General features: G+C 45.5%; 1 protein-coding gene across 1 annotated transcript; it reads left to right on the top strand.

Annotated features, from left to right (window-relative positions):
- The first annotated feature begins 30,046 nt into the window (after nucleotides 1-30,046).
- Nucleotides 30,047-71,524, top strand: LOC120836199 (chymotrypsin-like elastase family member 2A). The gene is made up of 7 exons (XM_040212022.1): nucleotides 30,047-30,119; nucleotides 56,055-56,235; nucleotides 61,224-61,350; nucleotides 64,086-64,221; nucleotides 67,676-67,789; nucleotides 69,728-69,921; nucleotides 71,303-71,524. Exons 1-7 carry the CDS (start codon nucleotides 30,047-30,049, stop codon nucleotides 71,522-71,524), a joined length of 1,047 nt encoding a protein of 348 aa, XP_040067956.1.
- The last annotated feature ends 565 nt before the right edge of the window (nucleotides 71,525-72,089 follow it).

The raw sequence follows: 72,089 nt of genomic DNA, 5'->3' as shown, positions 1-72,089 counted from the left end.
CTTCTCTGGACCTCACAACAAGAAGAAGAAGTTCTCGTTAAGGTGGACTGCATATTTGCGATACTTTTTCTCACTTAAAAATTTGTCTTACTAAAAATATCTAATATAGCCGATGACAAAAAGAGAAGGGCTGGGCATCCTCGAGCACGTGCTTGTGCTTTTCACCCCGCTTTGGGCAGATGTGCTCACTCCAGGCTCATCAGGCGCTGAAACGTCATCGAAGGTAGCAGACGGGCTGGAGGTCGAACAACGGAGACTTCTCCCAGCCAGCCTTTCTCATGGTGTCAGTGAGCGTGTACCTCTATACTCTAACTTGGGTTAACCTGCACAGAGCTGAGTAGAATAGCCTTGGCAAGTGCCCTTACTGCATATGCATTTGTACAGCTGAGGCACTTTCTGAATCAAGAACATTGTGTACCTTATTTTCAAAAACACATCATTTTGGGGGTGCAAAAAGAATTCTAAGGCATATTTTTGTTTGTATTGTCCTATTACGGATCGACTCGTTCACCTTAATGCGGAGTCGACCCAGCCTCTTGAAAAATTTAATGCCTGCCAGGTAATTGTTTTGCATTTAGTTGAGATATCAGTATTCAGTTAGGTATCCCAAGTCATTAGTCGTGTAGGTGGAGTCTCTCTGTAAGTCAGTTATGTTTAACGTTCTTAAAAATGCTTGTCAAACAATGGCACTGTCGAGGACGTGTACTCAGCTCGAACAATCGCTCGGCACAACCTGGTCGTGTGGTTACAGAGAGCAAACATCCCGGTTGGAACGTCCTATTTCGCAATGTAGCTGCAGACTAGGTGAGGGCCCCACTCAAAACGTCTATACTTTGTGTCTCTTTAGGCTGGACCACTTTTGACACTACAAGCCATTGTAGCAAAAACAGCATGACACATGATTATAAGCTCGACGTACCATGGCGTCCAACTTGAAGGTCACATGGCTTGCTTTGTGCACTGAATTTGCAAGGATGGCTTGAAGCTTCTGTCGTGGTTAACTTTAAGCTGAGATAGTTTGGAATAATGCTCTCGGCTTTTAGTGTTGCCCGGCATGGTTAACAAGTTGGTGATATAGTGCTGCATTGAAAAGTCTGTGCATTCATGACTGTATCACCTTATGAATGCACACTAGCTATTAAACTTCGTTCTGCAGAGAAATGAAATGCACTTCGCTTCCAATTGCACCCGCTTTTTTAACTTCATGGTATGAAGCACCTTATGGCTGCAAGCTCTGACCGACCTTGTTCTCTGGTCTGCGCAGGCCCATTGCAGGGAGTCGCTCCGAGAGTCTCACCAGAGTTTCCTGCCCGTGGTCGTTCTAAATTTTTTTTGTTGTAGGTATGCATCCTTTCTGTCTTTCCCTAATTGTACTCAAACGTCTTGTTTTCATTGTCGCCGATTTGCCTCAAAATTGGTTAAGCACACAAATGGACGCTGTACAACTGTATCGCACATATTTTGTTCAAGGTAACTTTTCTTTGCCAAAGTTACAAATTTTTTTATGAAGGTTAACCTTTTTTTGTTTTTATTTACAAATTTATGTAAGTTTCGATGGGCAACACTAAAACGTTATGCCAGGGGCAAGGACAAGTTCACTGCTCTAACTTGTTCTCAACTGATTGCAAGAAATTTCGTTAATGCCGTGAAACCTCCTTCCAGCGCTTGCTTTGCAGTATGAAAAAAAAAATATACATAGGACATACTCTGTTTTTTAAACTGCTTGCTCATTCTGCAGGTCTGCCTGCCATAGATGTCATGCCACTGGAGACCAGGTGAATTCGATTGTTGGTTTTACTATAGTTTTTTTTTAGCTGTTGTCTTAATAGTTCTTGTAAATTTAAAGATTTTCCCAAAAAGCAAGCCAGGAAGAATATTTAGTTTGATTAGATAGCTGAAAATAATGATTTAGTACCCCTTTGTCAGTAAAATAGATACTGTGTGCCGCCGTTAGTGTCAAGCCGAGATCCACGCTTTTTTGGCATTTTGCTCAAAGTAGTACCCATTTTTATTCGTTAGCCTCTTGGTGCGCCAACTACACTCTTTCTATCCAGACACCTGCCCTCTGCTGGTACACTCTACCCTCATGCTCAGCGAATGTATGAACTGGAGTTGTATCCCCAGTCGACACTCGCTGAGCACGAGGGTAGTAAAATTTTTCAATTGCAGCAGAGCCATATATGGGGAGAGTCTGGCAGTCTATGATATCGCTGCCGTAACGTCTCCCTTCCGAGTGAGCTGATCGGCCCGCGGCACAGAGCGAGAGGCGTGAGCGCATGCGCGTGAACTCTAGGCTGCTCCCACCTGAGCGGGGAGGGCCGCCATTTTCATTCATTAGCCCGGCATGGGATCGATATCCGAATTTCGGCTCTTTCCTTTTATTTGGCAGGCTCTGGCAATAAAATGATATAGTGTTATTCCTCGGTGGCTTAAAAACCTAAAGAAAGTTCCTCCATGTTTGAATGCAAAGTTTTATTCAGGCAAAAAAAAAACAAATAAGCCCGTAGCAGACGACGCGTAACCTCAACAGTGCTCCGTGCCAACAGCTTTGCGTCAGAATGGCGGTCGTCTCCTCTTTGCTGCCTTCTCTCTCCCTCCTTCGGCGTTCTCCTCCCTTTCCTCCTCTCCGGCGCCTTCGTCACCACACCCACTGGCTAAAGTCTCCCTCTATACGGCTCTGCATTGCAGTAGTAGTTTTATTTATAGTCTTTACAGTTGAATGTAAATATTTGACAGAAATCTTTCAGGTTGGGGCGAAAGAGGGTTAAATGAATGCATTTGGTCATTCGCCTTAATTCGGTACCCATCATTTTAGCGCCTACGTGGCCTTGTCCTGGGGGGTGACTATGACTGAAATAAAAGGATCTATGTGCTGATCATGAAAGAATATGCTAGCCATTCTAATGTAGCTCTGCCAAGTACTTGATTGTGATTTGTTTTTATTTTCAGCTACTTGGGTGCCTCAAGATCTGGAGATCCTAGTGGCCTCAAGCTTGGACTCAATCTTCTTCTGTGGACTGGCCAGGACCATGGGGGAGGTAGTCCCAGCAACAAGAGCATCGCAGTATCTCCCTGCCCGTGACTTTCGATCAGCGTCACGACAGGGGAGGCCTCGTGCCACCAGGTGTTAGGTATGCCACTTGAAATAAGCATTCTTCTTACCTATTAATAGAACAGCAAAAGCACTACTAAGCCTGAAATGCAAAAAAACATATTCAAATCTTGGGTTGAATGGAGTTCCAATTACAAAAAGGAGTCTGCAGGCATGATTAACATGTGAACTTAAAGCCCGCGGATGTAGGTTCGACGGTGTCACAGAAATAACTTCCCGCAGATCACTTTGCTCGTGCTATATCCAAACAAATTCTTAAAATAATCATTGTGTTACGTTGGTGTCATCAATCTTATGTACCTACCACACCCAGCAGTCGGGACATGTGAAATATAAAAAAAAACAGGAACTTGTACATTGTCAGCTCTGCAAAGATTTATATAGTAAACAGAGCATAGCACGTTCAACTTAAGAAAAAAATTCAGTGCAGGCCTATAATCATGGTTGACATATGTGTAATTGCTCTTCATAATAAAGTGAAAACTGCTTAAGTTGTGGCCCACTACAGGCTTTCTATTAGTGTTAAAAAGTGCGTTAGAAAACATGATTGCGCTTTGAAGACGTGGACATAGGAAGGACAGACACCACAGAGCGCTAACTTTCAACTGATTTAATTCCAGAACCTCAGCGTAGTAACACACTGCGTCACCGCACCACATCTCAACCAATCCGTGGCCCTGCCACGGACCGCAAGTACGCCAACTCCTTATCCGGAAAGTCCAATTGACGCCACACTGACATAACACGTGCCGGAACTATTTATAGCGTCAGCCTCCATAATCTCTCTAACAGTCATATCTTTGTGCCTAGCAAGAACAGTAGACGAAGCAAATAATGGTTTGCTCCCGCAGTCATGACAGTGACACGACATATCATGACTGCGGGTGCAAACCATTATTTGCTTCGTCTACTGTTCTTGCTAGGCACAAAGATAGGACTGTTAGAGAGATTATGGAGGCTGACGCTATAAATAGTTCCGGCACGTGTTGTGTCAGTGTGGAGTCAATTGACTTGGCGGACAAGGAGTTGGCGTACTTGCGGCCCGTTGCAGCGCCACGGATTGGTTAAGATGTGGTGCGGTGACACAGTGTGTTTCTACGCTCAGGTTCTTGAATTAAATCAGTTGCAAGTTAACACTCTGTGGTGTCTGTCCTTCCTATGCCCCCGTCTCCAAAGCGCAATCATGTTTTCTAATGTACCGTACCAACTTGCCCAACAACAGCACTTGTTAAAAAGTGCTTTTGTGTTTTAAGCAGCTCGCACCAAATATTTTCTGGAAATACATAGGTTCATGGAAATTATTATGTAGATGTTGGCAGACAGTCATGGTGAGGCCAATCTTTAATGCCAAGTGGTCCACTTATTCAGAGTTGGTTGAATCTGTAAATATTGTAGGTCGCAAATTAACTTTTTATGGTACGCACTGGGCACAATCATCCGTAATGACTAGCTCTACCTAGGGGAACTTTATACGTTCACTACGGCAAGATGGTTTCGCAAAAGGAAGTATTTGGTTTATTTTACTCCTGCACTAACCTTGTCTTTAGAAACTTTTTATATTCTTTACGATGCTGAGATAAGGTTCTGGAAATAGTTTTGCTAGAACTACTCTAGATATTTCCAGTTCATCATTTTTCTCGCAAAGCATTCGAAAGGGCCAAACCCTGTAATGTACGGAGGGAACTCACAGAATGATGCGACTGACAGTTTGAAACATTCGGCACTGTAACAGTAATAATGACATGTCACTTATGTAATGCTCATTGTCGCAGATCAAACTGCTCTTTCCGTCTACACTCATTTTCGGTAGACTTAATCAGCGAACTCCCACCTGAGACTGCAGCGCTGGGTTCTGCGAAGTAATTTGAATGAATATAGATGCAACAGGTTTTTTTGAGCGTGCGTCTAACACATATTCTTCATATTGAATCAGCTAACTGTATTCATGACCATATTCATAATTGTATCCACATTCTACCTAATTTTTATTTTGACATTTGAGTTTTCGACAGTACTTTTTTTCAAACATCTGTGCTTGTTCAGCCGTACTCAAGCTCATACATCTTGTCTTTCGCTATTACATCAATATATAAAACTGTTGATGCCGAGTGAGAATTCAAGGTACCGAATGTGTTGTGCGAGTTAAGTAAGAACCAATAAAAAGTTCTACAAAGGAATTTTTTTTAGAGGGGGCTGTATGGGTATTAGAATAGCACATGCCATGCTAAAAAAATGCAAATTCTTGTTAGGTATGCAAGGATGAGAATGCTGTACCGTTTCTGATGTGTCACCAAAAAAATCTGCCATACAGTGTCGCTTATGGAAGTTTAAACTGTTGATTACGAAGGCCCAAAGTTTTATTCAAGAATGTTCCTTACTACAAATGTATTTAGAGATCTGAGCCACCGACTCATGCATGACTATGTGGCAAACATGGATTTTCATGTGCATTATAGTTCACAAGGTCTAGTCTGTATTGATTTATTGCATTCATGCTGAAACTGGGAGGGGTTCCCTAGGTATGAATAAAGAGATAAACATTTTTTGAAATCAAAACATTTGAGAACGGACAAAAGGAAGGATCTGAGAACAGCATCTTAGATTCTCTTTTCTTTGTCTTGTCTCTAATTTTTGCTTTGTTTCACCTGAGGCATTTAGTTTTTTGAGCGCAGCTCTTAGGCACCTGTTTCCGCATTTCGCTGCGTCGCTGTCGGTGTAACCGCCCGCCCCACTAGACTTGGCAGGAAATTGAATCAATGTTGAGGTCATGTGACGTTAATATTTCCGCTAAGTCTAGCTGAGAAACTGATTTTTTTTATGGATAACGTGACACGGTCATGCGACGTCATTTTCCCCGCTACTTTTTGCGGGAAAACTGCATTGGTGTTGAGGTCACGTGACATCAATTTCTGCGCTAAATTTAGTGGGAAAATTAACCCGCTAAATTTAGTGGGGAAATTTTCCCGCTAAATGGGAGGGAGCAGAAGAGGAGGAGGAGAGGGCGAAGAGGGGCTAACCCTCCCATCTTCCTTTTCAAGATCTGTGCTCTAATCTCACATTAAAGAGAATTGTAAACGTCTCATCTTTCATCTCATGTTTATTGAACTTTTATATTGCAGGTGCGCTCGCAGCACAAATCTGGCTTGCGCTGATCCTCTACGCACAAGTTAGGAACTCCTGAGTGGCAAGAGTGGGAGTTTGGTCTGACAGCTCAAGGGACACCATTGTTCAGTATTGAATTTATAATTATCTTCTTTTGAGCAAACTTAAACTTTGCTGTATGCAATTCTTCTAAAAATAAATACCTGCAACCAAATTTATCAGGTCACTACATTTCGCCTCTGCTTTTAGTGCTCCTGGAGGGCCTCGGATAAGAGCTTACTGGTGTGCAAACATCATGCTTGTTTGAAACCACTCACTGGTGTAGAGACTCGCTGACATCCAGCATTCGAATAAAAGGCTGGATGTCTGCAAGTCCTTCTTGAACGGTACAAGCGGGGAAGGGACCATACAATCGTATCGTATTGGGGGACATTCTACAGTGTGTTTTTTTTTTGTGTTTTACAGGTTTTTTTTTTTTTAAAGCCATAAAAGCTACATTTACGCGATCTGTGCACATGGGTTATATGGCCAGGGCGGCATAATATAAAAGGCTAATTCGTAATGATCAGTCGGCTTATTACAGAGAGGTGCCAAACTTCTTTAAAAAAATCTAGATGGAGGTTCATTCTAGCGTAGTTTTATCCCGCGAATCTGAATATCCCGTTCGTTTTCCGCAAAGATATAGCTAAACGTGAGAAAACACAAAAAAACATCCTACCAATAGTGACATCGTAAGAAGACCTTTCAGCCGCCAAGTGTGTGTCGCTTAAGGGCCGCGCGTCCAGTCGCAAGTTTTCTAGGTATATTCTCCCGCACTGGCACCAGTCGTGACATATTTTTCTGCCCTTTTAAAAAATAACATCTGCATGCATAGCTTTGATAGGCGCTGAAGATGCGTGAGCAAAGATTTCGAAAGCTGCTTTTGTGACGTCGCTCTCCAGGGAAGTGCCTCCAGCAGTACTTTAAAAATGATTCTATGCAGCCTCGATTAACCAAATTGAGAAATAATTTTGATATTTGATATCCTGGAAGTCAAAAAGAATATTTTAATGTGCTTCCTCAAATGAAAAACCGCTTCAGCTTCCCTTTAAGTATAATATGTTTCTTAAAATTTCAATTTGTGAAAATAGATCCATGATTTCAATTAGAAACTTGCTAAGTATCACCAAAACACACAAAATCAACTTTATTTGTGAAGATATAAGACAGAGCAGCATTTTACGGCGTTCTAAAAAAATAGTCAATTTGGACGCGTTTCCAGATTTCAATTTCTTACCAGAGCGCATCTTTGCACCTGTGGTCCTGCTGCCCGGTGGCCGCACTGCAAAGCCAACCCCTCGCCTCCCTCGTAGGATGGAGGGAAGCAAGACGCACGTGTGTTGCACAACTAAACTCTTGGGGAACAGGACCGTGGGCGCAGAGATGCCTTCCGATAAGAAACCGAAACCTAGAAACGGATTCATATAAATAAAGCGTTTTACACAACGCAGAAAATGCTACCCCTGCGTTATATCCTTTTAAAAGGGTTGATTTAGTGGTTTTCGATGACTCGGCAAGTTTCTAATTGAAACCATCTGTTCGTTTTTAGTAATTAAAGAGTTAATCAACAAATTGTATTTAATTATCCGACTGATCGTTACGGTTAGGTCCCTATACTACGTACCCCTGGCCGTACAACTCGCCTGCACAAACCACATTAATTTAGCTTTCACGACCTTTCTAAATATATATGTAAAGCTTAAAACTAAATCGCCCTCTACAACAATGAAACGGCGATACCAGCTTGGTAGAGCCATATGGCTCCACCATGCTGGTATCGACTTTTCGCTGGTATAGGATGTCCCATATTACGTTATGCATGTATGGTTGCGTCCGTCTACATGGTACCGCCGTAATCCACTACGCTGGTATAGGATGTCCCATAATACGACACGCTTGTATGGTTCCGCCCACCTGTATCGTTCCGCCTTAATCCACTATACTGGAGCCGCCCTTTCGCTTGTATAGGATGTCCCATATTACGGTTACGCTTGTATGAGCCTTTTCCGTCATCTCTCCAACATCGAGATTTTCCAACAGGGTATATATATATATATATATAGTTGCACTTAAGACAATATTTTGGTTGGACTATATTCAGCTGCGCATTGAGACGGCGTGCTGCGGGTCTGTAGCTTTCGTTCCATTGCTACATAAGGTTGTGCTTGAGTATTCGCGACTCCAACGAAACGGACGTCACTTAGTGAGAAAACGTGAACTAGACGGAACAGGTTTTTTCGCGATTTCCGCTCGTCTCTTGTGGCTTCCTTGATTACATGTTGTTGGTGGTTTGCACGATGAAACAGTTGTACCGGTGGCTCTGTAGCAACTGTAATATCAGCTTTTTACCTAGGTTGCTCTTAACGCAACATACGCAACCGCGTGAACTAGTCATTCCGCGTTTTTCATCATTCATAGCGCCGTGGAAGGACAGTAGGCAGTCCTTTCGAGAGATGGTTGTAATGAAATTAATTTAATGAAATTGCAGTCACAAATTTACAATAATAAAATTAATTGCTTTGCTAATGAGTAATGTACTGTATTACTTTTATAGGCTGGCGATTCAGTAGTGCAATGAATTACTTTCAGTCAGTAAATTAAAAAAAAAAACTTGTTAATTTTGAAATTACTTTTATCCCAAATGAGAAAGCCCAGTTGCCAACTTTATAAAAAGAAACGCAGCGCCACGTGGTGAATAATGTTGATTGCGGCGAAGCTCCGGTAGTGCTTGTCTCCGTAGACGCTGAGCCGCAGCATGCCGAGCCTTTCGTTCGTTCTCATCCGTGTCAGGCTGCGTTCAAATGCTCAAATGCGTATATAACCACGTTCCATGGCCCACATTTTCTCTTTGACATGGATGAAAACGAACGAAAAGCTTGGCATGCTGCGGCTCACCGTCTACGCAGACAAGCACCACCAGAGCTTTGCCCCAATCAACTTCATTCACCACGTTGAGATGCGTTTTTTTTTTTGCTCCACACAAGCACGGGAGCACGTGCTCACGTGCTCGTGAGCACGAAAACCAGAAGCCGGACATCGGACGGCCATACGGACATGGCTAGCCCCTAAGGAGCTTCGCCCTTAAGATAACATAAATATTTTTATGGAGAAAGTTCGTGAAACAGACAACGGAGCAAATAAACGACAGCCATCTCAACGCAAAACCTCGTACGAAGAGCTCGACAGACGCACAAAGGCGGCTGGAAAGGCGAAAGAAAAAGCTTGCATGCAAAGACATCACTGGAAGACCACGGCTCACGGACACTGCAAGCAGATTCGCTGCGGTTACGTCATCACGACGACACTATACTTCCTTTATACATAATCTGACATTGCGGTGCGAGCTATACCAGGTCACAAGAACCAATCAACCATTTTCCTTTGATCGCCTGACCCGTCCATTTCTCTGCATGCAGGTATGAGCGAGAGCCCGGTTATGTAGCGAAGGATGGATGCTTGACTGTTCTGTAGCTTCCACCCCACTGTCCGCTTAGGGATGAACGGCATAAGGGCCAAAAGGCGAAGGGCACATCACAAGCGAGGTCAGTACATTTGAAAACCTGAATGGACAGGACAAAAAGACCCCCAGCCTTCTTGCTGGAGCGTCAAGCAGGGTCAAACCGTAAGCTTCGATCATTGTGAAGAAGTAATGACCGGAAGAAATAGTTAACAAAAAAGGCATTGTCAATGCCCCAGACGTTTCATGCGTATTCTTGGCCTTGTTAAGTGAAGGCGATTTTTGCAGTCGGAAAAAAATGGAATCGAGCAAAAGAGCTACCGCTCGTTGTATGCCTCACTGCCTTCCTTTCAGACCTTTATACGCCAATAACCCTACGAGCATATATCGCTACCCGTTTGATGGGAAAGTACACACTTTTAGTAAGCTTGAGGCATCCATTTCTTTAGGTAGCGACGCTTCCGCCCAGCGAATATCCGACCCCTTTGTATGATAACGCGCGACAACTTAGGCTTTTCGGGTTTTTGGGAACAATATTCCTTGAGAGGCATGACCGGGAATACGTCAACGAGTGCTTTTGTGAGAATAGGATTAGGTTCCGTAAGGTAAATGTTTCAGGTAACAATTTATTCTAGGATCGAGCTCCCATGGCCCTACTTAACATACTCCCACGGGTTTTTGGTCATTTTCAATGAGTAAGAGGGAAACAGCACCTTTTAACCAATAACGTTCCCTGTTGAATGAACCGGAAAACACGTCAGTGGACTCTTTTTAGTCAGATCTAAAGGGGAAGCTGTTCATATTGTTCAACGCTTATGTCGCGTCCGCCAGCAGAACGACCGTTCAGTATCGTTCGGTTCGTGGTGCATCGGGCTTTTGCGGTGTAAACAGGAAGACCTGAGTTTTGGTACATATACTGTAAATAACATGAGCACGAATGACTAACTCGATGCATTGAAATTAAATATCAAAGAAATTTTATTACTCTGAAGTAATTGTAATGTAATTACTTTTAGTCTGCGGTAATTTGTGGTGCAATTTATTTACTTTTCACAGTTTCAGAAATGTATTTACTAAAGTAATTTGGCCATCTCTTATCTCTTCTTTGTTTTTTCTAAGAAAATCAAGCCCCTGAAGACTCGGTTGCGCCAGCACATCGCTGCAGGTTCGTAACGTTGAGATAAAAATCGGGGCTAGTCATGTTGAGTCAAATGGTTGCTTGATGATGCCGCAGCGTTGCGCGTTGAGCTTGCACATGGTACTGCACGATATGTTTTGAGCCACCATATTTGTATACTTGAATCTCCTATAGGTCGCTGTAGTCACAAATATACATAGAGGCGGAAACATGGGCGGTGAAACTCGGAGGAGCAGGTAGTAATGTCGACTGGAGCAAATATTTACAGCGTGAATGGTGTGTTAACAAAGAGATTAATCCCTCATACCATTAATATTCAATGTCGAGAAACGGTATAACGGTTTAATTCAGGGGTTTTTCAAAACACGGTCCGCTGACCACTTCCGTCTGGCGGAGGCTTTTCTCAGCTGCACACGGCTGGCCGCGGTCCTTTCAGAAACACCGGGACCGCGGCCCGTTTCCAGCAGACTTCGGATGACTGGCGCAAAAATAAGAGCATGCAAAGTAATGGCGTCGCGACGCTTACCAAACACTTTGAATCCGTGTCGATTCCCACTGAAAGTTGAGACAAATATTTATTGCACATTGGTCACCACCGGCATCACACTTCTGAGTTCACTCTTTCATATCTGTGTAACTGCGTTAAAAGGGAAAATATCGTAAGCGTGCAGACGGGGCAAGTGCAGGGCTGAGGACGAACAAAAGAAACGTACACGAGACAGAAAATAGACAGGACGACGTCTCCAATTTTCTGTCTGTTCTAGGCTTTGATGTGTCTTCTCTACCCCAGTCTCAGGGAGACAGGGTTGAGAAGAAGGATCGAAACGTTGATGACAAGGAAAATAGACAGGACGACGTCTCAAATGTTCTGTCTATTCTACGTTTTGATGTGTCTTCTCTACCCCAGTCTCAGGGAGACAGAATTGAGAAGAAAGATCAAAACGTAGACGAGACAGAAAATAGACACTACGACGTCTCAAATTTACTGTTTCTTCTAGGTTTTGATGTGTCTTTTCTATCCCAGTCTCAGGCAGATCGGGTTGAGAAGAAAGATCAAAAGGTACGCTTCGATGTGTCTTCTCTGCCCCAATTTCACGTTGATTCAGCGCGGCGTTAAAAGTATTTTGCTTTCTCATATGTATTGCGCTTAACTCTTTATGTGACATATATTCCGTATTACCAATACATGTCCTACCATCCTCATTAGATTTCTGCTTTGTGCCAATAGGCCCGAGTTCATATTCGTCATGATTTACGCGTGGTGAATATTCCTGGCTAAGAATTATTGTATAATGTCGTAACTCCCTATTGAAAATATTTTTACGGGAATTTTATTTCCAGTAAAAAAAATATTTTACTGAATTATGGGGCTTTCTTCCCTTCCAGTAAAGCCAGGATTTACCAGAAATCACTGGATTTGCTGCAATTAAGCGGAACTTACCGTGTTTTTGTTTTTTTTTCGTACGCCAACGGAAGGCGCACAGGAAGAAGCCTGTGAAATGTGGGTGGTGTATGCTTAACAAATGCTGGACTATTCGCTAACAAAATAAAATGCGGCTAGTTCATATAGGCCTGAAAGATCCATGTCTTTATTTCACAGGGTCGAGACCACTGAAACAATTTGCACAGCTGCAGACAAAAGTCATCAGACCAAATAGGAACAACAGAGTTCCTTGCCGCAAAAAATCTCTCTCAAAGTACTCACAATGTCGCCGCGTAAATTCCTAGATGTACGGTAGTTCAACAAATAAAACCGGGCAGGTGCACCAGAAGGACACACACACACACTGTCCGCAGCACGCTTAGCGAAAACCACGAACGCGCGGAATGAACATCCACCGCCGTTCAGAAAGCAGAGGCACAGACACGGCGTCTCCGACGTCTTTTTCGCTCGCTGGACGCTCCCCCGTAAAAAAACGTCTTGGCTACGCCACTGCTGGAAACCCTGCGAGGATGGTTATGGTCCCACGATCTCCTGATGTGCATAGCTCGAGCGAGTGTCAGGTTGATGAAAAATGCCACGAGGTGTAACCGTGTTTTGATGAACTTTTTTACACTGAGGGCGCGATTGCGACCGACACCTCACACCTGCGTTGATGCCCGGCTACACACAGCGTAATGTGACTAAACGCTGGGGAGCGCGTGTACAAGCATGTGGCAGCGTGCGCAGTGCGTGATAGTGTGTGGGATTTCCGTAGAGATGTATGGTCCCCGTGGTGCCCGTAAAAACGTCGCCACCGATCGTTCTGTTGCTGTCAGGAACGTTGACGTCTTAAAGGATGAGGGATGTTTTTGATGTGCACAGTTCGCCTGTTTGGCTTGAGCGAGAACTGCAAAGTCTACTACCTGTCGAGTTGAAGAGATCTCGTTTATGCGCATACGAGCTAACGCAACGGCGACGGGGTTGTCTTTGCCCCATACGAATTTTTTGTTTAGTGTTACCTCGGACAGGAAGGAAATATGACGTAACTCTCCGAAGGTATGGTTGAAATTGTTAGATTCAAACGCGTATCTCAAAAAGCTTGTAATTCGTCCAAATACGAATTGTCTACCAGCCAGGAAATGGCGGAAGTGCTTTACGGCAAGAAACAGTCCAAGTAGCTCTCTACAGAATGTACTGTATCTTGTTTCTGGTGACGAATATAGTTTTCAGAGGAACGACACTGGACACCCTTGGTCGTCTTCTAACTCTAGTAGAACTTCACCTGCTGCGGCCATGATAAATCTCAGAGTGAGTGAACAGCATTGCTGTCGAAAGTGCCTTTTTGATGGCCGATAATTGTGCAATGGCTGCTTCTGTCCAAGTTAGTTCGTTCTTGCGGTTGCATCTTGCGAGAGGTTCTGAAGAACGCATATAAAAATGTACGATCTCAAGAAGCTGGCGTGTTCAAATCACGCCCGGGCACGATGAAAGAAATACATTTAAGCGATGGCTTTCGCCGCTGTTCCCGTGAAGACGGAGTGACCCGATCGTGTTTGGTGCTAGCCTCGAACCAGGAGTAGTTAATTCCGCGCCGCCGCGGAGGGCGCTGGGGTATGAGCATCGTGGGTATGAGGTCCCCCCCCCCCGGGGCCCACGGTGTCGGCGGCGTAGAATGCTCACCTTTTTCATTGTGCGGTGGTGCCGTGCGGGCAGTGGCTGGCCTTGCGTTTTCCTTTAGTGCTGTGTCGATCACATGTGCCACCATGGCGCACGAAGGTGAGCCTTAACCCAAAGAAGAAGAAGAAGAAAGAGAACACAGTTTTACGGACTCTGGCGACTTGGTGGAGGCGTGGCGGCGGTGAAGTAAACGAAAAGTGGTAAGCGAGGGACTGGGGGGGGGGGGGGGGGGGGGAACCACTGCTGGAAGCAACAACCAGAGCGGTCTGTTTGGGAGGGATTCCATATTTGGGTGCCGTTTATCCCTGTGCAAGTGAAGCGCTCTGAGCGCCAAACATAATGTGGTCCCCGCGTCGGGCAGAGAGACATTACCTAAATGTATCTTACACCGTGCGTCCCGGTCACCATTTTTCGGTGGCTGTAAAGAGCAAGGAGTCGTAAAAACTCAATTATACAATATATTTGAGTACTTCTGAAAAGCCACTGCTAAAAATCCCCGACATATATTGAAAGGCTACCACACCAAACATGAAAATGCACTGAGTTGTAGCCTTTCAAAATAAATCGGGTACTCCTAGAAGTGGCTCTTTAGAATCCCTCAGTGTGTTATCTCTGGAAACTTTGATTCACTCTGAAAGCAAAAACAGGGCATATGTATCGGGTAGTGCATCGCCCCAGTCCTCAGCGATATATTTTAGCAGAACTTAATAGCACTCTTAGCAGCCGGTTTTAAGGGTCCAAAGAAAGGACGACTCAGATACGTAGATGATTTCATAGTTTTTACTCGTTCAGATACCAACGCTTTTGAAGCACTGACTGCGAAAACCATGACCACTTTTAAGTAATGCCTCTGCACGCTCAACGCCACGCATCAGATGCCCTTGACAGCACTATACGTTTTCTTTACTTCAGGATTTTATTTCTCGAATATCACTTCCGCGTGCGCATAAGCCGCTGCTTCCTCTTCATTCAGCCAACTCCAAGCTGATCAAAATAAGTATTGTTAGCCTCTGTCTTAACAATGCATTCCAACATTCCACTGAGCATTTGACCTTTGCTGGTTTTAAGCAGCACGCAATGCAGTTTGCTGCAGCTGGGTACTCCAAGCACATCTTGTTGCGGTCGCTGCAGTTCTTCTAGGAAATCACTGTCTCAAAGGGAAACAATGGAAGCCAGGAGGCGATGCAGAAAGAAAAAGTTGTTATATCGTATATTCACCAAGTGTCGCACAATTCGAGGAAAATAGCTGTACAGTCAAGATTAAAAGTAGTGTTTTCCGCGCCAATGCGCTCGTGAAATTGTGCAAACCAACGAAGCTTGACGTGCCCGCCCAACACGAATGCGAAAAGAAACACTGAACGAAATTTGTCGACTGCCACGCATTTCATGGTATATCGCAATCCGCTGTCTTGTGGTGTGCAGTACGTCGGGCAGACGGGGAGATGTCTGAATGATGGGCTTCGCGAAGACTGTAACAATGTGCAAAAATACAACGATGGGTTTCTTGACATGCACTGCAGGGCATGCGGTTATGCTACATTATTTGATGGATGCGTTAGAATTAAAAAAAAGGCGAGGCTACGATAACACGTGAAATTGTAGAAGCTAGTAATTACTCAGGCGAAACGTGTATCGCTAAGCCTTGGATAGCTCTATCTGAAAATGAACTTGCTTACCTGGGAGCAAGATAATGCTGTACCCTGAACATGATCCGTGTTGGTCCTTTGTGTTGTTTTGTGACTAAGTGACCACAAAAGGTTTCAATAAAAATCAGTTGGAAGTTGTGCATCGTTTGCGTCCTGTCCTGCTTCGTCCACGTCTTGGCTGCACACTCCGTGGGCTCCCTCAGAGAGAGCCACTCAACCCCCGAAGCCATTCAGTCGTCTGTTAGCAAGGCAAAATATTTTGTGAATCTCTATTGTCGGATTTTGTCATCGCTTTATGGCACAGAGACCATAGAAAAAGTCTTCGTGATTAGATATTGCCGCGCGCCAAGTAGGCAGCGCGGCCGTGGCCTAACGGTTATCGCGCTTGCCTCCTACGCGAAAAGCCAGGGTTCGGTTCCCGGGAGTCACGCGTCCTTTTGTTTGTTCCTGCAATTTAGTTTTCTGGTGAATTCGGGGGCTTGTTCGAGGTCCGAATAATTCTACGCGTCGAATATTCTACGCCGATTATTCCAGAAGCTCACGCATGTACATAAGGAACCCCGCGTGGCGAGTCGGAGTCAGTTTTTCGCCTCGGCGTTCGATCGTGCTGCTTCGCCGCCTTCGACGCCCGCGATGCTCTATTATTATCTTTCTTTTTCCTTTTATTTTCGGGCACAAGTTCGCCCCATTAAAGGTTCAGTTTACTCGGTCATTCACCGCCTCGTCACTTGTCATCCGTCACAATATTGACAAGATCAGTGCTTACAAAAAATATCTACTTTTTTATCGGATAATTCCTAATTTCACGTCGAGCTCCTCTGTATCTCTTCGTAAACAACGGCCCTAGCAACGGTCTGTTTAGAGCGGAGCGCCATGTTGTGGCGCCATCACTGATGGGGTCGATTAGGTGGATTTAGACCGAATTAGATTTCCTGTAACGGCTCCAGACGGAGCCTGAGCTGCGTGTCCGCTTTCCACGTGTCGCCGCGCCGCTATTCGCCGAGATCCGATCACGTGAGGAGCCGGTTCAAATGCCGTGCAGGAAAGTAGCCGTTTCACGCGCCTTGGCGTATATTCGCCTGCTTTTGAGCGTGCGCGTGCCTCGAACGCGCGGCGCCTCTATTCGCCGAATTCAGTCGCGTGAGGAGCAGGATCGACAGGCCGTTCAGGAAACACGGCACTCGGGAATGAACGCGCAACTCCCGTAGGAGGGCGTATAAACCCATTCATTTTTGTAGTCTTTTTTCGGTGAATAGATGGCGTTCACGCTTTCGGCACTATTAGGTTGCTTCAATTTGGTTGGTTTCGGTTTCAACGTGAACGCGGCTATGTTGCTGTTTTACGTTGCTTTTGCTTAATTTTGTGCTACGATATTTTGCTCGTTGTACACCACCAATAAAACAGTGGTATTAAGCCACTTTGAGGATTACGCGGTGTAACCCTAAATTGCGGGCTTTTTTTACCAGCTCCTTTGAAGCAACTGATTATCGTCAGTTGCGAAAAGCCTGACTAATGTACAGGGCAGATTGCCATCGTCTACGGCCGCACCCGAAGACGCCAGTCTCCAGAAAAACAAACTAATGAAGAGACTAACACGTGAATGTAAAGAAGCCTATGAACAGCTTGATTAGCAGTGTACTGAATCGGCTAGAACAAATGAGCTGGCGAGTTAACTACTCATTGCTTGGTTTTCGTGGGCACCCAAATTTTAGTGAACTTCGCAGACTAAAAACTTATCGTGTAAGGATGCGCATAACTGATCAAAAAAAGGAGTATCGTATCGGCCCCTTTTTTTTTTAATTCAGTACACGACCATGCTATGACAGGCCGACTAGGAATGTTCTTAAATTATCAACAATGCTAAAGTACTCATAAGCAGCATTTAGCGATATTGGCCCTAGGAAATAAATTATTTTTATAAGAACGCTTCCCTACTAAAGATATAGCTTAGGTGAAGGCCCGTCAAATTAAGTCTTGCATTTGTCTTCCGTTAAATTGGACAAATAAGATTGAAAGGCGCAGGAGGAGAAATACCTCAGAACGTTTGGCTGAATTCTAGCGCTGGACACTATTTGACTGACCTGTGACAAACAATATTTAGTTGTTTGAAGAAAATCGCTTTGTAAATTTTAGCGTCGCCAGCCCACTAAATGTAAACCCCTATTCGCCATCGACAATCCTGGACATTCCAATTGCCCATGACAATATAATTGTCATGCAGCCGGCTCTTTTTTTTATCTATTTTTTTTTTGGGGGGGGGGGGGGGGGGGCGGAGGGGCGTCCAATATTGCGGAGTTCAGATACTGCAGAAATTAAAACAGCGTACGCAAAAAAAAAAAAAAAAATATTTTGTTATTATTGCGCGTGCGCCGAACCCGAACCGCGGTCTGGATTTGAAATAGAGCAATATGTTACTTTTTTGTGTACGCTACTTTAATACTTGGTACTGTTAAGTGTCTGTGGCAGTTTCTTACGCGGGAAGACCGAATCATTGTGTTAAAATAAAGAAAGTGGATGGCAATGCTTATCTAAATATAATGAATAAATGACTAAAGTTGCTGTCCAAATGGCAGCAAGCAATTTATGCAATACCCTAAACTTCAGAGCTGAACCAACCAACTAAATTTTTACGTTGCGAAAAAAAAAAAAGAATGAGAACCTCAAAAACATGTAAGCCTGATATCATGAACAGACAAATCGCCTGATGCTGACGTACTTCTAGCCTCAGATAAAATACAAGCGAAGCGTTCGTTGCCTATCTCCTCCGCGGGTTTGCTCACATAATCAGAGGAAACTGTTTTCGATATATTATGAATACAAAGAACGACATTTTCAGGAAATACGGATGGTCTCCTTGTGCTGACTGTTCTTGACGCCTTCGTATCCTACATGCGCGATATAAATATACGCGGTACTCACTGAGAATGTTCCGCTACTATTAGTAAACACATCTTAGTGGTCATAAAGACATTTGAACCCTCGTGATGTCTTAGTCGTCGAGTAGACGTGTCGGACTACCGCTTCCGAAGAAAAGCAAGAAAGTGCGGTGAAACGCGTCGAAAAACACGAATACAAAGCATCCGCCAAGGCGAGAAGGGGAGTGTGGGGCAGCAAGTTGACGCAACCTAATGGCTGCCCAGTCAGGTGATTCCAAGATGGCAGGCCCATGCGGAGGAGGATGAAAATGTTTAAACAGGAACTCTAGACCGAATCGTATCGCCGCGCTGCCTGACGGCGCGCCGCCTGCTGCAGAGAACGGGGTAGTGCGCAGGCTCGTTTTTGCTTATCTGCTGGCTTTCTCGGTTGCTCACTTTGCTCGCTGACTGAACTCCGGCGATAGACGCCGCTTGCAGTCGTGATTCCACAATCTTCGCTCATCGCTCTGGACAGCGGCCGAACGGCCGAGCTCCCATGCTGTGCCGCACGGGCAGTTCACGCAACTCTATTGCTCGACTATAAACCTTTCCAAAAAACGCTCCTAGGCCGCCGCCATGTGGCTGATGCTGATGCGGCTGGTGCGACTCTCGCGCCCTCTATCAGCTGGAAATTTTCTGCCACTCTATTGGACTGTGAAGACCCGCTCAGCTCGGTTCTCTACCTACGCTTTTGCGGTTTTACATTCGACGTTTTCTCGCCCCCCTTGAAAGTTTCCACTTAATTTTTTGTTATGCGTGTTGCGTACCCCTTTTGTGTTATCTTCCATTGTGAGAAATAAGGCTGGTACGTGCCTGCCATTCAAGCTTTTCTGCTCGACATTCACGGGAAACGAAGGAGGTGAAGGACGTCGAACGACCCTCGACGCGATTTCGCGAACATTGTTCTCCCCCTTCTTACAGATAATCCGCGTAGCATCCTCAGTCGTCTCCCAAAACAGTTGTCCGGGTTGGGGTGGGAAACGGGTCAAGGGGTGTTCAAACAGGACACTACAAAACGCACGAATCCGACAAATCGTGAAAATTGAAACGGGAGCGTCCGCTTCAATTTTCACGATTTGTCGGAGTCGTGCGTTTTGTAGTGTCGTGTTTGGACACCCCTTCAATCGTGTTCCTTCCTTTGCCTTGGTGCGGTTGTGAAGAAAGGAAGCTCTCCCCAAAACGTGCCCCAAAGCGAAGTCATTGGGGATTCCGTCCGATCGTCAAGATGGGACTGCCGTCGACTGTGACAGTTTTATTTGAGATCTTGCTCAAATAAATTCTTTTTCGGATAACACCGCATCGTGTGGTACGTAGGATATTTTGTTCGAATGTTAACACTTCCTCAATTGTATGCCCCTGTCCTGTTCTTCGGTAAACAGGTTATTTGTGAGCGCGAAAAATGCATGCCTTTCCGCAGTCTTCTATTGTATTTTTTTTTTTTTTTTGCAGCAGCAAAGATTTTTCTTGTTTCACATGCGGCGAATCCCGCGGCACCGTCAAAACTTATCGTAAGAAAAAAAAATATCTAGAACTATACATTCCAGTCGTATTCGTTCTGTCGCGCGTACCAAAGAAAAATAGTTCGTAGTTTTTTGGGGTTTTTTTTTCATTTTTTTTAAATGTGGTACAATGCTTACTCAATGTCCTCGGGAAAATACATGTACCATGAAATACAAAATACAGCGGGAAACGACGAGAATTTAGCCGCCAGCAGCGTTTGAAACTGCGCCTACGCAGGCTGCGCCTATTGAAATCACAATCCACTCGGTTAGGGTTAGGAGGGACGCCGTTGAGAGTCTAGCCTCACACTCAGTGACTGGGCTCGAAAACGTTTTGTTGCCCTTGGGGTCGAGTGGTTTTTGGAAAGGTGCATACCATGTTTCACCTTACGCTGCACCGCTGCAGGCGATACGAGCCATCCCAACCAATCCTGTGCAGTGCATGCATCATCTGACTACGCGTGTGCACTTCTTGTTGCGGACATCTGGAAGGTCACGTGGCACTCCAAAGGCATTGGATCGGCTTCGATGGTTCGTACTGTTTATCGCGGTCGATCGTAAGGTGAAACGGAGTATAGCAGAAGAGTTATAAACAATCGCACGCAACTAAGAATATGCGCCTCGGAGATTGCGGCGCGGGGGATCTGCACAGTTGCCTCTGCAGGACTACAGTTACTCCCAGCCACGGGCATTCGCTTCTTGCGCCCCCGACATCGTCATGCGCGAAGAGCCCATGGACGTTTTTCCTGCTGCGGCCGTAGCTCTATAAACATTTACGGACAATAATAAACCTTTTCTCCGAATCATTTTTTTTGTATGTTTTTTTTCGTGCAAGGTTTTTTTTTTTTTGTTCGTAGAGCAGAATGAGGGCCGTCCGCTGTTCGCAGCCATCTTTCACGTCGACCTGGACGACCACCGGCAGGCGTGTGGGCTCGGATACGCCCGGTGCTGCGCAGGCTCCGACGGTTCCTCAACAACGCCTTCTACAACTCGCCGATGGTTGTCGCCTGATGCGTTACCTTCGCTGCACTTCACCCGCATACAACGAGTCATCCTCACCGAAGACTTCCGCGGGTCTTTAAGAGCCTAAATTTTGACTTGGGAGTAATATCGTCGTCAAAGACGTCAGAAAGGTATGCAGTCTAAGAATTATGGAGTGCCGGCTTTCCCGACTTTTGTGTTGCCACAGAGTCTGGAACGCGCTCCCAGAGTCCAAGGCAACAGAACGTGGCCAGGTGTTGTTTAGGAAGAAATGTGACGATTTATCGTTGAATTAGTTCAAAGAAGATAATCTGTCTGAGCTTGAATATGCTCGGCATAGTCTACAGTGGCCCAAGTTTTTAATAATATCAAGCGAGCGTCGACCGCCGGGACTGCCAGCGCTGTGCCGCGGAAAAAAGCGGCGTCATGGGAGAGATTAAGCGCGTGCGCACAAAGCCGTTTCTGTTGCGAGCGCCGTCTGCTAGGCTATTCCGTGGACCGCACACAGCGCCTGTTCATTATCTGCTGGCATAGCTAACAAACAGCCTTTAAAGGGGTAATCCGCCGATTTCCGAGCTACCTCAACTAACTATATTTCCTGACTCCCCGGCCTTTACCCTTTCTGGTATGCTATTTAGTATAGTGAAATTCATAATAGTTATTGCGAAATCGGCAAATTAAAATGATGCAAAAACAAACATTCAAATATACCGCCCTTTTCAGGGCCGCGACGTCAGTGGAAGGTAAGCTTGCCTGTCGGGTGAGCAGTCTAAAAAATAGAATATGCCAATCATTTGTTCCGTGCTGGAGCGCGGGGACTGGAGCGAGCTTCCAAAACATTCATTTGACACCATGAAACTGCTTCGAATTAGTTGGGAACAAATTCTACAGTCCAAAGAGTGAACCCCTGCACTTCCACTGACGTTACTTTTTCATTGTTGCCAGTAGAGACTTTCAGTTTGAAAAACACGGCGAGGACCAAAATTGTAAATTCAATAACTTCGTGAAAAAAAATTATTTTGACCTAATATTTGGGATACTATCTTAGCGATGTTGTTTGGCGAGTTTAGCAAAATTTCAAGCAAATCAGGGACCATAAAGAAATCGGCGGATTACCGCTTTAAGCAAAGATCTGAACAGCGCTTGCTTGCGTGATACTGCTCAGGCGTGGCATAAACCGCGCGGCATCTTGAGTTTAATTTACTTTTTTGGGCATTTCATGTACACGTTTACTTTAGTGAACACAAAGAAAAATAAAAAATACGGTGACGCGACAAACTGAATGCTACCACGCATTAAACTATACACCGCAGACAATGCTACAAGCCATTGAAACCAATCCGGCGCTTTCGCCCTGCCACGTGACATCGTGCTTCCCCATGTTGTTGTAGCCGATGGGAAGGCCACGTGACACACTTTTAGCGATAGACTAGCCAGGATGGCTCGTAGCGTCGGCTGCGGTACAACACAAAGTGAAACGGAGCATGGACAGGGTTTTCGCTTGGGCTTGATGTTTTGTATTATATACTGCGTGTTTGCTGACGTCATCTAGCCTATGTAACCGGATAGTCACAGTTTCTTTAACCAGCGGGTGTGCGCACATTTTTATGCCTCCTCGAGGGCCTATAAGAACACGAAAACGTGTTGTGAGAATGTCGATGGGCGGCATGATGCAAGGGGATATAGAAACAACAGGCGGTGTTACACAGGCAAACGTCAATAAGATTTTGAACGCATTTCAAGAGGAGGGGCGTATCGGCGATGGACTTCGACATTGCAAGCGCCCTGCCCTCCTTTGCTACGGAGTAGGGGCTGTGTGCGGTCAACGGAATAGCCTAGCAGACGACGCTCCCACCAGAAAGGGCTTTGTGCGGACGCGCTTAATCTCTCCCGTGACGCGGTGACGCCGCATTTTTCCGCGGCACAGCGCTGGCCGTCCCGGCGACCGACGGTCGCTTCATATTATTAAAAAATTGGGCGACTACATGACTTGAGTCAATCAAGGCCACCTCTGATCTTGTTTTTAAGTGCTCGGTTGTTTTTTGAACCCAAGGTTTCCTATGTACTGTGCCCTTGATTTATTTTTTTTTTTTTCAAGTCCTCGCTTATGTAATTTGTCCGAAAGGATTTCTTTGAGAAACAATGAATGAAATGAAAAGAAATGAAAGCGCTTGAAAGAGTCAATTGCTGCAATTTAGGGAGGCCTCCCGTTGAATGACGAAGCTAATAGTGCGTTTAGAACCACAAAAAACCGTCTGCGCTATGGCACTGAACAGGGTGAAACGTAAGTCAGCCTCAGTGCCAAAGCGCGGACAGTTTCTTTTTTATGTTTAGACATATTACCAGTTCCGTCATTCACTAAGCCCCCTCCGGATTGCAGCGATTGGCTAATGCCAGTTGACCTGCGAGAGAGAAGACGCTCCAGGTGTGTTAGATCGATGTACACTGCTTACGACAGTAGTACATAACACGAAAAGGAGCGGCTTTCTCCGGGGAACGATCGACTGGTGGCATTAGCGGCAACTAATTTAACCACGGGGGGAAACACGGAACGTCCCGCTCAAAGGGGTGTCGGGGTCGCCGAGCCCTGCTATCCCGCTCTTCGAAAACGTCATGAAACCCTATCCACAGAACACAAAAATAAAGCCCGATGGCTTAGTAACAATGTGGTTACAAAGAAAAAAAAAAAGCTTTCTTTTCCTTGTGCTGTGTTTTAAAAGTATTTACCAAATCTCTTATCAAGCAGGCGTAGTGTTTGTCGACGACACCCAATCAAGCGGGCAGGAAACCTCCTCGAGCGGGTTGTTCTATATTTCCCCACGTGCCTAGATCAGTTGCCACTATCGCCACCAGGGAGCGCTCGTCGGAGAATGCCGCGCCCTACCGCGTTATGAACGAGTGTGATTAGCACTCTATGTATATATAGTAACGAGTTATGTAAAGAGGAGCCGCCCGAGCAAGGATTCAAAACAAATTATTAACTAGAATGCCACGTTAAGTTTATCCAAACAAACGGCGTTTCGTTTTTGTTTTTTTTATTTAGTAATAGTACAGTTGTTCTTTTCTTTTTTCCGCCCGGTTAAAGAGGTTTCCCGTGTTCTAGCCAGGTATTTCAAAATCGTGAATAAACTAAAATTAAAGGTTCTTAAAAGAATATTTTTTTCTGTTTCTTTTTTTTTTTTTTAGTTTTGATCATTTTTGTTTAATCTATTTCTGACCATGCCAATAAGTACAAAGATTTTCTTACAGAAACTGATTTGTGGGTCTTTTTTATTTATTTCTTTCGCTTTACTTCTCTCTGAATTTATTTTTAAATTGGGAGCTTGACTGTTGTTTTTCTAACGTTAGGTGCTATATTTATTAGAGTGAGTATGTTATTCCTTGTTTTAAGGATACAGTTGTTTTTTTATCTCTGTGATCAAAGAAGGAAAAGAAACAAAATAAACCTAATGAAGGTGAAATGTGTTTTGAAATAAAGGAAAAAAATATTAGAAACTACGCTTAGGACTGTAAAAGAAATTTTACAGACTTAGGACTGAATTGAAATTATTAAAATGTGCTCCACACTGAGCGCGTAAGTGTCGCTCATTATTTTCTAGTATTCACGCAACTTATGTATGGCCCCTGTGGACATGTTCAAAAGCAACTAAGCAACTGCCAATCGTTGATTTCTATGGTAGTAGACTCGATCACGGATTGGGAGCCCGGCGGTGTTTGGAGATTGATTCTGTAGCTGTCAAGTGGTTCAACGCCGAATAAAAAGATCAAATGGGCCGGAGCACCATCGACTGTGGCGGCATCGCACGCTCCATTTGCTAAATAAATAACACGTTCAACAAATGAACGACACGCTCTGAGTTTTAGTTAGTGAGTTCAAAGCAAAACCTTGCACCAGACGTACTCTCTACAAGCGCTTGAAACGATGCGAATGCCCCCGAGTAAAGGTATTCTAACTTTTCGTTTGCTAAGCTCTGATGACTTCGCGATCACGAATGACTGCACATCAAGTCTGGGCAAACCTTGTTTCATTGAACAGTGTCACAGTTTACGCCCAACGAAGTCGCAACCCTGGACTCTTAACCACAAAATATTTATTTGAAAAATATTGGTATTCTAAGGGTTTCGATTTTTGCGTCCAGAATATTAGCGGATATTCTCGGAAAACACGATTAAAGTTTCATTGTAAACAAAAGCTGCTAAGGTAAGAAATTACAGATTTCAGCGTATCTGCCTAAGAGAATCATGCATTAGATCGCGTCAAGGGATATGACTGCCGGTGTTTGCACTCGACCCCAGAGAGACCGCCTCGATCCGCGATCCAGCCCACTACAATAGAGATGAGTGCTACAGCGAAACGGTTCGACCGCGCACATGGTGCGTGTGTGGCGGGCGCTCCGCGAGCTTGCAAAACTGCGAACCCAGAACAATGGCAACGGCGATGCAAGCCTTCCTCCTCCAAACCAAACTCATGACAAGACAAAGATCCCACTCAAGCGCGCATTCCAAAAAATGTTAGGCATTGTGGTATTGCATTCTCTCTTTTCACTATATTGTTTCTTCTGAAGAAAACTACAAGTGATAAACAATATGAGTTGAACAAACAAGTTGCTTCCGCAAGCTTGCTTCGTCGTCTATGGTAGGTTTCTCAATATATTTTGCGGTTAAAGAGCAACTCCGCCGATTTTTTTAGCTACCTTATCCAAAGGAATCACCGGAATGCGCGTGGCTTTCCGATTCGGAAATGCTATCTCGTTCCTCGTAATTCACCCTAGTTGAATAAGAAAAAGAAAATTGTTCTCTGTTCTTCGGTTTTCCCCGCCACCCTAACACGACGTCACCGGCGGGGCAGCGAGGCGCGCGGCCGGCAATCTGGAACGCTCGCGCAAGGCCTTTCTCGCGTCTAACAGCGAGAAAACAGGGGCGATCGGGCTGTCTGAAGTCGATAATGTTCTTTACTTGCACGAAGTATGACCTCGGCCCACCTGCTAAACTATGAAAAAGTAGAAAAAAAAAGCGAATGCAATTGGGATGAAGACAAATAAAACAAATAAAGTCTTCAAACTTTTTACTTGAATGTTAGTCGAGCTAAATTCAAGATAGACGAAAACTTGTCCCTTTTTTTATTCATGCAAATGTTTGTTTGATGTTATAATGTTCACGAAATCGTTGTACGCAGATGAAACTGATTTTATTTTCTCCCCCAGTATATCCATAGTTAGCAAAATCGTGATTCTATGCGTTGGGGGGGGGGGGGGGGGGGGGGGACGTTATGCTTCTTGCGAGTGATGATTTTAAAAATGTTCCTGACTATAGATTTGCCACGCATGACTATAAGATAGCGTGTTGAAAATGAACTTTTATATTTTTGCTGTTATATATCGTCCGCCCAGCGGAAATATGGCACGATTTTGACATGTCCAGATAAACTTATGTGTCTCGCAAACGAAAGCAAATATGTTATTTTTGGCGCTTGTGATTTAAATATAAATTTGTTGGAAGATACCCTCATCACTGCCGACTTGTTATTATTGTTAACAGCGAACAACTTCGTTAATATAATTGTATAAACGTTTGCTCATCCGGAACTCCTCCTACGCTTCTTTGGGACCTCCAACCGTCATCCCGCCGTTTTTGAAACTTGGACTTGTCCGTAGCATTGTATAAATACAACCCGCCTTCATCTGTAAAAGTTTTCCTGACGAAGGCTGGACTCCGGCCGAAACGTCGAAGAATAAATCGTCCGTTGTTGCTGTTTTCACTAAGGTTTTTTTTTTTTCTTAGTTATATATATATTCGCGACTCCAGTGACCTATAGGGGGCGCCACCACCAAACAAACATGGCGGCTGAGTCCAGGTCGCGTCGGCTCGGCCGGGCCGCCTGAACAGGTGGCGCGTTCCATTTAACAGATTTTCTTTTGTTTAATGCCCAATTTTATAGGTGTTTGAAAGGAGACGGTTAAGTGCAGCCGGTGCAGATAAACTTGCAAAGCATAGTTTTGTTTTTGCCGATGTTTTTTGTTCTTTTTATGTCAAACTTTCGTTTCGGAGGTTTCGTTCGAAACCGAAACTATGGGCTCTGGAGAGACGGTAATATACTAATCAGTTTTGATCATCTAAGGAAAGCGGCAATGACTGCAGAATTTTCTTACCGACGGTAATTTTCAGTCAACTCGCATGCCTCGGCCATGCGACTTATCTGTCCGCGAAATCGGGCTTTTGTGCGTATCCGCGTTTAAGAAACAGCTTCAGTCGTCTGCTCCGTCAACAACACAGGCTGCAGGAAAATTACGAAAATTAAGCAAGCGCTTCTTGAGCTAAAGAGCATGTTCCCCCGCCGGCACTCCACTGAGCAGCTGATACTCGTATTTCAATTCAGGTTTTAGTAGCAATCGAGAAGTCATTTTGACGAGCGGGTTATGTATTATATTACGTACTATGTCCCACTAAAGCGATATTAGTATATTCTTCGGTTTGAAACATGAGCTTAGTTAATTAGCTCTTAGGTGAACTGCTGAATAAAAGTATATTTGGCAGACAGAGAGATACTAAGTTAAACTTAGCCAAATGGTTCTAGCCGGTAGCACGGAGACGAATGCGGACAAACTGAAGAAAGTCTTCATCGGAGATTCACGCAAAACCTCTCTGCATTGAACTTGACTTCGAATCCTGAACGGAAAAAATTAGTATTTTTGTGGCCAGTCAACCTGAGCAATGTAGACGTATATTGCTGCTGGCTTAATTCGACGGGGGTATAATATAAATATTGGAGGCGCGATAGATCATAATGCCGTGACAGCTTCTAACATTGCGAGACGCGTCCCCCACCTTTTGAAAACAGATAATTTCCCTCATTCATCATTTGCAGCGAGCAGGTTCTCTTGAGTCAAGTAATTACGAAATCAGCCCAACTCCTTCAGTGTGGTCCAGAAAATTTTTCGGCGAAAAGCAGCCAAGATTACTAGCCAACGCACCGACCGGCGTGGATGGCTCAAACTTGAAGCTAACCGAACACAACCAACTCAAGAAAAGCAGCTATCGAACCTTGCCATTCACTTGACTGCAGCATTGGTGTTCCCTCCAGTGAAATGCCTCGTCTGTCGTCCTCCCACTGTTCTACATCCTTATGAAGATACCCCTTATCAGTTACGAGACAGTCGTCACTTTTAATGCGATTCGAGACAGACAAGAAATCAATACGTTTTTCCGTGATTCCTCCCCATCCAAGAAATCGAAAACACGTGGTGGAAGGAAACAATCTACTGAGGCTTCGCCATACTAATGAACACTCAGGCAAACTTAAGAAATCTTCGGACCTTCGTGAAATTACACTGTTCGCCATCGCGCCGACAACACGTGTCCGCGAAAGCCACCAGAGACGCGGAGGGGCGCGGAGCGACCTGGACCGGCTGGTTCCCGGTTTTCCCACTTGGTGGCGTCCGTTTTGCTGGAGTCGCGAATATATATGTGTGTGTGTGCGTGTGTGCGTGCGTGCGTGCGTGCGTGTGCGTTTGTGTGTGTGTGTGAGTGCGCGTGCGTGCGTGCGTGCGTGCGTGCGTGCCTGCGTGTGCGTGTGCGTGTGTGTGTGTGTCTGGTCAACGTGGGGATTCAAAGCGTTTGGCCCAGGTTGCCCCTCCGACAATTGTCAGTGGTCACCTGCACCGCGAGGGGGCCAAGGCAACTGGACTCGCGAGCGGCGCTCCGCCGCTGATAAAGGGCCGTAGCAGCGGATGCGCGGGGCTTTTGGGGAGCACGGCGCGGGCAATAACGGTGATTTAAGGTCCTCGTGTTGTTGAACCGGTGTGCCTTGGCACTCCCCAAGGCAAGTAGCAGCAAGGGAATTCGCACACCCTTTAGGCTCGTGCGATTTGCCTGCACTGCCTGCACCGGTGAAGAAAAGTGTAGGGAGGTGTACTTCCGGTATGTGTATTGAGACAAACCGGAAGTGCATCTCCCTACACTTTTCTGCACCGGTGCCGGGGATGCAGGTAAACCTAACGGAGCTCCTGTGGACACCGCCCAAAGGCGTTGCACCTCCACCGACGCTACCACTATTTAATTATTTTTCGAATGCTCCCCGCTCGTGCTTTCCTCCGCCAGCGTGAGTTATCGATTCGCACCCGTGTATACCTGCACTTCGCAGGCCTTGGACACAGAACGCGGATTCAAGTAGCTGGGTTGCACGATTATTACGATTGTTATCGAACCGAGGACGCCAGCTATTTCAGTTGCTTCTGTAACGCATGAGATACACGTCAGCTTAATTCTCAGCTTCTTCAATTATCACGCAGCATGCACCGCCTGGTATTTATGTACCATCATCTTAGAATGAAATTGCTACAGTAATCACTTTATGGCCCTAAAGCAAACAAAACAAAGTATATAATTTGTGATAGGACAATTGTTCATAAAACGTTCATTAAAAAATGTCATCAATTTTTTTTTGCTGTTGTAAATAATGGTCTTCTGTGCATAAAAGCATATTCAAGTCAATTTCTAAATTTTTATACCAAAAATTCACATTCGCGTGGATTTAGGTGACGGCTTTAATATCGGTTAAAAACCAAAGCATTCATTTTATAAAAACTACACATATAAATTGACGAACAGTCAAAATAATTAGGTTCGCATTCGGAGCACACGTAAAAGCGGCACTGCTTTTTTTTTTATTTCGTTACTGAGACATGCCAATTCCATGGTTAATAAGCAAGAGGCAGTTGAGTTGGTTTCTTCCGTTGTTAAAATTTCGCAACCTGTAGATGGGCTTACGCTGGAAGCTTTTTCACGTGATAGGTTGCGTAGTCTGTCAGCTGCAAGTCCTTGTTTATTTCTTCTAATATTCAGTGTGGTCTTTCCTAAATGTCAGTTGTTCACCTCAGCCTTTTATTTTTATTTCTTTGCGCTCGCCTCGAGTAGACAAACGTCATATGAAAGGCAAGTGCCTCACGTCACGACATTTAACAATGACAAAACACACAAACCGTTCCATTCAGAGCTGTTCACTTAAATAAAAGGGCAAAGCGTGCTTGAATCCCCGCGCGTTTCGAAAGAAGCCGTAAAATGAAAGCCAACGTATTGATCCTGATTATTTTCTACTTAAAACACAACTCCGCATCTTCTCCTCGTTTAACCGGTATGTATCTAGCATGCGTTTATGAAATGTAATTGAGATGTAGCGCGTTTTCACCACTATAGTTAAGCAACCCATTGTAAAGTTCAAGATTACACAACTACATTGTGCTTAATATGCTATACTCAACGTATTTCAGCTGGATTTTGTTGGGATCTAGAATGAAGACCCCCAATATGCCAAGTCGATAGGGTGATTTCCTATAAGTATCTCGCAAGCAAGTTCAACTCAAAATTATTTTCCCTAATTAGGAAAATGTTCTCGACACACGGGATAAGCAGCCGGCACCATCAAACATCAACACTGAAATTTTGTACAGTTTCTAGTTTCACATATAAGTACTATCGTAAAATATCGTCACGGTGTCAGGCGAAGAAATGATAAATAATTAACTGGCACGAAAGGTTTTATCGGCGAACTCTTGCTGAACAAAATAAAAAAGCCAGCGCCGAGACAGAACAAAAGCGGGCGGTGATTTGTCCGCGTCACAGAAAGCGAGAGAAAGCGAATCTTCTAGAAGTCCGTGACCAAGCGTTGCTTTTCGGCCCTGCGCGTTTCGTTATCGTTCCTTTTAAAAGCGCATCGTCCCAATCGAACGCGAAAGGAAAACAAAAATGACTAATAAAAAAAAAAATACGCTGAGTGAGAGAGAGAGAGAGAAACCAGTTTACTGAAACACCAGTCAATGAACGCCAGGAGAGAAGTCCATCTCTCCCTTCGCCCCTAGCCGTCGGCCGGAATGTCTTAGTACACAGCAACAGCAAGGGGTTGACCGATGATCTCCTGCTGGACTTTGGGATCTGGGCTGCGGAGCAAAGTCTCCCAGGATTCTAGAGTGCACGAGCTATCGTACTTAGTCGGACATCTCTATACCATGTGGACCGAATTCGCTGCCTCATCGCAAATTTAGTACTTTGACCTGAATACTTCTGGATGCGACTGGCTGTAGAGTACGGGTTTGGTAAATAACGCCGTCTGTAAGTTCCTCCACATAATCCCCTCTTTCTCACTGAGCGTTGTGTCCGCTCTCAGATAAATTTGTCGATTTATTTATTTACTATAAAACCCTTAATGTTCTCGAGCCCTTAATTTTCGCGAATTTCACGAATTGAAGAATTCACGAAATTTAAGGGCGCGCGAAAATTTGCAGGCGTCTGGAATTCGCGAAATTTAGTGGTCGCGACTATGTCATCTGTCACCGATTCGCGAAAAATAGGGGCCGCGAAAATAAAGGGTTTTACAGTATTTCAGTACCTTCAAGTCCCAGGGGGCGTTACAAAAGGGAGTGATGGAAAACATAAAAACAAACAACAGGTAGTAAATTCAGAAATAGAACAGAGAATGAAAAATGCAGACAACGCCGGTTATTAAGAAAGTACATAACACTCAATGGCGGATCTGAAAGTGAAATCGTCGGTAGTCGTTGCGATGGAGGCGGGCAGGCGGTTCCATTCGTTACTAGTCCTTGGGATAAATGAATCGAAAAACAAGTTAGTGCGACAGTGTGGCACGCCTGCTTTGTTATGGTGGTCCGACCGAGATAAGACGCATGATGGCTCTGAAAAAAGTTGGGTTTTGAGGTGCGGATTATAATGATATTATTTATAAAATAGCGTGAGTCGCGATATTTTTTCTGCGCAGAGAGAGGTTCGGAAGGTTCAAGATTGCTTTCATAGAGGATACACTAGATGAACGGGAGTAGTTCGACAAGACAAAACGTGCGCTGCGATTCTGTATCATTCTAAGTTATTAGTAAGAAATTCCGGCCTGGGTTCCACACCGAAGATGCGTACTCCAGTTTAGAGCGGACGAGAGTTTTGTAGAGGAGAAGCTATAAAGATGATGGTGCCATAGAAAAGTTACGACGCAAATATCCAAGCATGCGGTTAACGGCATTTACTATATATTTAAAATGCATTTGCCAAGACAGATTAGCGGTTATGTGAACCTCTAGGTATTTGTATGACGTTACTTGTTCAAGTGCACTGCCTGAAAGTTGATAATCGTAAATGTTGCCACAAACGGTCGGACGCGTAATTCTCATTACTTTACACTTGTTAGTATTCAGACGCATTTTCCAGATATCACACCAATTAGAGATTTTGTTAAGCACATAGGAATCTGAACTACTAGAAATGACTCGAAAAATGACGCTGTCGTCAGCAAACAACTTGATGGATGTGTCGATAGAGTTAGGAAGGTCAATAATGTAAGTGAGAAAGAGAAGAGGGCCAAGCACAGACCCTTGCGGCACACCTGAAGTGACGGGGGACGAGGATGATTTGAAGTCGTTAGCAACTACAAATTGGGTTCTGTTAGACAAGAAACTTTCAATCCATGCGAGAATATTAGGCTCAACGTTTAATCTGCGTAATTTCAAACAGAGTAGCTGATGAGATACGAGGTCGAAAGCTTTAGAAAAATCAAAAAATATGCAGTCAACATGAGATGGATTATCTAAAGCAGCAAAAAGTTCATGTGTAATTGAACTGAGTTGTGTCTCACGGGAGAACGTCTTACGAAAACCGTGCTGGCATAATGTAAAAAACGCATTACTTTCAAGGAAACTAACAAGGTTAGAATAAATTATATGCTCTAAGATTTTACAAGGAATACTAGTTAAAGATATTGGTCTGTAGCTGAGGGAAGAATGCGAAATTCCTGATTTAAACGAGGGTACCACCTTGCCCACCTTCCAATCGCCGGGCACAATACAGGTATCTAGGAACTGTGAAAAAAGTTTCGACAAAATTATGGAGGAGTATACTTCGGTGTTCTCCAGGTACTTTGAGTTAATATCATCGGGTCCAGATGACGAAGAAACTTTTAAATTTCGGATTCAATGCATCACACCAACCCAGTGAATCAGCACAGGATCCATAGGAAAAAAGCTCGAATCAGCAACATCAGGAAGACAAACGGAGGGTAGATTCAAGAACGACTTTGCAAACACTTCATTAAACACAGAGCAGCATTCAGACTGAGGAATACTCACACCATTGTCGTCGTTTAGATATATCTTATTCTGTTTCGGACCACCAACAACGTTCCAAAACTTTTTAGCGTTGTTTATCAGTAACGAAGGAAGTGTGTTATGAAATAAAATCATATTAGCTTCTTTCACTACGTTTTTAAAAGAGCTGTAAATTGACGATAAGCACACCAGTTGACATGACTCTGACTTTGTTTGGCTTTGCGATATAATCGTTTTTATTATATAAAATACGCTTTTGTGGAACGTTGAACCAAGCGGCTCGATGCTTACATGAGATTACGCGTAATGGTATGTATTTTTGTACTAAATAATTCACCTTGTCCCTAAAAAGATACCAATTAGTTCCGATAGTACGTTCCGAAAAATTCAGCATGTATTCATCTAAAAACGCTTCAAGCTCTCTGTTTATAGATTGATAGTCAGCCTAGTTGTCGTCTCTAATATACTTTGGTTTAGTGACTGAACGATGAACAGATCCTTTAAGAGTGAAATTAATAAAGCAATAATCACTTAGACCGGGCAAGTAGGTTATTGAGTTAAGCAAGTAAGGAGATGTCAAAATCAGATCAAGAATATTGGCACTCGATAATGAAGTTTGTGTAGGTTCTGTTACCATTTGGGAAAAATTAAAATGAGAGGAAAAGGTTTACAAATGCCGTAGATTCCCTATGTGACTCGGAAACAACCGGGAACGAATCACTCCAAAGTATTTTCGGAAAGTTGAAGTCCCCTAACAAAAATATAAGCGAATGAGGGTACCTTACGACAATATTATTCAACACGTCATGAAGGTCATTGCAAAAAGTGGAGGATGCATTTGGTGGCCGATAACAGGCGCAGAAAATCACGTCACGGTGGTTAATACGTATATATGCGCAGACCACCTCTAAACACGAAACAACGGGGACATAAAAAAATTGTATATGATCAGCGATACCTATTAGGACACCTCCTCCTGATCTAGTACCGCGATCACAGCGATAGATATTAAACGACTTTTCACACTCAAATACTTCATTGTTAGAAATCTTGGCAGATAACCACGTTTCTGTTAGTATGACGACATCAGCACTACAAGTATCAATAAGGGACGACAAGTCATCACGCTTGTTTACAACGCTCCGAATGTATGAAAAAAGAAAGCAGATGTCACGGAAAGGATTATGTGCACGAGGTGATTGTTATGTCGAATACCATTCAGGCTCGTTTGGCACAGTTTCAACATGACTGGCGGGATCAGGTCCATCATTGTGGGAAAGCATTTCACAAACACTGTCAGATGACGAAAGATAAACGTAACACCTCTTGTTAATAAATAACTTATCGTACCGAATTGAAAACTGCTGACCACTATCCTTGCCGTATTCAGTTAGTTTCCTGCGTAAAGTGCGAGTAGAAATGCAAAAGTCTTAGCTGACACTGATACCGGCAACTTTCAGTTTTGATCTCGCCGCAAATATAGCATCTTTGACCTTAAAACTGGAAAATTTAGCGATCACTGGACGTCACTTGTTTGGTAGCTACTTGCCCAATTTATGTGCTCGTGCAATCGACTCTTCAGAAAGCTGCATGTTCAGCGTGGACGAAAGGGCTTCACGGACACGTTTTTCTGAATCAGACCACGACTCTGAGGGTACGTCGGGAAAACTGTGAAACAGAAAATTTTCTCGCCGCGATCTGTCCTCGATGTCGTCTAAACGACGTGCAAGATTAGCTGTCTCAGAGCGTACAGCAACAGATACAGTGCTGGCAATGTCTTCCTCAGTGCAGCCCTCTGAGGCAGCCATCTTTTGATCAATGGTTGTTAGCCGCTCATTGATGTCGTTCATTTGTTTTTCCAGATTAATTTGAAATTGTTTAACTTCACTAAGTTGGGAGAGGACCTCGAAGTGATTTTTATCCATTTTCGCCGACAGTTCTTTCAAAAAGAACGTTACATCGTTGGATTTCGCGACAGAGCCCCCTTTATTAGGCCCGGGATTTAGTTGAATGTCCCCACCCAAAAGTAGCAGCTTCGTAACATACAGGCATTCACAGGCAGTGTTAAGAAGAACGGTTGGGCATGGAAAGAGCAGCAGATTCGCATTTTTCGTTTACAATGCAAAGAAGAGCTTCGACTAACCTGCACAAGAAAGCAGAACATGATTTGGTGCGTATGCATGGCTGCCGCTCTTTCATGCCCACTGGCAAAACAGGTCGACAGCACTTGCTTTAAAGGCCGCTGGAAACTTGATGTTTGTGCCGATGGAATCGATGAAGCCGAAGATGGTGACGTAACGCAGGCGGAACCAACAAATGAAGACGCTGGACAACGTTGACTTGTCTGCGATGAGTGATCCATGAGGTTTGACGAACTCGCTGACGCACCACGCCGAAAAGGATGGAAGCACGTGCCGTTTCCCAAGAAAATCCGCACAAGAAAGCAGAACATGATTTGGTGCGTCTGCATGGCTGCCGCTCTTTCATGCCCACTCCTTAGTCTGCAGTGTAGTGATTTCCTGATATGCGCGCATATCCTCTCTGCTGTTGATAGTTTCGGGGACTTGTGTGGTTCCGGGGGTCGACCGGTAAGTGAAACCTCGGCCGACCGAATGAGCCTCCTCGTTCTAAGTCCCTGGTTGATCTCGTGTCCTAACGAGCAGAACCAGCTCTCTGGGTCCTCCTTCCATGTTTAATATACGCATGGCAGTCTCCATCACCCTCCCCGATTCTTAATTTCTCACAGCGTTTTGGAGTCGCTGATGACCACCTTAACCCCCCCACTGGCTGACAGCCAAGGCTATGGCCACTTCTTCAGATTCTACCGTCTCGACGCTACTGACTGTGCAGCACGTTCACCGGGGTGCCGTATTCCCTAACCGCCACGGCCGCCGTGTGCCACTTTGCTCTCCTAATCTGCAGCGTCCGTAGATAGGATGCCCTGTCGACCTGTATACCTAGCTTGTAATGCCTCCGCCCTGTCTTTACATCTGCCTTCGTGAAAGGCAGGGTTTTTGGGTGGCGGAGGGATTTTAATCTCGTCCCTGATCTGTTTCGGTATGTCTCTTCAGCGCACTTGCTCATGCTTGGGCGCGTAGCCGTATATCTCTAAAAGTTTCCTCCCTGTTTTAGATCCGAGTATGATTTGACGCTGCGTGGTAACGGCAGCCTCAATCAGCTTTTTGAGAGTGTTCGATGCCCCTAGCCACAGACGTCTGTCGGTGGACGTGTTCGAGAGGATTCCGCGCGCCACCTTGACACTTTTCCTGATATTGATTTCCAAACCTGTTCCGTTCCACTCTATTCAGTTGGAGGTAGGGTGCGACGTACACTGGCCTACTGATTACAAAAGGTTGCGCGAGTCTCAAGAGACTCGCATCTTTCATCCCAGCGTGCCTGTTCGCTATTCGTCTGATGAGACGTCCCGCCTGATTTGCACTGGCTTCTAATCTAGCAGGCGTTGTATAGTTCTTCCGGTTCGCCCGAATCTTGGCACGAGGATGTAAAATAACTGGACGATATTACTGGTTAAAGCATGGAAATGGGTTTCATGGGACGATGCCCGTTTCAAGCTCGCACCGTGGCGGATAAATAAAAATTGATGCTTGCCCCTAAGCCGGCTCTTGTGATCGTCGTCGTCTTCTCTCTTTGACCGATCGCTGTTGAAAATATTCAACAGGCTGCCGCCTCAGGTGGACAACGAGGCACCTCGAGTGAATAAAGAAGTTGTGCTGGCCGTCGTAGTATTTATCCACTTGCCAACTTTAAGTCGCATGAACGAAAGTGGGAATCCGGACCTGCATGTAATTCCGTTATCCGTCCTAGTTTCCAGATCGTTTTAGGACGCATTGGCTCGTGTATAATTACGATGTCTCCGACCTTTAGATCATTATTTTCCTGTGGCTTCGCATGATGTGCCGAACGTAGCTGCAGAAGGTAGTCGGACATCCATCTTTTCCAAAACTGTGCAACTAGTCGTTGTCGGTAGTTCCAGCGTTTTGAGAGTTCATCTCCTCTTCGTTGTAACGACTCGGCGTCTTTGGATGACGGCAATGCTGTGAGTCGCTTGCCGATCAGGAAATGAGCAGGAGTTAAGGCTCTTGGCTCTTGGCTCTTCGTGCTCTGAATGCATAAATGTCAACGGTTGTGAGTTCACCGCATCCTCGACTTTTCGTACCACAGTGGTGAGCTCCTCGAAGTTTAGTGAACTTCGTCCAAGAATTTTTCGATGCAGGACTTCACGCTACGAACCATACTTTCCCAAAATCCTCCCCACCAGGCTGCCCATTCAGCGCTAAATTTCCAGCATATCTGGTTGTGGGCAACGTAGTCTTGAACGTCCTGGTGGCGTAAGGCTGTCCATACCTCCTTGATGTCTTTAAACAACCTTTTGAAGGTGAGAGCGTTGCCCGAGTAGATGACCTTTGGCAGACCTCTTCGTGCCACAAACCGACGTAGTGTTAATAAGGTCTGGGAAGACATGCTTGATATGACTTCAAGGTGCACCGCTCTTGTCACTGCGCACGTAAAGAGAGCTATGAAAACTTTTTACGGGGTGATGTTCTTGGTATAAAGGGGCCCTACAAAGTCGACTCCCACTATCTCGAAAGGGTTTGTTGGCACGATGCGATCAGCAGGTAGAGGAGCTGATGGTGCTGACAGTGGCTTGAGCCGATATCTAGAGCATGTAGGGCAGTTGTTTATACATTTCTTTACCAGTTGTCTGCCTCGAATAATCCAATATCTTTCATGCAATTGCGTTAGTGTCTCAGCGACTCCTCCATGTGGAACTCGGATGTGTGCACTTGAAATTGTCAACTCCGTTATGCGTTGGTTGGCTGGTAGAATGACAGGATGTTTTACTTCTTCTGTGGAACGCAATTCTTGGAGCCTTCCGCCTGCTCGCAACCCTCCTTTGTCATCAAGAAAGGGGTTAAGCTCGGTGATCTTCGAGCTTTTACTTACTTGCCGTTTGTCTGTCAGTGAGTCTATCTCTTCAGAGAATACGGAGTTTTGAACATGTGTGATTCAGCACAGTTCTGCTCGAGTTACTTCGTCCGCTGAGAGGTGATTTGCCGACAGCTTTTCGCTTTAACAATTGTTCATAAAACGAAGTATCAGAGCAGTAACTCGGATTATCTTCTGCAGTCTGCTGTTACGATGGAGGTCGAACAACGGCTCGAAAGAGCTAGTTCTCGCGGGTAGCACAGCAGCAGGTATGCTGTCTTTCTTCTCCACCGGAGCTTCTCCAACGCAGTGATCGGGCCATTTATAAATGGGTCTCTGGAGCCACACTGGACCTTCACACCAAGCTTGGGCAGCCCTCAGTCTTTCGGCGGAAATTCCCCTAGTGAGAAAATCGGCCGGGCTATCCTTTCCTGGACAATACCTGAAGCGGGAATTTACTGTCAGCCGTTGAATCTCTTCAACTGGATTTCCGACAAACGTTTCCCAGCGCTGCGGTTGCCCTTGAATCCACTTCAGAGTTATCATGAAATCTGTCCACATGTAGCAGGTAACGTCCTCTGTGTCAAACGTCTTCTGGGCGTACCTCAAAAGCCGTGCTCCAATGAGTGCTCCTATCAGCTCTAACCGTGGGAGCGCATGCCGTTTGAGTGGGGAAACCCGAGCCTTTGCTAGTAATAGGCGAGTATCGACGTTCCCTTGATTGTGAGAGGATCGAATGTAGACTGCAGCGCCGTATGCTTGAGGACTGGCATCCGTGAACACATGCAGTTCGGTAGACCGCTCCAATCCTCGCAAATCGTGGAATAGGAATCGGGGTATGGCGAGTGCTTGAAGCTGATGAAGTTCGTTGCACCAGATTCTCCATTCATTGCTGATTTCTACGGGAACCTCAGCGTCCCATAATATATCTTGTTCCCACAGCTTCTGAAAGATCATTTTCGCCCGAATCGTGAATGGTGTGATTAGACCCATGATATCGAATATTCGCGCCGATGCTTGGAGAATGAACCTCTTAGTGTTGACTCGTGACTCCAGTAAACTTAGGACGGCTTCAAGTGACACCCTAAAGGTGTCTTCGGACGTGCTCCATACCACACCTAGGATCTTTGTTTCTGCAGTTCTTTCTGCAGGTCCATCAGGAATTTCGTCACCACCTTCAGTGAAACGCCTTTGTAAATCCTTGTAGTTTGATGTCCACTTCTTCATTGTCATTCCAGCCGCTTGCATAATTTCCTGAGTTTCCGTGTATATTTTAAAGGCGTCATTCTCATTTGCGGCTCCAGTGAGTAGGTCATCGACATAGAAAGACTTCGCTAGCATCTCGGCAGTCTCTCTGTGTCTGTCAATATTCTGAAAGTGGTGCTGGAGCGTAGCTGTGAGTAAAAAGGGGCTAGAAGTAGTTCCAAAAGGACACGCGCGTCATTCTCCATTCTTGCAATGGCGGTAGAGTCCCACACGAATCGGGTGCGCTCGTGAACCAAAGAAACCGAAGAGCATCCCGATTCTCCGTCCTGATTGAAACCCGTAGAAACGCTTTTTGAATGTCTGCTGTCGTTGCAAACTTCCTAGTTCGGAACCACAGTAGGATCTGTAGCAGCTCGTCTGACAACTTAGGGCCTGTTGTCAAATGAGAGTTGAGACTGTCTTGTCCCTGTTTGTGCGAGGACGCATCGAAAACTATTCTCACTTTTGTTGTGACAGTCTGTTCTCTCACTACTGCATGATGTGGCATATAGTAGAGATGTTCGGGCTCATTCATGACGTTATTTGCTTCTGCGTCGGGAACAACTTCTGCGTTACCGTCTTGCACGTCTGACGAATAGCGTTGTCGTAGTTCTCCAGAAGGACTTCGTCCCTCTGCAGCTTGCGGACCAGTCCACGCAGCCTAGCTTCTGCCAGGTCTCTGTTGTTGTCGAGCTGCTTCGTCAAGTCGGTTTTCCACGGAAGGGATACTTCATAACGGCCTTCGCTGACACTAACTGATTACTGAAATCGTTCGAGTACCTGTTCTTTATACGCTGACTTGACCATAGTGCCTGAAATTCTAATGTGTTCCAGGTCCCAAAAGGCTAGTAAGCTTCTTTCTTCCTTTTTTTTTTTTCAAGTGCGTTGATACGAAGTGCATACGCAACCACGTTTGACTGGTTAGTCAAGGAACACGATGCTTCCGTCGGTCCTTGCACAGTCAATCCAAGGCGCGTATTGACAGCCATTATTGATTGGTCTGTATTTCGGGTGACTTCTCCCTTGACAATTTTCCAAAGCTGGTCGGCTCCAATCAACAAGCTGATACCTTCAGCCGAGTTGGTTCCTGCAAATAGGCGCGCATCTGCGAGGCCTTTGCCTTGGTATTGCAGAGACTGTATGAATCCAAGGTGTACTGGGAGCTTCTCGATGTCGTTGCAAATATATAGTACCTCCACCGCTTCTAGGACCTACTCTGTCTGATGGTATTGACTTCTCAAATTCACTTCAACGATCTGTCTTTGTTGCTTTCGCGGCTGGGTTGATCCAAAGATGATAATGTTGAGGTTTGCTTCACCGAGCACCCGCATTTTGCATCGACGAGAAACGTCTTCTCGGACGAATATCCGTTGACTCCCACCGTCTAGAATTCCCCTCGCATAGATGTAGGCTCCGTTACCGGCGACCGATGGCCTGATTGTCTCCACCAAGACTTGCGGCTTCTCCTTTCCTCTGTTGCTGTCATCAGTGAAGGCATTTAATGCCTTGGAATCTTCCTCTTAGGCGTCGTCCTTCGCACCCCTTTTGCGGGGTTTGCATATGGTTGTCGCGTGCCTCCCTTTGCACGCGCCACACGATACAGCGCCAGTCTTGTGCGAGTTTTTTTTTTTTTGCTTCTAAAGACCCTCTTGTGTCACACTCTTCCGTCTTGTGCGTCTGCGAGCCGCAGAAAAAGCAATCTTTAGGTGCCGGCTTCGTACGATTGTGAAGTACTGCTGCTGATGGCATCGAGTATGGTATTACAGTGGGCTCAGCAGACCGACCACTGCCTTTTGTAGCTCCGTCTGAACCATGCCTCCTCTCTCTAATCTCTACTTTGACCTTCAAATGTCCCAAAATTCCGTCTAGCTCGCCGCTTGCCAATGCTGTTGCCGATGTGCTTGGGCCACCGAAGCCTTGCCGCCAGTAATACTCTATAACGATGTCGCTAGGTAAATCCTTCAACAAAATCTCGTACAACATAGCCGAGTACGAAATGGAGTCGACTCCTAAAGCTTTCAGTCCTCTGATGTGGATCTGAACCGTGTCAAATAAATTCCGCAGGGCGAATATGTCGCTGGATGATTTGACATTTTGCAGAGTCCAAAGCTTAGCTAGGTGATCTTGTATTATAAGTTTGGTGTCGCCAAATCATCCCTTTAGAATTTTCACTGCGTCGGAGTAGCAGGAGTCCGATACTTGGATGCCAGCGATAGCCTTGGCAGCTGTTCCGGTGAGAAGTGATCTCAGGTATTGAAACTTGTCGATGTTCCGCAGTTGCGCATTTTCGTGGACGCTGTTGATGAACATACCCCGAAAGGACTGCCACTCTCCAATATACCCGTCGAATTTCAGCATCTCCAGCTTCCGTTGCTTTGCCACCAACGTTGGAGTTTCCTCGCGGTGTCGTTCTCCCGTTTGAGACGTCACTGGAGGTGCCGCAAATGCCTGACTGTACTTCAGCCGATCAATGTGGTACATCAGTGTCACTAGAGCGCTGGCCACTGGATCTTCGTAATTCATTACGCTCTCGTATTCTTGCTCTAAATCTCCATCTGCCACAAATTTATCCAACTCCCGATTCAGGGTCTTGAGCTCCTCGCTGTTGCGGCTCAATCGTTCGTGCAACAATATAAGGTCTTTCAGGTTGTAGGCTTTGTTTGAAAATACTGTATGGACCTCATTGATTAGCCGGTTTGTTTGAGCGCGACGAGCCGTCCGTTTTGTTCTGACCCGCTGCATGTGGTCAGATCGTCCTCCGGTTTTGGTAAGGGCCGCTGATGAGGCGACGAGTTCCCGGGTTTCGGCACCAAATGTTCTGTAAAATAACTGGACGATATTACTGGTTAAAGCATGGAAATGGGTTTCTTGGGATGATACCCATTTCAAGCTCGCACCGTGGCGGATAAAAAAAAAATTGATGCTTGCCCCTAAGCCGGCTGTCGTGATCGTCGTCGTCTTCTCTCTTTGGCCGATCGCTGTTGAAAATATTCAACAGAGGACGCGGATACAGACGACCGCGAAGATCTCTCCGCATCTGACGTACTGGTGGATGTCCGCCTCGCGCTTTTGGTGAAGTCGCTGTTTTCCGGGGGGCATGAGGAACAGTGCTTCCGACTTTTTTGTCAAACATTTGAGTCCTTTGGGTTTCAGGTGCTCTTCGATGATATAAATAGCACTTTGCAGGGAGCTTTCAATTTGCCCGTTACGGCCCTTGTTTATCCATGATGTTAAGTCATATCCGCGTATAAGGTGCGGTATAGATTCTTAATTTACCCGCAGTGTTCGGGGAATATCAACCTCGCAAACTTGAAGAGGGTCGGTGATAACACCCAGCCCCGCGGCGTCACCCCCTTATTCAGTTTAACGGCCTCAATGGACTCTTCCCCTATCCTGAAAGTGGCTTTCCTGTTCGTAAGAAAGTCCGTGATGTAATTTTATGCTCTTTTCCCGACATTGAATCAGTTCAGAGTCTCCAACATAGACAGGTGTCTAACGCTCTCAAATGCCTTCGCCACATCTAACCCCACGATCACTTTCGCGTCTCGCGTTTGCTCCTCTATAATTTGGTATTTGAGCCGCAGCGTCATGTCGCACGCCGACAGCTTTGGTCGAAAACTGATCATGGTGTCCGGATAAAGCCCATTTTCCTCCATGTACCTACTCAGCCACGTCGGAACGACGTGCTCCATGAGCTCACCCACGCAGGAGGTGAGTGATATCATTTAGAAGTTTTTGAAGCCCAGTTTCTTCTCCGGGTTGGGGATGAAAATAAGGTTTGCAAGTTTCCACTCAGCGGTATTGTCCCCTTCTACCAGGACTCCTGCATTTACGCTGCGAGGTTGGCGATAGACCTGTCGTCTAAATTACAGAGCATTCTGTTGCTCACTCTGTCCGGCCCAGCCGCTGACTTAGACCTCAGCCTGTTAATCTCCGCTCTGCCCTCAGCCAAGGAGTTCGGAACGTCGTGTTCCGAATTCTCTCCCCCTCCGCAGTCCGAGAGGGGTTCAGGTCCGGCTGGATTGATGTACGTGTTCATTCTTAGTTCCGTCACATTTATACGCCAGTCTTTCCACCTGTTGTTTGGACGCCGACTTTGTGGTATCCGGATCTAAGAGGTGGCGAACAAGTTCCCAAGTACCCGCGGTACTTAAAATCCTCCCCATCTGATCGCAGACGTCCCCCAATTTTGCTTCGTGAGCACGACTGCGCGCTCTTCAATTTCCGGTTTAAAGCCACTATCTGTTTTCTGGTATTCCCGTTTCATTTCCTCTGTCGAAGACGGTCCTCCAACCCTTTCTTTGTAATCCAGAGATTTATTAATCTCGTGTCTACCGCATCGTTGTCATTTCGGCTTCCACCGCACGCTTACGCGTGAAGTCTCTAAAGTTCCAGGGCCATGCGGTGTTTTTACTGGATCTGTAAGACATGATTGGCCAATTACCAGATCCAGCCGACTTCCTAAAACTTGTTGGGTGAGATGTTCATATGCCGATCCCTCAGCTCAGCTGCCCGGTCCCTTTTCTCCAAATTCTTCCTAAAGTTCTTCAGTGAGATCATTATCCCCTTGATGCAGTCGCTCTGCGAGATACTTATATCGCTGATGCAATTGCTCCGGCAGAGGTTTGAAACATTCCCAACATGCGATCCTCAGAGGCCTTGCGCCATTCATCGTCCTGGCTAGATTTGGCCTCAAAGTTTGCCTCGAATTTCACTTTTTTAGGTCTATCACTGTCTCTGTGTCCTTATCTATTTTGGGTTTGTCCACGCCTTTCGACTCTTAGCCGGCGGCGGAGCCGCACTCTGCTCCTTTGTTTTTCCTTCATTTGGCTTTTCCGGCTCTTGCGATTGTTTCGCAGGTGCTGTATGAGGCTTAAGAGCTATTTGAAGCTCCGCAATCTGCCTACTCATCACCACTAGCTCTTTTTTGAGCATGCGATATTCTGCCTTAATCTTAAACATTTCTTCATCGCGTTTATCCTAGAAGGCTATGTCCACCCATCCGACTTTTCGGCTCGATTACTTGGGTCTCGCTGGGTTGCTGAGGACAGCGCCTCCGGAGGTCCCCACAGTCCCGGGTCAGGACTTCTTTTGCTTCTCTTCTTGCCGTAGCGGACACCCCGGGAAAGAGTCCGATCTCCCTCTCGACACGCTCCGGTTTCTTGACTCACTTCTGGATCTCCATTGATGCTTTTCCCATCGGCTCCTCCCCACTTCGGCCTCCTTCGCCTTCCAGTCTTCCTCTTCCCTGCGCTTTCCATTGCCTCTTTTCTATCGCATAACGGGTACTGAAAGCTTTTTTGCATTTCCGGTCCGCTGTAAAATTACCTTTACCGCACAACTTACACTTGGGCTCGCATACGTGATCCACGGTGGGGCTGCGATTCCGCATCCCCGACAATTAACTTGGGCGCTGACACATAGGCCTCATCTGTGTCCTAACTCGCAAAATCGGTAGCACATCTCATAGCGTTTACTGCAGAGCACGCGCTTCAGAGGTACACCGTAGCAGTACATCCACATCGACACTGTCTCGTGTTTCAAGGTTACGATTGCCGAACTGGAGTTGCCCAGCTTTTGAACGCCTTGTGGACATCGCACGTCTAGTTTCGGTTTCGCCGCACGTTTAGTTTCGGTTTCGCCTCCGGCGTCTGGCAACTAGAGCCTGCTGAGGTATAACGCCGGAGGGCGCGGGCGTTTGAGTAAACATAGAGTTCCTGTATATGCTACCTACGGTAGCAGAGTTGCGCATTCAGCCTCGGCGCGTGGCCGTAGCGCCGGCTTTCCCGCACGAGCTGGATGCTTTGCTCTTCACGTGACTAAATTTGGCGAATAGCGGCGCCGCGCGCGCCGCCGCGCATGGAAAACAGGAGAGGAGGAAAAGGAGGCGGAAAACAGGGAAACATACGCCGGGGCGCGAGAAACGTCGGCGGAGCGACCGTAAAGGTGGCTTTCTTGCACGCCACCGGATGCTTTACTCCTCACGTGATGGATCTCGGCGAATAGCGGCGTGGCGGCGCGGGGAAAACAAATGCGCAACTCTGGCTCCCGTAGGGAGCCTATACAGGAACTCTAAGTAAACAGTTTCGAGTTACACTTTGGGGATCGGAGAGACACGCCCGCACCGGGGCCAACGCGCTCATGTATTGCTGTACCTTGTGTAGTCAAGTATAATAAATAGTTTTAGGTACCGGACATCTCCACTACATAATTGGTGACCCGGAGTTCCGGACAGCACACCTCGGTCACACGACCCCAAGCAACCACCGGTGAGCAAACATGACTTCCACCAACGGTTCCGCGGGTGACACGGCCGCCCAGGCACCGCTTTCCCCCACCGTCTCCACCGTCGCTCTCAAACTTCCGTGCTTCTGGCCGGCGGACCGAGCCCTCTGGTTCGCGCAAGTTGAAGCCAAATTTGCGACGAGACGTATAACCTCCCAACAAACGAAATTTCACCACGTAATCGCCGCCCTCAACCCAACGGAAGTGGCGGAGGTGTGCGACATCATACTCTCTCCCCCGGCCGACCAGCCATTCGACCGGCTGAAACTCGAGCTCGTCCGCCGCACCACCCTCTCCGAGCAGAAGCGCCTGCAACAGCTCCTGACTGCGGAGGACCTGGGGGACCGAAAACCGTCCCAGTTACTCCGCGGGTTGCGCCAGCTGCTCGGGGACAAAGCTTCGACGGTCGACGACTCGCTCCTTCGGCAGTTGTTTTTGCAGCGCCTACCAGCTAATGTGTGCATGGTGTTGGCGGGTGCCGGAGACATGACGCTTGACGATCCCGCTGCCCTGGCGGATAGGGTAGTGGAAGTTGCGTCACCCATCATCCCTGCCATCGACAGCTCGGTTCAAGCGCTTCCAGCGTCAAACGAAGTAAAGAACCTGGTTTCCTTCACGGAATTCAGAGCCCTGCGCGACGAGGTCCAGCGCATCACGCAGTCACTTGCAACCCTGGAAAAACCATGGCCGACACGCCCTCGCTCCTTTTCTCACCCTCGTGGGTCGTCGCACGCGCCTGAGAGTACTGGAGTTTGCTGGTACCACCACCGCTTTGGCGACAACGCCACCAAGTGCGTCCTGCCCTGCGCTCAACAGGGAAACACCCGGGCCACGCACTGAAAGCGGCCGGTGCCCTGGCCTCCCGGCGCGCCGCTTTTCTCCATCTTCCACCTGCCCAACTAGCCAAAATGAGCAGCGGGGGGGCCTTCAATGAACAGTTCTCATAATAACAAAATTAATTTGAAGAGTGAACATTTGGTGCCATCCCAAACGCAAATTCAACCTGGAAAATTGTCTCACATATCAGGAGTGCCTTCTCAACCACGCCGATTTTATGCTGTGGACAAAGTATCCAAGACCCGCTTTCTGGTGGACACAGGTGCAGAGGTCAGTGCAATCCCAGCTTCCCGTGTCGATCGTCTGAGGCGCCCAAGCTACAACTTGCAAGCTGTGAATGCTACAAAAATTGCAACGTACGACCAGCGCTCTCAGACGATGGACATCGGTCTACGCCGAACTTTTCGCTGGGTTTTCTTGGTTGCCGACGTCAGTCACGCCATCCTCGGAGCTGATTTCCTCCGCCACTTCGGTCTCCTCGTTGACATGCGCAACACCCGGCTACGAGATGCCACAACCCTCCTGTCCGTGCACGGCATCGCAGAGGCCACGGGGGCGGTGACTTCAACACTACTTCGACCGCAAGTCAAGTCACACTTCGAGGATTTGCTGCGTGACTTTTCTTCCCTGACGTCTCCAGTGACCACAACTCGCCCCATAAAGCACAACATCACTCACCACATCATCACGTCGGGACCACCCGTTCATGCACGCCCTCGCCGACTACCACCTGAGCGACTGAACGTGGCTCGGCGAGAGTTCGAGCACATGCTTGAACTCGGAATCGTGCGACCGTCCTCCAGCCCATGGTCGTCCCCACTGCATATGGTCCCCAAGTCCACTCCTGGAGATTGGCGTCCTTGCGGTGACTACCGCTCCCTCAACCAAGTGACCCAACCAGACCGCTACCCTGTGCCCCACCGGCACGACTTCGTAGTAACTCTTCACGGAGCAACGGTGTTCTCTAAGGTGGACCTTGTCTAAAGCCTACCACCAAATACCAGTGGAAGAAGCTGACATCGCAAAAACGGCCATCACTACGCCGTTTGGGTTGTTTGATTACACCCGGATGCCCTTCGGACTTCGGAACGCGTCGCAGACTTTCCAGAGGTTTATCGACGAGATAACACGAGGCCTGGATTTCTGCTACGCGTATGTCGATGACATTCTCGTGGCCAGCACTTCTGCCGAAGAACATGCGAAACATCTGCGACAACTCTTCGCTCGCCTCGAAGAATATGGTGTACTCATCAACCCAGACTAATGTCAGTTTGGTGCCAGTGAAATTAATTTTCTGGGACATCGCATCAACTCCGACGGTCTTCGCCCGCTCGGCGATAAGGTGCAAGCAATTCGGGATTACCCTCAGCCAGTTAACAAACGAAAACTTCGGCAATTTCTGGGGTTGATTAACTTCCACCGAAGATTCCTCCCAGGTTGCGCACGCACACTGCAGCCTCTGAACAATCTCCTGTCATCTCCGGGACCGAACACCGCTCCGTTGGAGTGGACGGACCAGGCCCAGGCCTTGTTCGTGCAGATCAAGGAAGACCTGGCGGCAGCTGCGCTCCTCGTCCACCCTCAACCAGATGCAGCTACACGCCTCATGGTGGACGCATCTGATCGCGGCGTTGGCGCGGTGTTACAGCAGCTTGTTGGTGAGACTTGGCAGCCTCTGGCATTTTTCTCCAAGTCCCTGTCACCTGCGGAAACTCGCTACAGCACCTACGGACGCGAGCTGCTGGCAGTCTACATGGCAGTCAAGTACTTCCGCCACTTCTTAGAGGGACGGTCATTTCACATCATGACAGATCACAAGCCCCTGATCCACGCCTTCACCACCAAAACGGATGGGCCCTCCCCAAGAGAAGTTCGACATCTGGCGTTCATATTGGAGTTCTGCACCGACATCCGCCATGTAAAGGGAACTGAAAACACCGCAGCTGACACTCTCTCACACGCCAACGTGGGCAGCCTTACGTCCGCTACTCCCATTGATTTTGACAAGATGGCAACGCTTCAGAAAGAAGATGAAGAGCTCAGAGATCTACGTGCTTCTTCAGCCACGCTAATTTTTCAAGGCGTGCCCCTACCGACATGCACTCAGCTCCTCACATGCGACATTTCCACTGGCACCGCACGCCCGTTCGTGCCGAAGTCCTTTCGACGCTCAGTGTTCGACTCTCTGCATAACCTCTCCCATCCCGGAATCCGCGCCACACAAGCATTGGTGAAAGCCCGATATGTGTGGCCGGGCATGAACACGGACATTTAGTCAGAATGCTCAATCCCCCCCCACTCTTCGAAATGCGATTTGAAAAATATTTGTCGTGTGAAGGTAAACGAAAAATGTCAGAGTTATCATTATACCAAGTCTCCGTAATCATTATAATATCAAAATTAACACCGAACTGATCAAACAGCAGTTCAAGATCATTACCCTTGTTCACTGCGGACTGCGCTGTTAAATGAAAACACTTTAAATTGAAATTGCCCTCTTTCTCAAGGTAAGATTTTATTTCATTCGGAAGCAGTGGAGCTTGATTTTCCATGAAGTGGAAAACAGAAACAAGTTAAAAAGTAAGAAATAATCCACATCACCCCTACGCCAACTTGGACAGGTCATCTTCATTCTTTACGACATACGCTTGTTCACCATCCCGCTTTCGTACCAGAATGCTTCCATTTCGATGCCATACATAACGAAATTCAGACGTTTTGGCCCAATCTTTAGCCACCCAGAAAAGCGCTCTATTCTGCTTCGTCATGCTTTCATAAATGAAAACATCCGGCTTAGTTCCCGACAGCTTTTTTTTTTATTTTGCAGCCACTGGTCCCTGACAAACTGCCTTGCGAAACGGATGATAATCGTGGGCACTTTATCACGTCTTGAGGGTAGTCGGTGTACGGCGACTACATCAGTCTCTGTCAGGGGCGGAACCTGCAGCCGGGACGCAACGTTGTTCACCTTTTCCAGCAAGTTTTCGTTTTCAGTCAGAGTAATCCCATGAAGCTCCAGATTTAATTTTCTGGTTTGCCATTCAGGATCGTTGATTTCATCCCGCAGTCTGTCGACCTCAGGAACCGGATTCTCATTTTCTACGGTGTACATCCGTTTACGCAGTTCTTTAATTTCGTTTTCGTGCCGAATTTGGTTTTTTAGGACGTTGTCATACTTATCGCTAACCTCCTGGACTTTTTTCTCAATGCTGTCTATCGTCTTTTTTAGAGGCGCCAAGCTGTCTAGCTTACGGTTTATGTCCGCAAGCAGGCTTGCAACGTCAAGCTCCGGTTTTGGTTTACTCACTTGGCTCCCCTTCGATTTGCCCGGTTTACAATTGAAACACCGCCAACCCTTCTTGTAACTGTCTCTTTTTGATTTGAAAGTCGACTCGGACACACCAGAGCATTCGCCAAGGTGGTAAACACACCCACATTCGGAGCAAGACAACGCATTTTCATCATCGTCCAACACTTTGTCACACATTGAACACAAACGTTCATCGTTGTCCGACATACTCCAAGGCAAAGCAATAACTATACGCGCAAACACAGAAAAAGAAAATGCAGCGTTTGGCAGCAGCAGCAGCGTCGGTAATACTAAAACGAGGCGCTAGCTAGGTAAAAAGTTAAATAAAAGACCAACCTGAAAGTACCACCGGCAAGAAGTTAGAGTCCGTGTGCCATCCGCGCTGCCGCCGCTGCCAAAGTGACGCTCCGTGTGTTCGATGGACCCTTTTATCGCACAACCGATTGTGGCGCTTCCATAGCCTCGAAATTCAACTGAAGCAACATGCGTTTTAACGATGGCGAGTCACCGCTGATGACTTGCAACGCTGGCGAAACTGCGGCAGATCCGAAGGCTTGCAGCTTTCCAAGGCAGGCTCAGCGTCACAGAAATGTCGATGAAAATGAGGCAGATCCAGAGGCTTGCAGTTTTCCAGGTAGGCTCAGCACACCGCCAGTCGGGGTAACTGAAAGTAGCACCGGCAAGAAGTTAGAGTCCGTGTGCCATCCGCGCTGCCGCCGCTGCCAAAGTGACGCTCCGTGTGTTCGATGGACCCTTTTATCGCACAACCGATTGTGGCGCTGCCATAGCCTCGAAATTCAACTTAAGCAACATGCGTTGTAACGATGGCGAGTCACCGCTGATGACTTGCAACGCTGGCGAAACTGCGGCAGATCCGAAGGCTTGAAGCTTTCCAAGGCAGGCTCAGCGTCACAGTAATGTCGATGAAAATGAGGCAGATCCAGAGGCTTGCAGTTTTCCAGGTAGGCTCAGCACACCGCCAGTCGGGGTAACTGAAAGTAGCACCGGCAAGATGTTAGAGTCCGTGTGCCATCCGCGCTGCCGCCGCTGCCAAAGTGACGCTCCGTGTGTTCGATGGACCCTTTTATCGCACAACCGATTGTGGCGCTTCCATAGCCTCGAAATTCAACTGAAGCAACATGCGTTGTAACGATGGCGAGTCACCGCTGATGACTTGCAACGCTGGCGAAACTGCGGCAGATCCGAAGGCTTGCAGCTTTCCAAGGCAGGCTCAGCGTCACAGTAATGTCGATGAAAATGAGGCAGATCCAGAGGCTTGCAGTTTTCCAGGTAGGCTCAGCACACCGCCAGTCGGGGTAACTGAAAGTAGCACCGGCAAGAAGTTAGAGTCCGTGTGCCATCCGCGCTGCCGCCGCTGCCAAAGTGACGCTCCGTGTGTTCGATGGACCCTTTTATTGCACAACCGATTGTGGCGCTGCCATAGCCTCGAAATTCAACTGAAGCAACATGCGTTGTAACGATGGCGAGTCACCGCTGATGACTTGCAACGCTGGCGAAACTGCGGCAGATCCGAAGGCTTGCAGCTTTCCAAGGCAGGCTCAGCGTCACAGTAATGTCGATGAAAATGAGGCAGATCCAGAGGCTTGCAGTTTTCCAGGTAGGCTCAGCACACCGCCAGTCGGGGTAACTGAAAGTAGCACCGGCAAGAAGTTAGAGTCCGTGTGCCATCCGCGCTGCCGCCGCTGCCAAAGTGACGCTCCGTGTGTTCGATGGACCCTTTTATCGCACAACCGATTGTGGCGCTGCCATAGCCTCGAAATTCAACTGAAGCAACATGCGTTGTAACGATGGCGAGTCACCGCTGATGACTTGCAACGCTGGCGAAACTGCGGCAGATCCGAAGGCTTGCAGCTTTCCAAGGCAGACTCAGCGTCACAGTAATGTCGATGAAAATGAGGCAGATCCAGAGGCTTGCAGTTTTCCAGGTAGGCTCAGCACACCGCCAGTCGGGGTAACTGAAAGTAGCACCGGCAAGAAGTTAAAGTCCGTGTGCCATCCGCGCTGCCGCCGCTGCCAAAGTGACCGTCGACTTATTCTTCTGTAATAAGTTCAAGAATCCGTTAAAGTCCAAATTTTTGGCGGGTTGACCTTTGGTGTGGCTGCTTGCTCAGGACTCTGTAGTTTGCACGGACGGTCTTCTTGAGCCCGGGACTCGGATTGCGCGGCGAGGCCTCAGAGGGGCGTCCTTCATGGGTTTCGGTGCCCCGCACCTCTACCAGAAATGTCACGAGGTAATGCGAGGGATTATTATTTAAATATGTTCTTCGCGACTTCTTTTTTTTTTTTTTACAAAAACGGTTATCATCAGCTGCTATGTTTTAGTGATCTATGCAGGATATCACTGACTAAGAATTGCACTCGCTACAGAGCCCTAAGAGTTTCCAAAGCTCAGTTTCTGAAAGCAGGAAAAAAATGGTCTGCTTTAAAAATAGCTCATGCACTGTAGCAGAATATACAAATGGGCGTGTTGGTGCATCACTGAATGGAAAGCGCCGAATAAAAAAGGACCAAGAAGGGGAGAGAGACGAAGCGCACTCTCAACTGTAGGTTTATTGAAACAAACATTGACTATTAGTACCGTCTATCAGGGTGTTGGCTCAAAATGAAAAACTCGTTATCTGTTAAGTGCAGTGACGACGCAGTAATACACAAACTCTCCCCTTGCTCTCTTATACGGAATGCCTCATGTATTTCTCGCGCTGTTTTGTTAGCGTATCTCCCCAAAACTCTTTTTTTTTCCAATTCCGGGCCACATGGGCACTTATCACAATGTACCTCAAGATTGCCCGACGGGGACTGTTTCACTGACCAGGCATGTTCCCCGGCCTTCTCATTTCTGCAACGCCCCGTTTGGCCCACATACGATTTCCCGGAACTCATTGGAATGTTATATACCAGTGACGTTGCGCACTCCACGTATTGCTTAGCGTGTTTCTTTTGACAAACATTACCTTCTCCCTTTTCGTTTTTTTATTATTTAACACACATGATACAGCTTGGATGGCGCTGAAACCACCACTGGTGCTTCAAAATTAACCACCACTTTTTTAGATTGTGAGATAGATTGTGAATGTAAGGAATCACCGCCGGTCTTTTTAGTTGTCTGGAAGGAATATGATCGACATCTTTTTTCTTCATCTTGGAAACAAGGTTATCCGCTACTTCCCCCAAGAAGCGATCGGGTACTCTCCGCATTTTAGATGATTCACCTGCGTGAGGAAGCTTTCATCCGCGACATGGTGGCATGATTTTGACAGCGAGTTTCTCATTAGGCACGATGCTGTTCCCCTTTTGACGAGTATGGATTGCGCAGAATTGAAGTACAGAACCTCATTGTCCTTTAGTGTCAAGAGCCACAATGTAAACTGCCCGTTTAGAGCGATCGTAACGGAAAGGGATACGTAGCAAAAAGGAGTGTGTGTGTGGGGGGGGAGGGGGGCTTCCTTAGTAGGCATATGGCCGGCATTGAATTGAGTGGCCCATTCCTGTTGCGAAACTCGGAGGCTGTCATAGAATTTTTCACGAAGTGCGACCAGTCCTACGGCGGAGCGTTTTCTATTGACGTGGAAGACCTTTTCTATTCCATCTCGCATGACAAGCTTTTCCAAACGGGAAAAAAGTGAATTGAAGAAAACGATGGAATAAGCTTCAGAAATTCGAGCGGAGTAATTATGGTGCCTTTTTTAGAGTTACTACAATGCTACGTTAACTCAGCCTTTGTGTCCTTTGGGGATGGTGTTTACGTTCAAAAGCGAGGCATATGTATCGGCTCCCATGTTGCCCCAGTGCTCTGCGGTACATGTTTGGCTGAATGTTGAATGTGATAAGGGAGTACGTAAGGATATCGAATAATTGGGGGAATTCACAATCAGTCGGCATGTGTATGACTTTTTGGTGCTTGCCCCGAAGTTCGTTATTGTTAGCATGGACTTAATCAACAATGTGCTGGATTGTTTTAACTTGAATTCACATGGATTGACGTTCACCCATGAAACAATGACGAAGGGAAGGCTGCAGTTTTTTGGATTTGGGCTTCAACTTCGTAGGTGACCATGTTTGTTGGAAATATGAGCTGCGAACTAAGAAAGGGGTTCTGCCCTTCAATTCTGCGCAATCTAAACTCGTTAAAAGGGAAACAGCATCGTGCCTAATCAGGGCCTCGCTGGCAAAATCATGCCACCATGTCGCGGATGAAAGATCCCTCACGCAGGTGCACCGTCTAAAACGCCGAGGGTACCCCGATCGCTCCTTGGGGGAAGTAGCGGATAACCTCGTTTCCAAGATGAAGAAAAAAAATTACGATCTCATTCCTTCCAGACAGCTAACAAGATCGGCGGTGATTCCTTGCATTCACAATCTATCTCAAAATAAAAAAGTGGCGGCTCATTTTGAAGTACCAGCGATATTTTCAGCGCCAGACAAGCTGTCTCATCTATGTTCAAAAATAAATAACGAAAATAGAGAGGGTAAAGTGTGTCAAAAGAAACACGCTAAGAACTACGTGGAGTGTGCAACGTCAATGGTATATAACATACCAATGAGTTGCGGGAAATCGTGTGTTGGCAAAACGGGGCGTTGCATAAATGAGCGGACCAGGGAACATGCCTGTTTAATGAAACAGTCCCCGTCGGGCAATCTTGCGGTGCACTGTAAGAGGCGCCCATGTGGCCCGGAATTGCAAAAAAACAACAGTTCTGGGAAGATACACTCACATAAGAGCGCGAAAAATACATGAGGCATTCCGCATAAGAGAGCAAGAGGAGAGTTTGTGTATTAGTGCGCCGTCACTAAACCTAACAGATAAAGAGCTTTTTTCTTTTTGAGCCAACACCCAGATAGACGGTATTAATAGTGAACGTTTGTTTCAATAAACCTTCAGTTGAGAGTGCGCTTCATCTCTGTCCTCTTCTTCATCCTTGTTTATTCAGCGCTTTCCATTCAGTCACTCATAGACTGGCTTCGAAACGCACAGTCTGAGGTAACTAGCCGCTGCAACAAAATTTAGTGATTCCAATGTTTTAGCAGAATCATCTCCTCCTGCGGCTTGCTGCATATGCTCACATAATTCTTGGTTCACTGAATTTCGTCGAAGCGGCCGTTCCAATCAGTGTGTGTTTACAAATATTTCCATTTACACAGGCAAGACATTAGACAATGCCACGCGCGTAGTTGAGCGAGAACGTGCATGGCCGAATGGTTACCGCGCTCAACTGTCGCGTGTAAGATCTGGGTTTCAGTCCAGGTAGCGGAATGTTCTTTTATTTATTCTTTCTACTTGTCGTTCTTGTATGTTCGAGAACTTTCTCATCTGATCGTGTTACGAACGTTCTAGGCGCCGAACGTTCTCGGCCGAATGTTCCAAAAACCCACACCGATACAAAGGTGCTCCGCGTGGCGGGCCGGGGTCAGTCTCGCCCAGCGTTCGATCCCGCTGTTACGCCGACTTCGATGCCCGCGACGCTCTGTTGTTATCGTCTGCTCTCTTTTTGTTTGGGGCACAAGTTCGCCCCATTAACCGTTTATTTATACCTGTTTATTTCTTCTTTTTTTTTTGTCACCACCCGTGACATTCTGGTGGAGGTGCTGGCTAGCAAACGTCCCAGTTCCGGGTGTTGGCCTTGGGTGCGGCGACTTAATCGGGTCTTGGTAGTGTCTTCGTTGGGTCGTCATGGGCTTGCTGTCGGACTTGCCCTGCGTGCCCTCGAAGGGGTACGCTGCAGGGACCCCATCCGGTACCCCGCACCTCCACCAGAATAATACGGGTGGTGACCAAAAGAACAATAAATAAACAGCAATTAATAAACCTTTAATGGGGTAAACTTGGGGTGAAAAGTTGCGAACAAACGTTTGCCTGGTCATTCAAATTTGTTTACAAAGACATTACAGTTCTACACTTCACTTAATAAAGTTAAAGCAAGAGTGCAGGCGAGATGTTTAAAATCTGACATTTTAATACAGTGGAGTGGGAAGAGTTGTCCCGTCCTGTTTCCCTGCTCTGGTTAAAAATGTGAATACTTCACTTGCTCTCTATTCTGTTTATGTACTAAGGTTTTGGCAAATCATTGTAGCCACAGCGTACTGAGAGCATCTCGTGTATGTTCTGACGCTACAATTCAAAGTAAGTACTTCGTGCTACTAATTATAGTTAACCATGAAGAGTCGAACACTTTCATCTAAAAACCACTCTGCTAGCACTCTGTTTTATATCCCGGATCTCAATTAAATGTGCCGCTCGGCTATTTTTTCTCCATAAAGCATTACCTCCTACTAATTCCACATAACCATTACCAATAAAACGTTTCAAATTCGTTTCGTTCAGAGAATTGTGGACTTGTTACAACAACGCCAGACTCGGTGATAAGTGAACGCATTTTGAACGGCACAAACGCGACTCCTGGAGCATGGCCATGGATGGTTGAAATTTTTGATGCAAGCGGACACCGCTGCGGTGGAGCCCTGATAACCTCCCGACATGTGTTGACAAATGCTCACTGTCTGACGTAAGCAATTTTAGATATATTATTATGTAAGGTTCTCATTGAATGAGTCCCAAATCAGTCTAAAATAATTTCTTCATATCAACAATAATCAAGTGTTTTACGAAACTCAAGAAAAACAAAATGCCAGTGACACTTCCCTTGAAAGTACTGCCATATTTTCAGGAACGTGGTGTGCACACGGCTCATAGTTCGCACCTCGTACATAGTAGATGACGTCAGTTGCGAGTATAAAGTATAAACAGCATGTAAGCGAATTGTTGAGAGACGAGACGAACGACGGCGACCCGCTTTGCTGCTGCTCGGTCGCTCGAGCGACGAGGCAAACCGCAAGGAAGCAACGGGAACAAGTGACCAAGGATATGAGCGACTTTTTCTAGCAATCCAGAAACCGAGCGACGCGACGAAAGACAGTGAGAAATCTTCGTCGCTCGTCACTGAATCTCGTCGCTATCGCCGTCGCTAATCTCGTCAATCGCTAAATCGCTTACATGCGATTCAGCCCTAAACGTCAGTTATGAGTTAAAGTCAGTTGTGAGTTAAACATCAGTTCTGAGCAGGGATGGGCAAAATACATGCAAATATGTATCAAAATACAAACACAAAATACTTCGTCAGAAATATATTTAATTACAAATCTAATTACATTTCCAAAAAAGCATTCAAATACAATATACAAATACAACCAAATGTATGTGGTCTCCCTCCAAATACTTTTCCAATTACATTCCTCAAAATTTGCGTCAGCGACTTCAGGGCACCTGCAACAGGTTTCTGGGTATCTTATATTAATTTTGCATCGCACACTAGGGAGTTAGTGTGCGAGGCTCTAGTAACGTGACAGAAATATAATCACAAAAACAAAAATGTAATCAGCTTGGACGTAATAGGTGACAAAAGTACAGAGCCTTAAGCAGCTTTTTTTGTCGATTACATTTTGGTATAGGCCAGCAAAGAACCGGGACGACCAAGACGCGCAGCGCTAGCTAGAGAATTTTTTATTGTTGCAACTCAGATGTGGATGGAAACCAGGCTGGAAAGCATCACAAGTTGTCACAGGCACTTATTTAGCCAGTCTGCCTGTGAACGTCGATTTCGTCACTATTCTTGCCCTGGACTAGCACCGTAATCACAAAGTCACTAAACACTTGTGCTTGATTGAGAGACACTGCATTTGGTGCAGAACGTAGTTTTCTTCCTGTTCTGGACTGTGACAATAAATTTGAGGGATGTAATTTCGCCCACAAAATTGTATTTAATTACAATTGTATTTGAAATACCCACGTTTTAGTATTTAAATACACACGTCAAATACATTACCCAATTTGTAATTAAATACAAATCCAAAATACACAAAGTATTTGAAATACGTATTTCAAATATTTGTATTTGAAATACTGCCCATCCCTGGTTCTGAGTTAAACGTCAATTTTGAGTTAAGCTTGAATTGTTACTACAGCGCTTCTCCTCTACGTCTTTTGCTAGTCCTTGTCCTTGGCGCTTGAGTGTATATTGACTAGTATGCGTAAAAAAACAGCTCTCCTAACAGCACGCCTTAAAAAATGCCTGCTTTGTTAGTTCGAAAAGAAGGTTGTATTATACATAAACGATCACTAACCGACTCCGTAATTCACAAAATCCGTCATGTTTCGTCATAATAAACGATCTTTAGAAAACGAAAATCAATCCTTGTATTGTACGCATCTGGAGATAGTCCGACCCCCATAAACCATAAATTTTTTAATCTATATATTCCGCGTACTAGTTCGAAAAGGACAGTATCGGACATGGGACGCGTTGTTTAAAACGCGATCGTTTAAGTTTGTTTAAAAATACATTAACAAGTCGCTTTCCGGGTGAAGAAAAACAGTGTTTATTCATTTCCCCACGCTCCCCTACAACACCACCAAACACTACGGAAAACGCAAGCATATCGTAATAGACCCTTTTCCAAAGTCCGCGCCGTCGCCTGTCCGCCATTCCTCGCTCACATACCCTGTGCGTGTATTGGACACGAAGGCTGCGTCATCATTCGGCGAGCACTCGGATCCAAACACGCGCTTCGGGTCACAGCAATGGCGACCGCCAATGTGTTTGGCAGAACTTTTGAAAAGAGGCTATTGTGGTAGGAGACGTAGAGGTCGCTCCTCGGTCGATACACGTCGGAAGTCCATTCATTGACCCGGCGGTAGAGCATAGGGAGGCGGCCGAAGATGTGTGGGTGCGATTCCTGGTAGCGATGAGTATGTATTTGATTCATTCTTTCCTTTTCTGTACATCCTTTTGCCTCTGCAGTCATGGTAACCAAACCGGTTTTTCTGATATTTCCTGTCACGGGTATGCGTGGTCCGCGTGTAACACATCTAAAAGGCATGGACACCGCGCGCGCCGCAGCTGCAAGATAAAACCCTCTCCTCGGCTTGGTTGCATGCGGCACCACCAGATGGCTGTTCGATATGCTGATACTTAAAGCTAATGGTAGCTTTAATCAGTGGCCGAGTGAGCTAACGCGTCCCAGCTCGGAGCGTGGAGCGAAAGCTTGCGCAGGGAGCCTCCTGGTTTCGGCCCCTACCGCCCCCGCCCGTTTCGATGTGGATGAGTTCCGTACCGGAACACGCTCGTGGAATCACTACTGCGTGATGCACCTTAGAACCCCCAGGTTAGCGGTTGCACCACACTGGCTAAATTTATCATCGACAGCTAACAGACAGATCACCCGTTGAGGCGTCTATCATCAAGGTTGTATGAACATACAAAGCAAACAAATTGTTGTGTTTTTTTTTTTTTTTTTGCCCTATTTGTCGCAGTGGGAGATAACACAAAAAGGGTACGCAGCACGCATAAAAAAATAAGTAGAAACTTTCAAGAGGGGCGAGAAAACGTCGAATGCAAAACCGTAAAACATAGGTAGAGAATCGCGCTGAGCGTGGTTTCACAGTCCAACAAGCGGCAGAACATTTCTAGCTGATAGAGGGCGCGAGAGTCGCACCAGCCGCATGAGGATCAGCAACATGGCGACGGCCTAGGAGCGTTTTTCGGAAAGGTGTATCGAGGAGGCTATGTCTGAGCGGGAAGAGCGCGCGCCCAGGTGCCATAGGAACGAGACAAATTGTCTCCCTTTCTTTCTTCCTTGGTTGCGCCGTATGGACGGCGGAACCGCTGTTGCCTGAGGTTACTCGGGCGCGCACCAGCAGAACATTAGAGAGTTTTAGTAATACGTATAGGAGCAAACGCAGACCCCATACGTTAACGTTAACGTTGCGTCCTCCACACTGCGCATGCGCCATACGTACGTACTGCGGCGAGCCTTGCGTATGTAGGCTCGCTATCGATTTTTGCGAACGTACGTAGCGGTCCCCTGCGTGCCATCTCGTTGCTCTCGTCGCGCACGGGAGAGCGCGAGACTAGTCCAGTTTGAAAAATGACCGCGGTGAGGCAAACCAGCGGAGGTGCTACGCGCATTGTACGGGTTCGCTTTACCATTGAAGATGACATCAACGTCCTCAAAGAAGTCAACGCGACGAACCCTTTCGAGCACCCACAAAGATGGGTTTCGATAGCCAAGAACGTTGACGACGCCGTCGAACCCCAAAAAATGTTTACCGTGCGGTCGGTACAAAAAAACAAAAAGACAAAACACGTACACAGCAGGCACACGGAAGCACGCACTTCCGTAACAAAGCGAGGAGAATCAGGGCTTTGGATTGGCTTCACCGAATACCCGCCTTGGATTGTTTGAAACAGTTTACAGGGGCACATCTAGATGGCACTACAAGACTTTACGTATGCGTTCTTCTTCCGCTGTACTAAAAGTGCGTATTCGACGCGCTCCGTAAAGTTCGGTCGACGCAGCGTTAACGCTAACGTAGGGGGTTTGCGTTTGCCCCTATACGTATTACTAAAACTCTATTATCTGGTCGATCGCATCGCTGCGTTCGTCGTGCTCCGTGTCCTCGCATATATATATATATATATATTTTTTTTTTTTTAACTTAATAGATTAGTTTAAAAAATGCTGTGAAAGTTGCAGTAATGCGGTTTGTGCAGGTGAGTTATACGGCCAGGCTGACATAGTCTAGGAGGCTAATCGTAATAATCAGCCAACTAATTAATTAAAAATCAAAAATTAGCTTTTAATAATATAAGAATAGGATACATTTTTTCAATTAGTAACGTGTTCAGCGACATCGAAAACTACTCAATCGACTCTTTTTAGAAGAATATAACGGAGGGGCAATATATTAGGGCCTTCCGTAAAAACGCTGAATTTGGACACTATTCTAGGTTTGGACTTCCTATTGGAGCGCATCTCTGCGCCCGCGGTCCTGCTCCCCAGTGGCTGAGAAAAAGTCTAAGATGCGTACTGTCGAGGTTACTGATGCGAAGTTTATTACGACGTCTCGAGCGGGAACCGCTCTTCATCATATATAAAAAACCCTAAATATAGGCTATTCGAAATTTAAAAAAAAGAACTCTTTGAAGGAACGAACTACCGTCCTTAGCGGACGTTAAGAGTTGCAAAAACGTACTAGTTAGCAAGATAATTAAATACAATTTTATTCATTAATGTTTTAGTTGGTAAAAACAAACACGTGGTTCAGCTGGGAAAATTGCCAAGCATCATCCGAAACCGCTAAAACAACTCTTTCTAGAAATATATAGGGCAGCTGCAGGGAGAGCATTTTACGGCGCTCCGAAAAACCGCTCAGTTTGAACGCGTCATCGGAGCGCATAAAAGCACCCGCGGTCCTGCCCCCCAGTGGCTGAGACGAGCAACAGATGTGCGCCCGAGACGTTGACGTCACGTGAAACGCATAAACCTTTGGCGGAGTACAATGTAGTCTTTTCGAAACTTTTGTACTGATCAGCTTTCTTTAGTGAATAAATTCAATCAGGAGGACGCACAAGGTCTCACGTGGTGTTCATATGGCGTTCCTTTAAAGTAGAGAGTAAGCACAGAAATAATAATGCTATTTATAATCAATTTACAGCCACGTATTCAAGAAATCCATTAGAGTTTTGCTCGGGAGCTATTCCAGGCAGCAAGCAGAGAAAGGACTGGAGGAAGAAATTGAAACCATCTGCATGTACTCTCAATTTGTAGAGAACATATTCGAGGCAAGTGACAGCATGAATGCTCCCATAAAAATTGTTACCCGACCAAGATGTTTTGAATAATATTTAATAGCAATCAAACTTAATTAAATTAACTGAATTACTCAATTACTAATTGTTATAAGAACAAAAAAAAATTTAAAGAATCACTATCGATATGACCTGCTCTTGCAGCACATACTCTATATTTGTCTAAATCGATCTATATTTCTCGTCAACGCTACATACATTATGTACTTTCGGCGAAGTCAATGCGCTAATAGTATATATTACCGTAATTACTCGAGCAATAGCCGCACTGATTATGAGGAAAACTTGGGGGTTCGTTTTTCCGCAGAGCATGCAGATCGGCAATCAGCGCGATCGACAGCATGACTCCAGCTGTTTACAGGACAGAGATAACGTCTTCGTGCGAAGATGCGATCTGTAAAGATTGAATTTGTATAGATAATCGTGTTATCGATTTGGTTCGTCAGTGTGTTATATGTGCGCAACGCAGTGATTGGCTGTAAATGTTTTATGTTTGACAGTAGACGCAAGGTCTTTGTTCATAAATAGTGCGCCTATTACTCGAGTAAATACGCTATTATGAAGTGTTTTTGTGATGTTAACGCTAAAGGGAAGACGAAAAATGCCAATTATCTAACAGCTCAAAAAATGTTCAAAAGGCTAGAACAGAAAAATTGAAGCGTGTATGAACATTCGAATCCTCCATTGCGAGGAGCAATGCTTAAGCGAGTTCGGGGGTTCAGGTAATAAAACTTCTTATATCTATGCTGCAAAAGGCGACGTTGCCAGTTTTATGAGCGACCTGCATTAACCAGGTGGCGCTGTAAGTCTTTATTCTAAGTACCACCGGCCGCCAATATTTTTACCCTCTTCGGGTGGTAGGGAATTAACCGCCCCACGGCGACACCCGTATCATGAAGCTTTTCGTGTGCCTGAATTTGAGAGCGCTTCAAACTGGTGAATCGGTACTTCGTGATTTGTATTATGAGTTAAGTTTAACTGCACAATTAAGGTGCAAGAAGTTAACGAAAGCGTTGGTCAACTGCAAGAAATTACTCCTTTCCGCCCGCGATCTTGCTCTTGACGCGAAAACGCCGACGTGCAGCCAACCCGCGCAAGAATTGGCCGCCACTAAACCGGAAGCGCTATGCATGCTTTAAGTTCTTCCATCTCTCAAATCTAGGGTTTCTGGAAGATCTTCTGGAAGCATAGAGAGGAATTTCCGTTGGTTTTACGGCAGCTTTAGGGCTATGTTTCGAGATTCGTATGCCCTATTGAAGCAGTTTCTAAATTCAGGTAACGCTGCGCAGATTCTATAGGCTGGCTTTCAAACTTCCGTTTGACTGCAACCAAGTGTGTTAAACAACATTGTGCACCCAATTGTGCTCGCTTATTATGAAAGAACACACTGACCAGTGACGTCATCAAACGGGGAACCCTGGATCGTTTAAAATGTTCATACATTCTCTTTACTTGTACATCTTTTTTCAACCTAAGCTTAACATACCTTTAACAATGTTGTGAAGGACTATTTTCTGTACATATAGCATACAATTAATATCGCAAATATTGCAAAACCTTCACACTAGTTAAATGCAGTTTCAGTGCTATCTCACAGATGGAGCCTGAGTACCAGGCAGCGTGTTATCTTGTCACAAGAGAGGGCAAGTCTGCACAACGACGATGGTTGCAGAAAAACGCGAGGGTGTAAACCGGCCTTGCGTAAACCACCATGCCTTTACCACCAAAGTTTTACTGCGTCTGTTACCCTTTGAGAATATCGCCCCTTCCAATGAAAGCCAGGAGCCTTCCGGTGTAATAAAATACTAATATTACTATCTAATTCGTTGTGAAAATATTATGAAACCTTTTCATGAGGACTATAATATGATGAAATGCTTGAGAAAAAAAATCAAATGAAACTTATTTAATTACGTGAGTTGAGAACATGTTAGAATAACTTATCCATTAATCCATTCATCCACTATTCAACAATAACGATCAAACACTTATTCTGTCAAAAGGGGTCTAAAAAAGGATTTGGCAACAATTCTCTAGGGTTGCCAAAATCAACATCAACAACTTATTTACTAGCGAGAATTCGCGCCGTCCGGAAAGAATGGTGTTAAGCGTAGCACGGCTTGTTGCCGAACGTAAATAATTTATGTTGTTTCCGCAGCTTGCAAAGTGAGAAACAATCTAAAGTACAGCTGAAAGTAACACCATGCGCGTACGTACACAAATGCACTGCCTTCATGTGGAAAAATCTGCTAAGTACAATGTGTAATGATTTTTTTTTATATTTTCTGTAAAACTTTGTTTCCTACATCACACTTCTCAATTGCTCAACTAGTGCTTCATATTGACGACACTAAAGAGTATGTACGTGTTTTGTTTTTGTTTTATCGTCCAATTCTTCCATCATATCGTACAATTTGTATCAATAGAGCAAAGAAAAATTATGTTTCTTTAATAAACCGCATACGGTTCTTTCTTCCCTGGGGCTATAAATGAATTCTGAAAAACATTTAAAATATTGAAGTTTTATCCTGCTCCAGAATAGCCCAATTAAAATTTTATTATTCTGAATGTCGCCGATTTGTTCATGCACAGGGCAAATAATTAAATTTAATTTTTATGTATCGCAATATACTAATCTGAAAGTATGTAATATTGTTCTCATTCAATTTAGAATTATATCAAACCACTTGTATCTTTCTTTTTTTTAGACTGACATAGCCATCATAACACTGAAAAGACCTGTGGAATGTTCAGAAACAATTAAAACAGTTTGTCTGCCCGACATCAATGACAATCCTGATTCTAACGTTCCCATGTATGTTGCAGGATGGGGATTCACTGAACGTAAGAGCGACTAATAAAGTTCTCATTTAAAACACCTAATTGTAATATTATAAAACCAAACGAATATTTTAGAGGTTTCTGTCTGTCCACACCGTGTCAAGCAGCTTGCGTGTACCGTAACGTTCCGAAAGAACGCCCACACAAAATGAGGAATTAAATGCTGGAAAATATGGGATGGGCTATCTTTGGGGGTGCCACAGCAAAACTTTATAAAGAAATAATGTTAAACACCCTGTCACCGCCTAGAAACCAAGTGACGCGGGAACTGATACCGCAGATCGCGGACACGGCAAATTCGCGTTTAACGATGCGATAAACACGCGGGAATTTACTACGATGACCTGTGCCACTGGAAAGGATACCGCAGGTTGCGGACGCAGCAGATTCGCCTTTCACGGTGCCAAGAACCCGCATCTCACGGAAACGGATACCGCAAAGGGCGGACGCAGCAGGTGCAGTTTTTATGGTGCAACAAAGACGCGGTAACCCTCTACAATTTTGCCTGTCACATTTGTCAGACCTGCCGGTACAGCGAAGTCCGCGGTTGGTGCGATTCCTCTCAGATATCGCGTGACGTCCGACAGGATTCGGTGGTTGGGCGATGTTTCGGAATCTTTATGTTACAAATAATTAGCCAGAAAAACGGGATACCAACTCGGGGCCATGCGTTCTCTTGGAACTTTACGGCAGTTTTAGTTAACAGAAAGGAAACACAAAGAGTTGATGCCACCTCTGGTATTTCCCGGCGTTGCCCGTTTTCCTCTTGAAAAAACAAAAACTTTCTTTTTAGGACATCTCTAGTTCTTAATCCTTATTATTGAACTTCCAAATGATGTATTTTTTATCGTCCGGCTGTATAGTGATGCCAGTATGGTTTACCTAAATATTGACATTTTTTTGAGAATACACCATTACGCAAGGTGACCTTAAACGTATACTCAGCTGGAGTAATAACAGGAAAATGGCGGTGGGCCTTTGGACGTGCTACCATGTGAAGTTTACGAGATAACACTTTCCATTCGTTGGCCCTTAATCTATAAATATTTAACTTGTAGCGTTAGGTGAACAAGTGTAGTCTTTGGGCGTATATTCCACAGAAAATATTTCTAGAGGAACATACCTAGGATTTACAAACTGCTCAAAAAACCTCCACGACTATTTTTAACATACTGCTACTACGAGAGCATGAGTTCATTTCAATTAGGCCAGGGTATTTCTGTGAAAACTGTCTTTGGTTAATACTGATGAAAAATATATATACTCAAACAAAACAAAAATCGAAAAGATAAGGTTTGGTACTATACTCCGTCTCACCCGGCGATGAACTAGGGCCCGAAGGCCAAGGGGGGGGGGGGGGGGGGGGGGGGGGGGAGCACTACCTCGGGAAAGTGGGCATCCGAATTTCAAAAGAGTGCGCGAGAGAACTTTCGATACGCAGAGTACGAAGAGCCGTAATTTTTCGCAAATAGTTTTCTGTTTTCAAGGGGCGCTATTTTATATTGGTGAAGGAAGGTACACAGTATTCTGTCTCATAAGCATTCATGCCATATTTCGTAAACATGTCAACTGTTTGGATAAGCTGGAGGGCGCAAGTCGCTTAGCCAATCCAATCCAATCTTTGTGAACGCACCTGGACCCGCATCCCCCGTCCAGACGTAGTCCGAACATACGCTCCCTTGTCGAACATTCGATCCGACTCATCTTCATTTCTTAATGGCCACTGGTTCTTATCCTGGGTTCTCTTCGGCACATCGCATACATATGATATCTAGTCCCTTCTGTAGTCTTCAGTAGTAGCAAGCGTACGCAGTCAGCAAACAAATCACGTGGCTTTATCGGGTTCCTTATTGGACCCAGCGGCCTGTAGCACTGGTCCATCGTACGATGAGACGCAGTATAGTCATACATTAATTCGCAAATTTCCGATCAAGATAGCGAAGTTAAAATGCAAACGCTGTACGGTAATTTATGTTTCATATAATCCTTCTGCCCAACAATAGTCCAAGAATGAAATCGGATACACAGTAGCACAGCGTGAATGATTTGGAATAATTTGTTAGCTTTCAGGTGATAATCCCTCTGGGCGCTGCAGTATACCCCTGTAAAAACATATTAGGTGACACCTAACTAACAGTTAGAGTTAGTTTATTACACGAAATTACGACACTGTTTTTTATTTGTGATACAACAGCATATTAAATTTTTCAGGTATTACTAAAAGCGCTTTTTTCAGCATACTGTTACGCTTCCACCAAGAGCCTATCAAATTATAATTTCATAGCATACATAAAATTTGCATTTAAACTATTTTATTGCTTTGAAGAAACTCTTTAAAACATTAGAAATTCAATGTGTGGTTGAGCAGCACCTATACTAATTTTCCTACAGTTTTGAACTCAGCGGTTCATCGTAAAAAAAAAAAATCACAAGATAATACTCGCTCCTAAGAAAATGTTTGAAATGGTACATAAACCATTAACACCTTATTTTCTTTTTCTTTTTTTGCAATATACTTTTTTAAACATGTTTCCTTCTCATCATGTAAGCTTAATTGCTGTTCTGTATGAGAGGGACTGTTCGGAACGGCAAAGTTCGTAAATACTACCTCATGAAAGCACTTCTTTTAGGAATGATACCAGATAACAGATATTTAAAAAGTAAATATTAACGCGTTCACGTCAGCTACAGTGATTATAGCGTCAAAAAAACAAAATCAAAGTTTTGGGAAGCAAATCAAAGTTGAGGCTGCTAAACTCCTGTCAAAGAAATTTATGTTTCACTTATTCATAAAAGCAGACAAATAAAATACTGTATTTCTTCAGAAAGCCCAAGGCAGTTGTTTTGGGATAATGATTTCGGCATACGCATAAATCGAGTAGAATTCATCCCCTTTTATAAAACAATTTTAAAAAAAAACTTAATTTAGGCGTTCTTTGCTAACTGGTAAAATCGGCATGGCATTATGAAGCGCCTTGGTGATGCGAACGCATTAAATTCGTAAAAAAACTGAGCTCTCGCTTGCTGGTCTCACTGACTTTTCTTCGTGTAACTCAATACTGGCCAACGCCTCCGATGCAAGACCCGAATCTGCAAAGACTGTTCTCAAAAATTGTCCCTATTGGTTTACAGAACGTCTAAATACATTGGGGTTATAATGTGTATTCTAAAGTCCTCACCGTGAGTATCAAGCCTCCAGAGGGCAATTGTGATGCGTGGTGCCAAACAGCAATAAAATCGCCTTCGCTCCGCATACGTCCACGGCACACTGATTTTCCAAGGCTTTGATGAATTGTATTACCAATATAGTTTATAATAATACATGCATATTACCTGGGACTACATTCACAACAATTTGTTCTAATCATTTAACGATGTTGATGCACTCTTAAATGTTAGCACCTACAGAATCCAGCTACATTAATCAATATCTCTTTTTTTCTACTCCTTTTCGCAGCGATCATGTGGAATAACCAGTCTTTGTCTGAAGATGTGGACGGGTCTCATGGCAAAGAAGATTTGACGACAGTAAACTTCGGCTTAGAGAAAGAATCCCAAGAAGTAACTGAAGGTGGGGTATACCGATGCACTCAGATGTGCTTAAAGGGGCGCTAACAGGTCAAAATAATATTTTCTTTATAATCCGAAACGATTGAAAACGATGCCTGGACATTATCCTCAAGCTTCGAAACTTGGGAACTCAGTTTTTGTGAAGTAAAAAAGCAGTTTCCCAAAGCAGAATTTGAGCTTCCCCCCAGATCCGTGTTAGTGCAGTGACGTTAAAGATTCAATTGTCCTGCAACTCAAGTTTCTTTCACACCTCCAAACCATCCCGTCCCGAAGTGCCGTGTTCGCCCGCGTTCCGCGATCAGACTCTCTTCTTCGTGCCCGCCGCCTGCTGCTGTAAGCAGACGACGCTTCACTTTCGATATTAAAGATATTTTAGGTTCCTTTCAGCGATCTCCAATTCTTTGAAACGGTGCGAGGTCGAAGAGGACATGCAGTGGACTTCGCCAGCGACGTGGGGGGCCACGTCGCGCCGGTTCTGCGTGAAAGGCTGCCCCGGCAGAGTTACCACCGAAACTACGGTAAAACGGATACCCAACGCCGTTGTTGTGACCGCTTGACGATTTCCTTTTCTAAGTCTGAGAGGTAATCGGGCATTTAAAGAAGAGAACTTCGACCCATTCCCCGACTCACCGATCATCCTCACTGCCATATATGCCGTGCGCCGCCAGCACCGCCATGCTTACTGAGGGATGATACAAAGCCAGCAGGTGACGTTACTTCAGACTCCGATTTTCGGTATTTGCAAAACAAGGGCCGTAGTGCGTTCAGAATTGCGTTAAAATACATTTTTTACGAATGTCCTCATTAGAAATTTAAGAAACGTCGCTTACAAATCTTCTAAATTTCATATTGTTCGCGCCACAAATAAAAAGATACAAGGAAGTGAGACGAGGGAGAGAAAGGCGTCAAAAAGAAGGCACGCTCGCTTGTATGAAAAGTCTTGTTTTTGCGTTGTGGCATTTTTTGCGTTTCTAGGACTACAACTTGCATCGTTTTCAACAACAAAAAAATACAACTTTTGGGGTGTCAGTTACCCTTTAAGAATGTTGCTGCGGTATTGGCTTGCTATCAAAGCGTGAAAGAGCTTAGGTTCACGTATCCATTTGGTTCAATGCTTCTGGGGCAGAAACGCTCCAAATATCTAGTACAAAAATAATATTATTCACTAGGTATCTGTGGCTATATAATATTTACAGTATAGCTCACTATAACAAACTTAATTTGAAAACTCATAATCAGGGTTCTTCTAATGGTGAAACTCGCCTTGAACGCGTTGCTAAAGGGGTTCCAGCATTCCAACTCTCATGACCTCATCATTTAATTTCCAGGGGTTTAAATCCAGGTACCCTACTTTTAGCGCGACGTTCAAAATGTATATTCTTATTCATAACTAACAAGATTCCTTTTGATGATAATGTAATTAGTGCAAAGGTGCAAGCGAAGTGGACAAGAATAACGCTAATAATCTCTGCGAAGGGGACATAGGAAAAACACAAATCTCCAAACGCAACTAGGTGACTCCTGCGCTACTGCAAAAATCCTTCTGGTCCTAGTATCGAACCAGGGACGTCTCTATTTCCAGTGCAGCGCTCCACCAAGCATGACCAGGCGGATTTTCGAGTCGCGTACAGGTCACTGAGCTCCGTTGAAAATTTGTGCTTGACCTTTGTACTACATGCTTCCCTTCGCTGGGAATTAATATCTTTAAGATTTTACAGATATACTAAAGTCAATACAGATATACTAATGTCAATCTCGCAGTAATAAACGTTCTTGCGTTCTTTAATTTTTCTTAGAATTCAACATAAATCGTGAAGACCAATTTCGCAAGATAGCTCATTTAGAAAAATTTTCACGGTTTCCAAACTCAGTTAGAATTACGTAAAAAAGTTTCATGATCATCTTAATCTCTCGGCCTCCATCTGATTTTATATTTCAGACACAACCGAGTATTACGACTACTATGACCCTGCTCTGGCACCAGTGTACCCGGCAACAAATAAATTTCCTGATATGCTCCAAGAAGCCCGGGTTCGGTTAATCCCAAATGAGGAATGCGATAAGCTCTATAACGAGACGTCCCTTCATGGAAACATCGTTTGCGCTATGCACGACTTCGGATCTATATGCTCGGTGAGGATAACCATTTCTTAGCAAGATATGCACCATTAAGTTAAAATAAGGCAAGTCTGAAAAACTAAATATACCGATCGTCTTTTCGACGGCATTTAAAAACATCTGCAGTCAATACAAATATCTTACGTAGGTGTTCGCATGCGCTCACCGGCCCTAAAAACATCTGGCAGCCCAAGGAACACATGGGCAGCCAGTCCCGGTAATATTAATACTGAAAAAACTCAGAATGCAAGACTTTCTAGCGTCAGCAATCAAGAACGCTGTCGATTGTGCTCACTGAAAGAATGAGAATGATAGGGAGTGTCTTCAGAACGCCCGTTCGCCAGCAAACTCTTAGCGCCTTCAACTGTGCTTTGGCAGCGCACGCGCCCTTGATGTGCACGAGACGTCAAAGTGTCGTCTAACGTCGGAAGCTCGCGCTGGGGGCGAAACAACTGGAGCATCTCCTCGCAGTCATTCTGCACCTTCATCCCTAAAACAACATCTTTCCTAAATATATTTCTTTTTTGGATCGGAAGTCACTTGACTTGTCTGTTTTTTCGTTTTTGTTTTTTCTCTGACTTATTTCGACCTGATAGACTGCCTCCACGACTATTATCTAGGCATACAGACAAACCCCAAATGTTCAGCATTCTGCCTATACTTCGTTCACCCCTAAGCTGGCAGTGCGATGGGAGCTGCACGCTCGCCGGGTCAATCAATCGCCTCCCTCTCATCATCTGACTCCGCTCTCGTGGCGCTAGAAATAGACGTATAACTGGTCAAGCAAGCACTTTGATTCCACTACACTGCCCGTTGAGAAATGAACTTAATATAGAAACAAGCCCCGACAAAGAGGAGTCAAGGTGTACTCAAGCTTTCTTTAAGACCCCCAGCGTAGCTCTTCCATGCAGTGCTCTTTGCGGTGAGCACGGAATTTTGTTGGTGATTTTAGAACTGATTGTTAGAACTTCTAAAGACTCAAGAGTATCGGACAGAAAACTGTTAGTCAAACAAGACAGACAACAACAACCATTACCGTCAGCCTTTTGGTGTTTATACTGGTTTGTCAATACTGCTTTCAGTAATATTTGGAATTGTAAATTAAACCCATGCCACCAATCAAATATTCGTTAATGTCGTTAACGTACATTTTGAGTTACAACTCGAATTAAACGTGTCTTGCCGCGCAGACACGGTGCATTCCAGGTACCTTTCAGTGAGAGTACATACAAGCCACAGGTTTCTTCGACACAAAAATGGAGGGCGTCAAACTACCGTAATGGCTGCCCCACATTGCGCTATCTCTTAAGCGCGAGCGAACGTAAATTAGCTTTTGCGTGGATTTCCGGTATTTAACTCCTCAATTTATTCTGTTCCCCTTTCATTTCTTAAACAGGGCGACAGTGGAGGCCCGTTGGTGTACAAGGCAAAGGATGGCCGCTGGACCTTGATGGGACTAATAACCGCTACCGAGATGCCATGCAACGTCACCAACCTCCCGATGTACTTCGTTAGAATTAAGCCCTTTATGGACAACTTCATTCTTCCGTGCGTTCAAAATCTTAGTAATTGTACATGCAAGGCAGCCAACAATACAGAGTCCTTCATCTATATTTAATATATTTTAGAAAAATCTAAAAACCTTTGAGATCTCTATATTATTAAAACAAATACTGAGATCATATGTGTAAGCTTCGGAACAAGTCACTTGTGTCGCACAGATGTTTGCAGTGTTGCAGACCAAACAAAACTGCTTATCTACATCTAGTTACCCAGTGTGTCCGTCTACATATTAAGCCCAGACTCAATACCAAACTGATTAGAATAGCAACAAACAGCAGAAATATTGATGAAAATAATCCCTGGAGAAGGGGAACAAGGCGGACAAAGGACAAACACAAAGCTGTTTTTGGAGATTTGTGTTTGTCCTTTGTCCCTCTTGTTCCCCTTCTCCAGGGATTATTTTCATCATTATTGTCCAGCTCCCTTGCACCTTCGCATTTAATTGCATTATAATAATAAGCAGAAATATGTTTCTTCTGCATGAGGCTCAAAGCGGCAAAGCTAGCCAAGGTCGGACGCACCTCAACCCGGAAAGTAATGATGATCGACCACGACGACGACGGAGTGGCATTGAGTACTGACTTCGCTGGCCTAAGGCGGGCTGCTTTCATGCTGTTCCT

The sequence above is a fragment of the Ixodes scapularis genome, unplaced genomic scaffold (genome assembly GCF_016920785.2).
Source record: "Ixodes scapularis isolate PalLabHiFi unplaced genomic scaffold, ASM1692078v2 PGA_scaffold1__304_contigs__length_218370807, whole genome shotgun sequence".
Lineage (NCBI taxonomy): Eukaryota > Metazoa > Arthropoda > Arachnida > Ixodida > Ixodidae > Ixodes > Ixodes scapularis.
The sequence above is the reverse complement of the archived record's forward strand: the minus strand, read 5'-3'. Positions and strand labels throughout refer to the sequence as shown.

What these genes read in the sequence shown, in the direction of transcription:
- LOC120836199 (XM_040212022.1), top strand. Translation starts at nt 30,047, where the DNA reads ATGAAAGCCAACGTATTGATCCTGATTATTTTCTACTTAAAACACAAC. An exon ending in ACAAATGCTCACTGTCTGAC is followed by an intron (nt 56,236 to 61,223) that starts GTAAGCAATTTT and finishes ATCAATTTACAG; the next exon opens with CCACGTATTCAAGAAATCCA. An exon ending in ATCCCAAGAAGTAACTGAAG is followed by an intron (nt 67,790 to 69,727) that starts GTGGGGTATACC and finishes TTTATATTTCAG; the next exon opens with ACACAACCGAGTATTACGAC.